The 72,089-nt window shown below is 24.8% G+C and overlaps 1 non-coding gene and 1 pseudogene across 1 annotated transcript; one reads left to right on the plus strand and one right to left on the minus strand.

Annotated features, from left to right (window-relative positions):
* Positions 1-14,907: 14,907 nt before the first annotated feature.
* Positions 14,908-57,471, minus strand: LOC145839236 (uncharacterized; annotated as a pseudogene).
* A 7,058-nt stretch (positions 57,472-64,529) lies between these two features.
* Positions 64,530-64,602, plus strand: Trnar-ucu (transfer RNA arginine (anticodon UCU)). Its single transcript has one exon. It is a non-coding gene; the product is annotated as a tRNA-Arg (tRNA).
* Positions 64,603-72,089: the final 7,487 nt, after the last annotated feature.

Genomic DNA, 72,089 nt, shown 5'->3' on the forward strand with positions numbered 1-72,089 from the left:
CTCTTGCTCTTGCCCTATATATGATTAAACATCTAAACAAGAAATCTAATGAAACTTCCGAGCAAAAAGTAGCAGTGATACTTAAGATAAATCTCAATTGTTTCTTTTTAGTAAACATATAACTAATATTCATTTAACGTTTTTTTTTTTTAGTTTAAGTTCTGCTGTAACACTTGCCTTGCACAGCAATTTGTTAAGTAGAATAGAAAATAATTTACTTAACATTAAAATTAGTAAAAAATTTTCTACAAGTATTATTATTTTATATAAAATTAAATCCTCTCTTTTTGTATGTATAATTTTATCTTTTGTTTTCATATTTATAAGTTAAGTAAACAAATTGTTAAAAGTGGAAAAATCCTCAGTCTTAATATCAAAAAACAGCCATTATAGTAAGTTTTTTTGGTACCTTTCGTATCTTTACGATCTCTCGTATCTTTACGCACTTTTTCTGTGGACACAATATGCGTAAATAAGCGAGAGGTTACTGTAGACGTTAACATTCTTCAATCAAAACATCATTTTTGTTATGCTTTTCATATCCATAATTGGTAATTAATTGTCAACTACTTAAAACTATTTTAGAATAACACAACGAGGGTAGGTTTGTGAATATAATGTTAAAAAAAAGTCAAAAAGTAATTAAAAATAATATTTTTTAGTAAAAAATGTTTAATTGTGTAATAACATACAAATTGCAGATTACTTAATATATCAATTCTATTATTTATAAATACAATATAACTTCTTAACTTACTATCTTTTATACAATAATTCTACTTTAAAACAGATTATTTTTTAAGCAATCTGTTTATTATAAAAACGAACTTATAATATAAAAATTTATAAGTTTATATTATATTCAAAATTTTAAGTAGGTTTTAAAAACAAATTGGAAAAAATAAAACTTAACGTAATTTTAAGTTTAAATAAAAGATATTTTAGAACTTCAACTAATGTTAACTGTAAAGTGTTCAAATCTTTAAAACAGGGTTTCCTTGGGCAATTTTAATAAGTTTGGGGGCACTAATCAGTAGAAAGGCGAAAGGAAAGGGGGGGGGGCAGTTTTAAAATTTTTAAACATTCACTAGATCCTCTTGAATTGTAGATAAAGAGCATAAAAAAGGTGTTAGGTATGGTAGTCTCTATGGTAGTCTTGTTGGAGTGGGCAATAGCCTTTATTATTTGGTCAAATGTAGGTCAAAAAAAACTTGCTCTGAACCAACAGAATATCGTTTTAAAAACGTTTCTTATACTTACACCATATAAACACACTGATAAATTTTCATGTAGTTTTTACTATACTATATGGATCTATATCTTAATTTTTAAATCTAATATCCGAAACAATAATCACAACAAATGTAACTAAAAACAGTGTTTTAACTTTAACTTTATTACACTATATGATAGTGTTCTGTAAACTAGTTTTATCTTTTCTTGCTCTAAAATTTCGAAATTTAAAAATAATAAAACAAGTAAAATAAAGTAGTTTTATTACAACTAAACTTAAGCCCTAATAAACAAAAAACTACTTTAGTTTCTAAAAACACAAGATTAGGGGTAATAATCTTAAATTATATAACCAATCCACAACAAATTTACATCAAATACAGAAACAAAAATTAATAATCTACTAATAATTAAAAAAAGTAAATTAAACATAAAACTACTTAAAATGACTAAAGATATTAAAATGACTGAATACTTCCAAATGACTTGTCTAGAAATATTATTATTTATAAAAATTAGTTATATATATAATTACTTTCAATTAGTCAGTAAAATATAAAATAGCCCAGTTTTAGTAAAAGATTCAAAAATTTAAATTTAAATAATCAAACAAGGTTGAGTTGGTTTGAAATTAAAATATTTTTAAACTAACCTGACTAATCTAGAAAAATAATGTAAAAACTAAAAACTAGTTATACATTTGAATACTAAAAAATCATAATAACAAGAAAAAAACTAAACAATCAGAAAAAAAACATACATATTAGACTAAAAGTGCAATAAAATTATGAAATGCAGGAAAATTTAATTTCTCAGTTTTGCAATATTAAAAAATCATTTTTTTAAGATTACCTGAAAAAGTTTTTAACTAGCTTTAGTTTACTAAAATTTTAAGCAACCTGTGTGTATAGTTGCTCTTTATAAAGTAATTTTCAAATCCCTACCCAATAGATAATGCTTTTAGAAAGTTTTGTTTATGTAATAGAACTTGGATATTTTTAGAATATATACTATAAGAATAAAAGCTTTTAATAAAGTTTTGTAGTAATAAAAATTAATTTCTATCAGAAATTTAAAATAAATTTCTATATAATAAATAGACTTTTCTTAATATTATAAAACATTTTTACAAAATGATTTCTGAACTTAATATAAGGTGTGAAAAATCAATAAAGTGTAGTTTTAAAATAAGAAAGATAAAATTTAAACTTTTTAAGTATATTGATCTTTTTTTTGCTAAAACCTTTCATGTGGAAATAACTTATTATACTTACTTTGATCTGTTTATATTTAAGTATATTATTTGATCTAAGTGTTATATGAAAGTATGAAACAACTTGAAATTTTGTAAAATTGTAAAATACAATTTGTAGCTTAAGTATAAATTCAAAAAACTTAAGTAGAAAGTGACAAACTTGTAAATATTAATATTGAGCCCAGAAAGGCCTTAAATACTTAAATTTTGTATAAGTTTTTAGATAACTTGAGTATTTTTTTATTCTCACATTCTGTATACATAGCAATAAGTTAGTATTAATGATTTGTTTTGTAAACCAAACTTATGCTAAATTTTAATTAAAATTTTAGAATTAATTTATCTGGATTAAGGCTTTAGGGGTAGTGAGTCCACCTTGATTTATACAAAATAAACTTATTTTGTTGAGTTTTATTTTAGTTATGAGAACATTTTAACCGCTAAAGATTTTAAGTGTTAGTACTAAATAAAATTATTAATTACAATCAAAATAACTTTTTGGTAATTTACAAAAAAGTTCTAATTGTAATAATTCACTAACTTTTGAACTAACTAAAACTGACATTATACAAAAAATACAAATTATGACTAGTTTGAGTGACAAAGTTAAAAACAAAGTGCCTAAGTTGAAAGAAATTTTTACTGTATAAAAGATATAAAAACATCTTAAAAGTATTTAACTCTCTTGAGGCTTGTAAGTTTGTAAACAAAAATAGTGAATTAATTTTTTTCTGGTATCGTTAATAAGGTTATTTTTATACTAAATACAAAACCAAACAATGAATGACTGTTTAAGAAGAATAGACCTCTCAAAAATACTTTGTAAAATTATTCTATGATTCAAAAAAACTAGAATTTTGATCAACTTTTAGTATAAGATAGTATTTAATTTAAAAAACTGTCTTAGATAGAATAAAACATTCAGGGTTGCCACTGATTTTTGAGATTTTTATTTCGAGATTTTGAAAGTACAGGTTTTTAATCTATTTTTAGTTTGAATTTATGTTTTGGTGAAAAAACTGTTGAGCTATTTTACATGTTTGGAAAAAAAAGATAATTACCAATAATTTTTATCTGTATTATAAATTTATGTGTCAAATCAAAATGTGAAAATTGATTAAACTCCTGGTTTTACCTGATTTAGTAGTGATTTTTTTCATGGAATCTAGTTTTTAGTCTAAATTTTCAAATTTCAGACTTGTGGCAACCAAAAACATTGAAAAATTTTTGTCAAGGTACTTTAAATATGTTTTCAAAATGAAAAACAGTGAAATGATATAAATATTTTTTTATCCTTTTGATATTTATAGTTGAAGTCCTAACTTATTTAAATTTCTTTACTTTACATATATTTTAACTCTTCAAAAAATTGGCTATACAATTACTAAAAAATGTCACTAAACCTCATTCAAAGTTAAATAAAAAAAATTGTCTCAGATTATTATAAATTCCTAAAGCTTTCCTGATTTTTACTAGAAAAAAAGTTATACTTAGTCAAAATTAAAAAAAAAAACTAAAAAATCCTGATCTGTCCTGAGATTTTAAAATACTTAGATTTGTTCTAAGTATGTGCCAACCCTAAACAGTTGTTTAACTTTAATAAAAATAAAACTACTACATAATTTTATTAAATATAAAAAAAATTTAAACTTGTTAATCTACATAAAGTTTTATTTCTTTAAATAAATTATTAATTTTTAGGCAGTTGAACTTACTAAAACTGACATTATGCCAAAATATTGATTATGCATGTGTATGAAAAAAAATGACAAAGTTAAGAGAGGTTGAATTTTTTTGGGTGGTGTATTTAATAATTTTTTTGTATTATATAAAAGACAAACAAAACAGGACTGATTTAAAAGCTTATTGAAACCATCATAGACATGGTTAAAACAAGTCTATCTAAATTTTGTTCTGATTTTTTGGTCTACTTTTAGTGTATAAAATACATTAAGGTTAAAAATCTCTTAAAAAATATGACAAAATTCAAAAGGTTCTGTAAAATATGTATTTATTATTTTGTGAAAAAAAATAACAAGAAATTTAATGTTTTTTATAGGTAAACTGTGTCTGAGCTATATTTTTATACTTAAAATGTAAAACACTATGTAACGTTTTAGATTTTAGGTTTTTAGTGGTTTGTCTTCAAATTTCATGGTTTCTCATACTTTTTGAAATTCCAAATTTTTACAAGTTTTTTTTGCCTTAATTCTCAAATTCCAGGGTTTCAAGGGTAAACACTGGTTTTTAAAAAAATTCTTTTAGGTTTTCAGAATTTATTCTAGGTTATGGAACTACACATTTTTGAGTTTATTATTATTTTTAAATTAAGTTTAAGTAAAAATATATTAAAATGCACAAAAAGATTTAAAATATAAATGTGTTTTTATTATAATAAAATTGATGATTACAATTTTATTTATCTCTAAGATAGATTTTTAATGTCAAATTAAAATTTTAGTTAATAATATTACTAAACCTAATTCAAAGTTGAAAAATAATTTTCTGCCTCAGATCATTAAAAATACCTAAAAATTTTCTGATTTTTACTAGAAAATATAAAGGTTATACTTTGTTAGCCTAAATTAAGAAAAAAAATCAAAAAACTACTAGCCATTTTGAGATTATAAAATACTAGATTTATTTTAAGTGTGTGGTAACTCTAAATACTTTCTTAACTTTAAACAAAAAAAGCTATGTACTATAAGATTTCATTAATTATAAAATTAACAAGTTGTTAATCTACAAAAAATCCTATTCTATAATTAACAAACCAACTTTTAGGCAGTTAAACTTATTAATATTGACATTATGCCAAAATATTAATTAGGCCTGATGTGTATGAAAAAAAATGACCAAGTTAAGACAGATTAAATTCTTTTTAGTGTGAAACTAATTTTTTTTTTATAATATATAAGACAAATAAAACAGGACTTGTTTAAAAGCTAATTGAAACCATTATAGACATTGTTGCCACATGTTTAATCTAAACTTCTTTCTGGTTTTTGGTCTATTTATAGTATAAAATTACATTTAAGTAAAAAACTTTGTGATTTGATATAACAAAATTCTAAAGGTTCTGTAAAGGTTATATGTTTTATTTTGTGCAAAAATTCTTAAAAAAAATAACCTTTTTCATAGGTTAATCGTGTCCAAGTTTAATTTTGTTACTTTAGTTGTAAAAGCATTTTAGATTTCCAGGTTTTAGTGATTTATCTTCAAATTTCATGGTTTATTTATATTTTATCAACCTCCAAGGTTTTACAGTTTTTTTTCCTTAATTCTTAGATTCCGGGGTATTTTAGGGTAGCTATTGGTTTTAAAGAAAATTCTTCTAGGTTTTCTAAATTTCTTCCTGGTTTTGGAAGTACATATTTTAGAGTCTATTATTAGTTTAAAGTTACGTTTTAGATAAAAAAGTATGTTAAAGTGTATAAAAACATTTAAAAGATAAATATACTTTTTAGTTAAAAAAAAACTGATGTTTACAATTTTATATATATATATGATAGACTTTTGATGTCAAATCAAAACTTTGATACTTGACATGTAAAAGTTGTTCAAAATTTCAGGTTTTTTTTTATATCTCGAATTTAAGGGTTTTCCAGTATTCCATGTTTAGTTAAAACTTTATTTTGGGGCAAGCATGTGTAGATGTAAAATGTTATGTGGAATACAAACAAATATTTGGATAGTAAGGAACAAAACTCAAAGGAAAAAAGCAAGACACATAAAGGTACCATTGAAATGTAGTCAATGATTATTGACTACATTTAAACAATATATGTTGGTAGAAGAAAATAACTTAATGCTTGTTTTGATTAAATATATACTATAGATTATATTTTTATAGTGTGAAAAATGATGTTATTGTGCGGTAGTATAACTGATTTAAACTGACATTATTCAAAAAATACAGATTATGAATTATTAAAGTAAAAAATACTCAAAATTGAAAGACATTTTTTCTGAATAAAAATAAATAAAGACATCTTGAAAATTTTTATTTCTCTTGAGGTCTGTAAGTTTGTAAAAAAAAAATAAATAATTAATTTTTGCTGTTATTGTTAATAAGGTTGTTTTATACTAATTACAAAAACAAACAAATAAGGACTGGTTAAAAAACATAGCCTTTTTAAGAATTTTTTTTAGATTTGGTCTGGGTTTAAGAAAAAAAACAAGAATTTTGATCAATTTTTAGTATAAGATAATGTTTAAGGTGAAAATCTATCTTAAATAATATAAAATAATTCAGGGTTGCAACTGATTTTTGAGATTTATTTTTCCATATTTTGAAAGTAAAAGCTTGTAATCTACTTTTAGTTAAAAATTAAGTTTTGGTAAAAAAACTGTGTTAAATAGTATAAAAACATTGCAAAATACTGATAAGCTCCTTAACATGTTTGAAAAAAAAACAATTGATAAAGACCAAATTTTTATCTATGTTTTAATTTTTATGTGTGAAATCATAATATGAAAATTGTTTAAAATTCCTTGTTTTACCTGGTTTAATATTTTTGTTCAGGTATCTAGTTTTATTGGCCTAAATTGTCAAATTCCTGACTTGTAGCAACCCTGAACATTCAAAAGATTCAGTCAAGGTACTTTAAATGTGTTTTCAATTGTAAAACTGTTTAATTATACCACTTTATTTTCATTCTTTTAATAGACTCATCCTATCTAATTAACATTTCTTTACTTCACATTTATTTAAATTATTCAATAAACTAGTTTTATAGTTACTTAAGAATATTACTAAACCTTATTCAAAGTTAACAAAATTTTTATGACTTATATCATTAAAAGTACCTAAAACTTTTCTGATTTTTACCAGAAAAAATAAAAGTTTACCTTTGTTAGCCTAAATTAAAAAAAAAACAAAAAACCCTGGGCCATCCTAAGATTATATGATTCTAGATTGATTTTAAGTGTGTGGTAACCCTAAATATTTTCTTAACTTTAAACAAAAAAAAGCTATGTACTCTATGATTTCATTGTATTAGAAAAAAATTAATAATTTGTTAATATACAAAACACCCTTTTTCTTTAAATAACATACCAACTTTTAGGCAGTTGAACTTATTAACACTGACATTATGCCAAAATATTGATTAGGCCTAAAATGTATGAAAAATGACCAAGTTAAGACAGATTGAATTTTTGATAGTGTTGGATTAAACAATTTTTGTAAAAAATTAAGAAAAATAAAACAGGACTAGTCTAAAAGCTAATTGAAATCATTATAGACATTGTTGCCACATGTTTTATTTAAATTTCTTTCTGGTTTTTGGTCTACTTGTAATATAAAATTACATTTAAGTAAAAAACTTTGTGAATTGATATAACAAAATTCTAAAGGTTCTGTAAAGGTTATATGTATTATTTTGTAAAAAAATTCTTAAAAAAATTAACCATTTCATAGGTTAATCGTGTCCAAGTTTAATTTTGTTACTTTAGTTGTAAAAGCATTTTAGATTTCCAGGTTTTAGTGATTTATCTTCAAATTTCATGGTTTATTTATATTTTATCAACCTCCAAGGTTTTACAGTTTTTTTTCCTTAATTCTTAGATTCCGGGGTATTTTAGGGTAGCTATTGGTTTTAAAGAAAATTCTTCTAGGTTTCTAAATTTCTTCCTGGTTTTGGAAGTACATATTTTAGAGTCTATTATTAGTTTAAAGTTACGTTTTAGATAAAAAAGTATGTTAAAGTGTATAAAAACATTTAAAAGATAAATATACTTTTTAGTTAAAAAAAAACTGATGTTTACAATTTTATATATATATATGATAGACTTTTGATGTCAAATCAAAACTTTGATACTTGACATGTAAAAGTTGTTCAAAATTCCAGGTTTTTTTTTATATCTCGAATTTAAGGGTTTTCCAGTATTCCATGTTTAGTTAAAACTTTATTTTGGGGCAAGCATGTGTAGATGTAAAATGTTATGTGGAATACAAACAAATATTTGGATAGTAAGAAACAAAACTCAAAGGAAAAAAGCAAGACACATAAAGGTACCATTGAAATGTAGTCAATGATTATTGACTACATTTAAACAATATATGTTGGTAGAAGAAAAAAACTTAATGCTTGTTTTGATTAAATATATACTATAGATTATATTTTTATAGTGTGAAAAATGATGTTATTGTGCGGTAGTATATATTTAATAACTGGTAAATGTTTTTAATTTAACTGTTTAAAACTTAAATAACAAAAAACTAAGTTGATGTATAAGTATTTGATGTATTTATTAGTGTTATCAAATTAAAAAATAAACTATATTTAGAGTATTTTTTTTTTAAATTGTACTTATAGAAAAACTAATATTTAAAACTACGTGTAAGATTTCATGCACCTTTCATATATAATTAAGAAATATGATAATAAAAATATACAAAGTTTACATCAAAAGTTTAGAGATCTTTTTCAGAAGAAATCTTTTAGTGGTAATAAATATGAATAAACTATTTAAAACTTAAAGCTTGTTCTAAAATAGCATCTGATATAAAAAGTAGAGTATAGTTATTTATTAATCCTAACATTTGCAATTGGAGTTGTTGATTTTAACACTTGAAATAATAAGTATTCTGATTGAACCTATATGACTGCTATGCTTAGGCTCTATAAACTTTTTATTTTCCACTACATGAAACAAAATTAATAAGTTAAAAAGCAAGATGCCTAAAAATTTCAGGCAACCTGTATGTAGTAGAGGCTAAAAGTGTTAGATATTGTGCTTCATAAAAAGTAAAATTAAATAAAAAGGTATTTTACAAAATGAACTTAAACAGATTCTGACCTTTTTTAAAAATGTAATACTGTTAAGCTGGTTTTTAAAAACTAAGCATGCAAAACTTTAAAAATCATTTCAATAAATTTTATTTTTCGGAATAAAAAATAAAAATATTAAAGAGTACAAAATTAATTGGAAAAAAAAATCTGTTTCTGATTTGATGGCTTATAGAGTTCAAGTAATAACTTTGTATCCACATCTTAAACAAGAAGCAAGGCGTTTTGTTTTGTTAGTATTTTGCTACTATTTAAACCAGATAATAAAAAAGATAAAGTGTGCAAACATGGAGCACTATAATACCAGCTTTTAAGTTCAAAACCTAACTCTAAGCTTTTACAATAAAAAGTCATTGTTTTCAAAAAACATCAAGAGCTGCAAACTTTGGCATGTATGAACGCAGTTTCCGGACCTTTAACTTTCCGTTTATTTTTATACAAAATTTTTTACTAGCACCTTTATTAAGTTGATGTTCAGATTTTAACCATCTTCTCAAAAAAGTGAAAGTACTTTTTATATTACAAAAAAAAAACAAGTGACGTTATACAAAACATTTATTCTATGTTTTATTAACTTTCTAGTAGTACGAAAAAACTTGAAAAAGAAAAGTTAGAATCGACTAGAAACTCATTGGTTCAGCAGACGTTCAGTCTTCAACATTCCCAAAAATTTGCAAACTTGTTGTCCCCGCACTCCTTGAAAGTGTTCAGATGCATCTGGCAATCTCTCCCTTGGAAAAGCATGGGCATCGGTTGTACATTGATGAAGTACTGGATTTTCCACGAGCTCAACTTCCTTGTAGGATTGGTTTCGTATGCGGGATCCCCCATGGGGTTGACATTCACCACAAAAGTGTTCTAGTTGAGAAGATTAAAGTTTAGACTGAGCACTAGTTGGTGATAATTTTTAATTTTGTTTAAATTTTTAGACTTTTTTTAAACATTAAGTTTTTTTTAACTTTTTTTTTGTTAAAATAAAGAACTATTGTACTGTTAGTTTATGTTGCTAAGCTCCTTTTAGTTGATGTTTGTAGGTAAAAGTCATTATGATTTACAATAAAAACATTCACAAGTGTACTTGATGTTATTTGACCTTGACAACTAAAGAGTTGTTAACACAAAGCTTTTTTATGATTTAAATTAAATTTGGTATGAAACTAAAGTAGTAACCAGTTGTTTTAAACTCATCTTTAGTATAGTAATATTATTAAAGATTACTTTATACTAAGTCTTAAACATATGTCTTATAATTAAACACAACCGTTTATTCTGAAAAACTTATATACCCTTTTGTTTCTGTTCATGTTTTTCGGCAAGTAAATAACGTAATTTCCACTCTCAGAGTCGCTAAAGGTGGACAGACTTAACTCGATGCTGTCCAGATTGTCGCTCGTAGCCATTGTATCTGCGTCGAAGGCGTCTGTAACAGCAAAAATATTTTGTTAAAACTTTGATAGACAATAGAAAAATGTTTGTCTGCTCAAATCTACATTGTTGTCTATGTTTTCCGTAGTAACCTACCGCTTTAAAGTTGTTTATAATTATTTTGCTTAATTTAATTGAACTTCTAAGTGTTTTAAAACTTCCGAGTTATATATCATCTGTTAAATGTTTAAAAACTACTTACCTATGCTGAACATGACTCTAACGTATTCAATTATTTTTTTAGTCTTGTTAAGCTTTGTGTGAAAACTGTGCAAGACCATTTTAGCTTTGCAGTTTTTCAAGTGCCCATATGCAGTTCCATTCTCCATTGGCAAATCTGAAAAAAAAAACACTTTTTCAATCTAACAGAAAGTGTTGAAGAACGTTTTCATGTGCTAAAGTTTTTGCAGGCAGAATAATTTGTTCGTTTTAAAATATTTAATACTCATACGATTCAAGTAATCAAAATGATTTACTTTAACTTTTTATTGTATATGTAGCACTAAATTGTATAAAAACACAAAAGTATTTATTGCTTATTTTTCAAAATTTTGGTTAAGTTTGAAACTAAAAAAAAATTCACATGAGATGTTTAATTAGTTTCAAACTTATATAACTTAATTTTCAAAATTAACAACTAACCAGCTATTAAATAAATTGTTTTTTGTAAGCTGAACCATATTTGTTGTAGATTTTTTTTATCCTTTTTTTAAAGCCAATTACATCATTGTATGGATATATACTAACATGAATTAACTTTCAAAAATAAAGGACAGTTTTAAAATCATCAATTCAACACAAAATAAAAACATACTTTATTAAAAAAACAATTTAAACTAGAACTTCAAAATACAAGTATTTTCCTAAATTTGAAATGTTTTTTGTACACCAGGTCCTATGACCAATCATTTTTAGCGCTTTTTTTCGTTAAACAAACTTAAATAACCATTAAACAAACTTTGTCGTTAAATAATTAGTATCTTCCGATTTTTTTTAGTTACGAGCTAATAACCTCTGCCATTGTTGCGTCATAATTACAAATATCATATTATGCAATTAACCCCTATCTATTTTACGTCATAAATAAAGAAAATATTTCAACTAACCCCTGCCGCCTGCCCAGCCCCTCTCAGCATAGCAGGTGTCACCGTCAATGGGTGCATATGTTCTGTTGGTTCCTTCGAAGAAACGTTCCATGCATTTTATCAGCTTGCCTTCGGATGGAGTGCAAGTCAGCAAGACCAACAAGCTCACACAAATAAACAACTTCATTGTGAAATTAATCTATGTGAATAGTTGTTTGTTTAAAATTTTATTTTAATAGAGCTTTGATTTTTTTTCAGTTAGTTGACTATTTGTAACACTGTAAATGCTGTTAAATAAAGCGTGAAAATGATCAACTTATTTTTTTTATAATTAATAATTTAACGCTTATTCTAATTATAAGCTTATCGTAAGAAGTTATATTTAAATGAGAGATAAGGAATCACATTTGAATCTAAGTTTATACTTGATAAAAAACGATTATACATAAAAGGTTTAAACTATTTTCAACAAGAAGTTTACTAAATGTAATTTATTTTTTATTTTGCTGTTTATATATAAAACCTTTTTTTTGTATTAATTTTTTAATTTTTTGAACAGTACAAAATTGTTAATTCATTTTGTGTTAATCCATCCAGCAATGAATGACATTAACTTTAAACAATATAAGTTTCTTAAAGTTATTGAAAATTTTGCAATAGCAATTATATAACTGGTTCTTTTAAATATTTCGAAATAAAAGTACTTTTGCTTTCTATTGTTAGCTATTGTGTACTTTGTTGTTTTATTTTGCTTATAAATCATTAACCTTTTTTCACTATTGTATTAAAGACTGCACAAAAGTGCTCATTTTCCATTATTTATAATTTATTCAAAAGTTATACTTTGTTAACAAATTACACGAATACGCATTACGTTTATTAAACTTATTAAAATTCAAGCTTAAATGTTTTAAATATCAACAATCGGTTAATTTGTTTTACCTAAAACATTGACATTTTAATTTGATTCTAGGTAATTTGGACTTTTCAATAACAATAAGTCATTAGATAGTTGAAAATTCTTAATAAAAATACACAGCTATAATTTAATTTTGAATAAAAACGAATTTTTTGGCTAACTCTTTTGCGCAAGTAGTTGCCACCAAGCACGGCAAATATTTATTCAATCCTTATAGCTAGATAATATCGGTAAAAATTACTCATATATTTCACATAAGTTTTATAAAAGGTTAAAGTAAATTTGACTTAATTATTGAACTATTAAAATGTTTAACTTTTGTAAAAAACAAGTTACATGATATATAGTTTTTTTTCAATAAGTAATCTAATTTTAATTAGTAAATTAGAAAAAAAAACATACACATTCAAATCTATGAAAAATGATGTGCTTAAGATATTAAAAACAAAAATATTTCTTACTTAAACAGTTTTTAGTATTGTTATTTATTACTAAACTCATGATTTAAAATGATGACAGTAATATTTTAAGCTCTATTGTTTGTAGTTATATTTTGTATTCCCTTAATGAATTTAGTTTTAAAAAATTAACGGAAAATAGGAAACTGCTAGACATTAAAACTTAAATGTTTTTTAATTTACACTAAAATAAAATCTGTAAGCCATTAAATATTAAAAGTTACTAAGTTCAAATCTTTAATTTAAAACTCTTTTCCTCAAGAAAAATATAAGAAGCTTAATCTTATAGCTACTAATAATGTTTTTTATCTTTAATCAACTAATTCACAGCAGTTTAACATCAAACGCATTAAGTTAAATTAATTAAGATAAGCGTACAAAAAGAAATGCTTACAGAACTTAACTTGTCTTAATTCTAAATTCTTTAAAAAGAAGTTAAATATTTGTTTATTAACATTACTAACCTTAAAACATTTCAGAATTTTACTTAATAAAGAAATTTTCTATGTGGTTTTTATGGAATTAAACATTTTATTTACAAAAGTAGCGGAAACAATCAATGAATTTGAAGTACTCTAAAGTTTTTTAAAGGAATTGCCAATGATATTAAGAGTATAAACTTTTTTATACTACCTTACTTAAACAATAAAAAAAAAAGCTTAATTTATAGATTTTATTGAGTCAAGTAAGCGAAAACTTAATATCAAATTTATAAATAAAAATCATTGATTTAACACACTTGTCAAAAACCCAATAAAATGTTGACAACTCAAAGTATATGTTGTTCATAAGTAAATTGCTGTTAAGAAAATTTTAATATTAATTTTAATTATTAATAATTAATTTTAATCATTTAATTTTTTATATATAGAACATTTTCTCGGAGATAATAACGTGACAAATCAGCACAACATGGCAACTACCCTAACATCATTTATCCTAATATGTATGTGCTGTTGTATGTAATTTCATACGGAACTCACATAAAAGCTCTTTAGAATAGTTTGATTTTTAAGTGGTTTTAACTAAAAATTTTAAACATAACTCACTCATTTTCGAAAAAAAATATCAATTATATTCGTTTAGCGCATTCTCAGAATAATATTGCTTAAAACTATTAATATTGTAGTTTAATTTTAGTTACATACAATGAATTTGAAAAGTCCAGCTAAAAACAGTTACGTCGTAAAGAATTAAAGTCTGTTTGGAAAAAGTTTAAAATTGAATTGAGTTATAGTAAGCAAATCTAAAGTAATTTATAAGACAAAATTGTTAAAACAAAAACATTTAAAATAGTATAAATGTTTACCTGTAACTTAATTAAATTAGAAGCACATTAAAAAATACGACAAAAACGACATTGATAATACTACTAAAATTACGCTATTTATAACGTTTTAAGTTGTAAAAATCTTTTTGTTTGCAAATTTTTGAAACGCGAGTTCTAATAAACAAAGATTCTAGAACTGATAGATGGTAGGTGTTTCTAGCTGGGGATAAATTTCGAACCTGTTATCCAGGTAGTTCTCAGCACAAACAGGGTTGTTTAGGAGGTGCTGATGATTAGACGACTATACACCATCAGGCTTCACGTCTTTATTAAAAATAAACATTTTTAGATTTTTCGTGACATACTGATAAAGCTCTTTAAAAGTTTAGTGCCGTTAAAAAAGTTTTAAAATATATTGGTTTCTACAACATGTCTTGAGAACACAGCACAACATGAGGACCGTTTATTTTAATACAAGTCGCCTCTAATGCGCCTCGTAAGCTGCATTTCTTTCGGCATGATGTTCACTCTCTTAGCATGGATGGCGCACAAGTTGGCGTTCAAAACATGGAAACCAAGTAAGCTTCGGCCGCCGTCTGCAATGCTGCAATCGCTGCACTTTGGAACCGCAGGTCGGCTTTGAAGTCGTGGGAAATTTCCTTGACGAGGCGTTGGTAAGGCAGTTTTCTGACGAGCAGGTCGGTAGACTTCTGGTATTTCTCGCGGATTTCTTGTAGAGCCACGGTTCCAGGGCGGTAACCGTGAGGTATTTCGAACCTCTCTGAATTTTCGCAGGCTACTTGTAATCCTTGGCAGAGTTTCTTTTGGCAGGAAATTTTCCTCTGGTTGGTTTTTGATTGTTTGGGTTTCTTTGTACGTTCCAACTGAAATAACATTTAAACTAATTCTTAAGCAACAAAAAAATTTTAAAATATAAGTAGTATTGTGCTACAAAATATTTTTTAAATTTCAATTACTGATTCATAGATCAAGCTAATATATTTTTCTATCAGGAGTAATTAATTAAATAATGAGTTTTTAGATTTCTGTTTTAATATACTGATCGTAACATTTCAAATACAATGCTTAACTTAGCAAAACTTTTTTTTAGATTTTACGATTAGACGTAATCTATTTTTAAATATAGACAGGTATAAAAAACTACTAAAACATTTTATCTGAGAATTAAAACAAACATTACGGTTTAGTACTAAAAGTTTTCATTTTTAGTTACTAATAATGAAAACTAAAAACAAAATATGTTTATGATAAAGTAAATCATACTTAAGCCACAAAAAAAAAGTTATATTCAGTTAACCTTGAAAGTTTTACACAAAACTAAACCAAAGTTTTATCAAGTTTTAAATGGTTAATATTTCTGAGGTAAGAATTAAATGCACGAAAAGTCAAAAACATTATTTATAAAACATCAATATATAATATATTACCTTGTTTATACTTTGTCGATTGAAAATCTAACTTTTATTTTGAAATTTCCTGTTTTTGTATTTACGTGTTTAAAAGTTCTTAATGTAATCAGTAATACATAATTTTTATTATGTAAAATTTATCAATTTTTGTTTCTAAACTTAACTGTTCACTAAAATAAAAAGTATTTTTTATTAACTGATCATGTGAAGACTAAAATAACTGTATTTGAATTAGTAAAGTTTAAGTTTCCAGTAACCTTTTTTCACCATTAGTTGATTTGAAAACTAATTTTCTAAAAATTGTTGGACTTTAAAGGAACTTAACTTTATTACTGTTTAAATTTGATTGGAAGTTTTGGGCTAAAATCATTGTTCATTCAAGCGGTGAAGAGAAATCTCGCAAGGTCAAGTTTTATACTGATGCAAGTTTAATACAGTAAACAAAAGGAGAAAATAAAGTGCAGACAAGAAATTACTGATGGTAATATTGCAAAAAATTAAAAACGCTACTATATAAACCAGCTACAGAAAGCAAGAGGGAGATTCTAGCCACAGCCTGCTGCAGTTGTTGTTGATGTTGAATAGACACTTATATTGTTTTCTTGTGTTATTTTAAGTGTTTGTTTAATAATGTTGTTTATTATATTAAATGTTGTTTAAATCCTATGTAGTTAAATCCTATGTCGTTTTATACATTCTAAAGTATATTCCTTTTAGATCGCTTCGTGTTTAGTATTTTGATTACATTTAAAGTAATTTCTAAAGTATGATGTTGTTAATATTTTTATTAGTGTTCTCAATTGTTCTTTAATAAAGCATGTTTATTCATTGTCATGCCAAGCGTAGCCCTAAGTATCATTATTATAACTATTTAGTATAAGTTGAGTTTATCATAAAATGTACCTACATCCATAGTTTACAAAAAGATCACGATTCTTGTGTATATGTTATATTAAGGTATTTGTGTAAGTCCACAATGTCGATTCATCTATTTTTATTGTACTTATTTCATTGTATTTCTTTGTACTTTTTATGATTCTAGTGACATAACTAAATGAATTTACTATTTTTTATTAGGAGTTAAACTTTAACTCACCATTAATAACTTGTCAAAATGTTAAAATGTTTAATGACGTGATACTCTTACTAGTCGTAAGTTGACTGCTATACGATTATATATACCAAGCCTATAAATTTAATGATTCAACATATTAAATTCAAAATTATAGCCCGCCAATAACTATTAAAAAGTTATGCGTTAGGAAGCATAAAAATATTTATTAGTATAATATAGAAATATCTTAACGTTGCTGATCAATTTTCGATTACAATTGTTGTAAATTAGAAAAAAGACTGATACTTAGCATCAAGTTGCTACGAAGATCTTTCACACTGTAAAGTTCTGCATAAATGTTAAACTAATTGAGTTTTTCGCCTTACGTAATTAGTCTTTTACTAATTATATTCAGTCGTTTTTCAAACACGTTCATCCCACGTGCAATAGCGTTTATAAGTGATTGAAAGAGTTTCGACAAAAACAATTAAATCGTATTCGGCATAACATAAATTTCAATCAAATACATTTTTACTTAAAACATCAAAAACGTCATTGTACTATTTGTTATGAGTCAATGATTATACATTTTTTAAATGTTCGTACTAGATTATATGACTACATAATGAATGTATGAAATATCTCCTAAAATATCAAGCAAAGATTGCTGACTCTATTTTTTTATTTTCTGACTACTTAAGTAGTTTATTTTCTCGTTTATAACAACATTGTATATATTGTAATATAAAATATTGTAGTGTAGTAGTAGATTAGTAAATAGTTTTTGTTTAATTATCTTTATTTTTCTGTATCCTTTTACTTTTATTAACATAAAAGGGTAGTTTAAACTTCACCACTACTCTGAGGAGGCGCCATTAAACTTGTTGCATCACAGAGCGAGTGATTTCAAATTTTAGAGAACATCATCCTGATAAAAAATAACCGCAATAAACGGAGGGCTAGATTCAACGGAGGGCTAGCGTCGAATGGTATCCATTTTCATCCGCAACTTTCAGCATGAGCCGCCTTTTATCTTCCCCAACCCGTCCATTGTGCTCAAGAACCCATCGGGGTTCAACGGGTCGGCAAACTACAAAAGTGCTTAAAATGTTTTGGTTCAAGGATCTGGATTCGCAAAAACAAACTTTCGGTCATCAAGTTGCATACCAAACTTTATCAAAATTATAATAAGCTTAAAATGAAAAAAAATATAAAAAAATATTACAGTCAAAATTTTAATTTTAAAACGAAAAAATCTATGAAAAATGAGACAATTAAGTTTTACAACATTAAATACTTGTCTGATAATAAATAACAAAAAAAAATTGTACTTACATAAAATATGTGTTGAACTCTACGTTAAAAGGTTAATTTTACATCTAAAATTTTTAATTTTAGAATTTATCAACAATTTAAGCAAAAGGCTAAAACTTTTATATAATTTAAAAAAAAGAGAAAATAATAAAATTTAATGAATAAATAAATTTGAACTTTTTTTTAAAAGGATTTTAAAGTTTCTAGTTTACTATCAACTTATTTAAAAATGAGTGAGAACAAATTAAAGTTATAACATAAAAAAGAAATAAATAAAATAAAGCTGCAATATTCAAAAAAAAAATTAAAAAGCCGTATTTATTTTAAAAAAAATGTTGCTCAATCAATAAATAAAATAAAATAAAATAAAAATACACTGACAACCGTAAAATAAGATAACCTACTACTAGTTTTAAATTTTATTAATAATTTCAGCTTTTTGTTTTTGTTGTTATACTTTCTTTTTATTTCTGAAAAAATGTTTAGAGACTAATAGTTTTATTTACACAGATAAAATGTAGGTTATTAAGATGTTTACTAATACACTAACAAACTACAAAAAGAAAAATATATATATATATATATTACAATTTTCTACAAACTAGATTGGACCACTGATTTTGAAACACAATTAATATAATCAAAAAAGAGTACTTAATCGAATGAAAGAGATTACTACTCTTGTGTTTATAAAAAAAAATGTTTCTGTTCATCTTATGTAAACTCTATTGAATTAGTCAATCGATAACTAATTGTCCTTTAGTTCAGCCTGGAACCTTCCAATTTGGTTTCGGTCTTTTAACTTAATAGGTAGGCCTGTCCAAAGTTTACTACTTTGATAAGCTAGTAATTTACAACCATTGCTGCTTTTAAATCTTTGTTAGAAAAAAGGTTTTTGAAGTCCTTGTTGAATGGCTATGTATTTTAGGGGAGCCGATCATTTCTAACCCGCTATCATTTCTAACCCGTTCACTTCTAACCCAATCATTTCTAACCCGATCACTTCTAACCCGATTATTTCTAACCCGATCACTTCTAACCCGATCACTTCTAACCCGATCACTTCTAACCCTATCACTTCTAACCTGATCATTTCTAAACCGATCACTTCTAACCCGATCACTTCTAACTCGATTACTTCTAACCCGATCACTTCTAACCCGATCACTTCTAACCCGATCATTTCTAACCAGATCATTTCTAACCCGATCACTTCTAACCCGATCATTTCTAACCCGATCACTTCTAACTCGATTACTTCTAACCCGATCATTTCTAACCCGATCACTTCTAACTTGATTATTTCAAACAAGATCATTTCTAACCCGATTACTTCTAACCCGATTCAACCCAATCATTTCTAACCCGATCATTTCTAACCCGATCACTTCTAACCCGATCACTTCTAACCCGATCACTTCTAACCCGATCATTTCTAACCCGTTCTACTTGTTTATTTTATTTCTTAATTTTAATATATATTTTTTCAAAAACTAACTAGTCTCATAAAGTTATAAAAGTATTTTTTTTTAGTTTCTTTGAAACATTCTAATTTTAATGTGTTACGTAAAAAAACATTGTTAGTATGAACTTTAACTTTAGTATTAACTAAACATAAGTTTTATTTACTTTTATCACCTTATTTTTTAATATTTCATTCTACACATAATTTAAATTTTTTTTCATTATTTCATATTTTTTTGTTCTTTAAATCTACTTTAATAGCCGTTTTTCTATAATAACATACAATTTACTAAATCGTTTACTTTACAATATTATGAACTATTCTTTGTAGGATTTTAAAGTAAGCACTTAAAACTATATTTAAGTTGGATCTGATAATAATTCACGTGACTATGATAATTTTAACATAAGTAAATTTTTAAAAGTAAACCTTGGCAATTGTAATATTCAGAAACAAATAACCTTTATATTACGGTTCAAAAACTACAATGTAAGTCTGTTGTAAATGTTGTATTATTGCCCACTAATGTATTAGCGATTTATAGTAGGTTATTTTTAAGTCTCATTTTAATAACTTTTACAAATTGTTATACAACTTACATAGGCCAATTAAGATAATCGAATTTAAACAAAAACACTAGTAGAAATTAAATACTTTTGTTATATTAAGTGTAAAAGCCTGAATTTTAGGTATAACCTAGATATTAAAACAGTTATGTCGTATAACAAACTGCAAAAGTATATTACGTCGATTGAGCGTCTTGATTTCACATCATTAATAAATTCCTACTTGGTCCTAAAGCAAAAAACGTCAAGAACAATTAAACAGACATGTTTATTTGTATAACAAGTCCGAGGTTAATCAAATCTCGCCCAGGTAATCTTCTTTAAAACATTCACTTAAATCTATATAACATACAAAGTGTTTTAATTACGACTTAAGTTAGTACTTTAGTAGACAAAAGTTCTTTAAAATTTACTTCATTATGAACAGTTGAAATGTAAGTATAAACGAAATAAGTACTGAAAAACATTTTGAAATAGAGTAACAACTTAAATATAGTTAAATTAAGTATAACTAGAAGCAAAAGTTTATAAAAACTACATCAAGTTTTTTGTTTCCTTTAATCAACTATTTTTTAAAAGATTATTACACGCAACATATTTACTTTTTATTCATTACAGTAAAGCCAGCTTAAAATCTATTGACTTTATTCACGGTGTTTTTTTTGCACCTTTAAATTTCTAAAAACGATTTTTTCACCTCTAATTTTCTATAAACCTATATTAGAGTTTCACAACACAAACAAATTTTATTATTTTATTATAAATTTTAGAAATATATAAATTAATCAAGTAACTTATACTTATATTTCATATTTAATTTTCGCTGAATAATTATAAGTTCTTGTGTTTTTTGAAACCTGTAATACAATAACTTTTAAAAGATATCAAGAAATTTTTTAAAGAAGTTTCTACTATTAATCGTGAGAAGCTGTTTTTGCAATTTAAATTTTGAAAACTTTTAAATTTTCATGTTAAATGTTTAGCAAAATAATAAGTTTTCGACACTTAATTTTTATAGTTAAGTTTATTATGTAAAATATCTTAATAAATCTTTAAATATGAATTACCATTTGCTAAATGAAAGAAAATTAAATTTAAGTTGTAGTAAATGACAGGTTCTAAATTTTGAAAAACGTCTACCTCTACTTTTGACTATTTAAACAGTATAAACTTTCGTTTTAAGAACTTAAAACTTAATTAAAATAATTTAAATGAAACCACCATACTAATTACGATTACTAAATTTTAAAAAGTGTATTATTTCGAGTTTCATATATACTGATATTAATATTCTTAAAAAGTTGTATTTTATATAAATTCGCCTTAAATTTAAATGCAACTTGCCAATCTGGTCTCCATAATTAAAAAAATGTATATTAACCATATATAATCTCTTCAAAGAAAAAGTACGGAGTAGTCTTGAATGGCTGCAAAACTCATTATATTTCTTACATTGACGACTATAAAAACTTAATACTTAGTGTTTAAAATACAGAAGACTTAGAATTTTCGTAATGCTATTTAAAACTAATTTACTACAGTTAATAATTAATCCATTTCAACTTTATTTAAATGATTAATTAACACAAAAATAAACCATTGATTTATAAACCTAACGAAAATAAACCATTATAAACCATTGATTTAATATGTAGAACTTGGGTAACTCTATAGTTTAATTTTGTTAGCAGCGCCTTTCCTCTGTAAATAATGCAAGGTTTTTCAATGTTTTCGATAGACATTTATTTAGCCTGTGTTCCTAATGTGCTTTGGACTTTAAATTTAGTGGTCAGTCAATGCACTTAATTTTTTTATTTTTTTTACAATTGTCTGTACCTTAATTCCAATAATATTTATTTTAGTTGTATAGATTATGCTTTAGCAAAGCGACAAAAATAATTGATAAGAAAACAATGAAATACAAAATGTTTGCACAAAAGTACAGAACCTAACTCTAAAAGTCAGGATGTGTATATCCGTTTGATGTTTGGACAAGAATATATTTTATTCATGAACTTATGTAGTTTGTTTAAATTCTGACATTCTAGTATGTTCTAAAAGAATTTTATAAAAGTAACCATTAACCTTCTTTTAATGAAAAAATGCGTAATTCAGACTGTTTTGCTGATTGCTGCACTAAAATTATTGAAATAATTTACTAAATCGTCTCAAAATGTGTTGCTGAATTTTTAAGTGAAGGTTTTTTGTTGGAAAGAAAGTGGAGGTTAATTCTAAATTGAAAGAATGTGCAGCTATTTTTGGTTTTATTGGAACTCACTGATCGATGAAAGAATTGATGTCAAGTTTGCTTATTCAGAAGTTAAAACCAAAATTGTTAATCCTTCTTCTTCAAATCATAAATAAGTCAATTAGTATTATACAAAAGTGTTAAATTCTTTTGCTGTTAATCTTTAAATACTAGATAAAACTATAGGTTTTGATTTAAAGGTATATAAATTTGCCTCTCTTTGTTACGTGGCATTCAGTTTAACTGGCCCAGATTTTGATGCCTGGGTCTAGTGTAGGATAACAAATTTCCAATGGCAAAGTATATCAAAATTAAATTTTAACAAAGCTAACTAAACATTTAATTTTATTTTAAACAAAACTAACTAAATTTCATTAAAAAAACAACTTTGTTGAGATTAATTTGTTTTTAAAACAAATCCTTATTTTAAAACAATAATAAAAAATTATATTAATATAGATCGGGTTAATAATTGTCGGGTTAGATATGATCAGGTTAGAAAAGATCGGGTTAGATATGATCAGGTTAGAAATGATCAGGTTAGATTTGATCGGGTTAGAAATGATTGGGTTAAATCGGGTTAGAAATGATCGGGTTAGAAATGATCTTGTTAGAAATGAACGGGTTAGAAGTGATTGGGTTAGAAATGATCGGGTTAGAAATGATCGGGTTAGAAATGATCGGGTTAGAAATGATCGGGTAAGAAATGATCGGGTTAGAAATGATCGGGTTAGAAGTGATCGGGTTAGAAGTGATCGGGTTAGAAGTAATCGAGTTAGAAATGATCGGGTTGGAAATGATCGGGTTAGAAGTGATCGGGTTAGAAATGATCGGGTTAGAAATGATCGGGTTAGAAGTGATCGGGTTAGAAGTGATCGGGTTTGAAGTGATCGAGTTAGAAGTGATCGGATTAGAAATGATCGGGTTAGAAATGATCGGGTTAGAAGTGATCGGGTTAGAAGTGATCGGGTTAGAAATGATAGCGAGTTAGAAATGATAGTAAACTGTATTTTAGTTTTACTTTAAAAGTAATAATTTATATTTACTGGTAAAAAACTATGTACAAGTTTAAACATAAAAATTCCAATGTATTCATATTTGAATAATTTTTCAATACTTCTTATCTTTTTTGTCACTTTCAAATTTCTTACACTCTCGTTGTACTTTTTATAGTAAAAGGTCCCCATTGCTTTATTTAGGAGTACAGTTATTTCGTTAACTATTTTTATTTTAGTTCTGACCAAGCATAACAGACCATACTTTGTATGACTCATAAAAAGTGAATAAAAATTAGTTATAAAAGTTTTTTTATTTAAAAAGTACATTGTTTTATAAAGAACACCAACTGCCTTTAATTATTTACCTTTTACCATTTCAATAGTTCCACCCAACTTAGCTTATTATCTATTATTACATCTAATTCAGGGTTTCTAAAAGCAGGCCAACTGGCCCCCTTCGGGGCCATGCCAGATACTCAGGGGACCACAAGCAGCAAAGGGGTAAGAGGGGGGCCATGAGCAGTAAATGAGCCACAGAGGAGCCATGAGGTCATAATTTGAAACTTACCCTAGGTATTCTGGAAGAAGCATAAAAAAGGTCTTTGGTGTTTTTTTTTATCGTAGTTAATCTTGTTGAAGGGGGCTATAGCTTTTTTAATTTCTTTAAAGAGGGCCATTTGCAAAAAAATTGGGAAACCCTGATCTAAGTACTTGTAACTCTTTATTATTTTACTGCTGTTTTACCTATTTTGACGCAAAAATTTATACTTTTCAAAAAATTGTTTTAGTTGGATGAAAAAATTATTTCTAGTTTTACCTATACTGAATTTAAATTAATTTTCTTTAAGCCAATTTGAGACTTTTTGAAATTCAAAATTAAGATCTCACTGTCTTGTAAGTATGTGTTTTTTTAATGTCTTATATGGGAACGGGTCTGAACTGCACGAAATTACTAAATTGCGCGAAGGGATCATTTTGCACGAGAAAAAAATTGAATAAGTGCACAAAATTACAAGAAGGCAAAATTGCACGAAGCCAAATTTGCACGAGTTACATTTTTTACTAATTATAAGCATATAGAAAAAAGTGAAAAGTAAAAATAGAGATAGTAAAAATAAAACAACAACTAATAAAAATTATTACAAAAAGAAATAATATTCAAAAAATTACCTAATGAGGGTAAAGGTTAGGGGTAACATTTAATGTAAAATAAAATAAAGTAAATAAAGAATATTAAAAAATAAAAACAGTTTAAAATAATTAAATAAAAAAAACTACCAACCATGGGTAAGGGTTAGGGGTAACAGTGATAGTAAAAAAACAAAAAATTAAAAAATAATTACCGACCGAGGGTAAGGGTCATGGGCAACAGTGAAAGTAAGAAAAAAAAACAAACTTAAATTAATATAAAATAATATGATATGATATGAGCCGTGCAAAAATATCTAAGTGCAAAAAAGACCCTTCGTGCAAAAGTATCTTCGTGCAATTTCGTTTCATCGTGCAATTTTGTGCGCTCGTTCAAATTTGACAGCTATCCGTTTTATACCGTAAATTATCGGTTGCAAAACTTAATACTTTCAAGCTAGTATTGTTTTAAAAATTATTAATAAGTATAAGAAATAAAAGAGGTCCTAGGACTGAAACTTGAATAAGCAAACTAAATGAGCACAAAAATATTCACTTAAAATCTAACTTTAAGTTAATTTTAAGCAATTTGTTTCAAATTTTTACAGTAGGTAATTTAAAACTACTTTTTTCTTCAAATGTAAGATTAAAAAAGTTCATTACTTAAATATTATATCCTAAAAGTCTTATTTTTACATATTTACAAGTTTCAATATTTAAGATCTATTTTACCAGGGATTGGCAAAATGCGGCCAACGGGCCTCATTAAATTTTGTTTCAATTAGTTCAATGTGTAAGCATTCTCGAAAAAACTTAAAATAAGTTTGAATGTTATCTTAAAAGGATAATATTTCAAATAATAATATATCCTATTTTTTTGTTTTCAAAAAAATTATCTTTAAATATCGCTTTTGAAACACAAAAAAGACGTTCCTTTTTTGACCTGCCTACCCTTGTTTAAGATAATAAAAGGAATTTTTTATAAAAGTTAGATGTACAAAGCTAAAAAAATGAGTGATATTATCGATTATTTTTTGCTTCTGAGAAAGTTGACCCTAAAAAACTTTTGGTCTATACTTTATATTAAAAACTTATTTAAAAAAAATCATAGTAAAAATGGCTTGTAGTTTAAGCTTAAAGCTTTTGGTTTGAGCTAATCCTAATTAAACAAAAAAAATACTACTACATTTATTTGAAAAATGTCAAGATGTGCCTCCATGAAACTTTATTCAAATTATCGCAAACCGAAAAGAATGTATTGTTGTGATAACTTGTCCACGTAAAAAAAATTAGCCAAAAACTAGAAGGTCGAACTTTTAGAGTCAATACAATCAAAATAGGGTATTTTTTATAAAATATTACGAGCTTGACAGTGGAAAAGATAAGAAACTAATGCTTTGAAATTTTTTAAGTGATTTCCAAACCTGAAATAAATTTTTATCTAGCTGCTCAAATAATTTCATTTTTAAAGGGGCAACGGGTGCACACTAGTAATTAACTGTTCAACTAAACAATCTAAATAAATTTCTTTTCTAAAACTTTTTTGTATAAAGTTTAGAATTATAGACAAGCATATCGAAATTTAGACTAACATTTGCTTAACTTAGTGTAGCTTAGCAGAAAATTTAAATTGTAATTTATTTTAAAAGATAAGCTTATTAAACCAGCATATAAAGAAAAAAGTATACTCTTATATTACACATAGATCTTAAAATATACAATAAACTCTGGATTTTCTTAATTTAAATTAAAAGTAACTGTTTTAGACATATTTTATACTATATGAAGAGAGTATTATTTAAAAGTACTTAGACCAATTTTGAAAAAAAAGATATTAGTCTATTTAAAACAAATAAACTGATTAACTTAGTCTAGAAAAAATTTAAGCACGTAAACTAACAAATTTAGAATACTTTTTTAATATTCATGGCTTAATTTCTTTAAGTCATAAGAATTGTTTTTATTGTCCAAAAAATGTCCTAAGTGAAAAAAATAAAGTTTATTCAAATACTTTTTTTTAATTTTTAGCATTTTTTGATATACACTTTATCAACCAAATATTTATACTGTATCAAATTAATGTTACTATATCTAGCTCAAAGTCTTAAATAAGATTTGTCCTAAATTATCCAAAATACCTATAACTATTATCAGTTTTTTATTATTTAATATATCTTATTTAGAGTAATCCTGAACTTAAAAACAAAATTTTTAAAGGCTCTAAGCGTTTCTGCGATTAAAAAAGGCCCTGATTATTGTGTGGCAATCTTGAAATTTCCCTGAACTATAATAAAAATAAATCAAAAAAGCTGTATAATTACTTTTTTGTCTACTTTTGTTTTTAATATATATATTTTTTGATAATGTCATATTTATTCTTTATGAAATAGGTGTAATAATTAGGTGTTTTTAATAAAAAAACGATACTAAGTAGCAGCATATCAGAATTGCAAAAAACTCTAAAAAAATGAATAAACATCTATTTATTTACTTAAAGTAGAACATTTAAGTAGTTGTGTTGCAGTTTGATTTTATTACGATAGTTGAACTCTGACAATTGCAATTTGCAGCATTGTTGTTACAATTTGAAAATTATCATTTTTTTAACAAAAACATTCGCAATTCTTTGAGTTTTTGTAGATCAAAAGTAGTTGTAAACCCATTGTATTCATTAAAGTGGGTTTTTCTTTTAAATGTTGATTAATGTTATAGAGTTTTGAAAATTTGAAGTTTCTAAATGGAAACACAAGTATTTTTACCTCAACGGAATTAAAAATAACCAAGTATAAGACAATTTTACAAACGGTTATCGTAAAAAACATACTATATTTACAACTGACATAGATATGGAAATTTTTAACAATGTTTTTTACTGTGAAGTAGGTCACGAGAAATTTTTTGGTTGGTTACCTTTAAAGCTTACCAAACACAGTACTCTTTTTAAAGGAAACCTAAAGTGTTCTTTTCAGGGAATTATGCAACTTTCGAAACTTAGCTCGATTTTATTTTATATTTGACAACTATCATCAATACAACCTGTGTAAGTTAAGACGTTTTTAAGAACTTTACAGGACTAAAATATTTTTATTACGATTTTTGAACAAAGTTACAAAAGAAACAACGATTTACCGAAATCCATTTTTTACAAAGGTTGGCTTTTTTATAAGTACAGATATTTTTGATAAAAAAAACAAATGCCATTTTAAATATTTTAAAGATGTATAAACTATAGTTGTTAAACATCAAAGCAATTTACTAAACGTTCTAAAATGTATGACAGTAGCATAGCATTTAATAAAATTGTAGACTTTTTTTTCTTTGCTTTGGTGTAAAATAAAAACTATCTATGCCCTTTCGTAACTGTTTTTTATTTATTTACTGAACTGTTCTGATGTCAATCTAATTTGCTTCTCATATACATTTTAACTGCTCTACTAGTATCCTCTATATATAGAAGATACCACGAAGTAAAATTAATTATTTTGAAATTAAACTTTATTTGTTTAAATAAATAGCCTCACGGATAAACAGCAAATATCAAAGTTATTACACGATTCCAGATCAGCATCAGGCGTGTTCATTACTAATATTGACTAGCTATTATAAAACTTTTACAAACGACATGTTTAAAATTAAAAAATAACTATTTACCAGAAAGAAGTAACCAAGTATCTGTAATAAATATTGTTTCTATAAATTTTTATCACAGGTACTTTGTTACTTCTTTCTGGTAAATAGTTATTTTTTAATTTCTAAAACTGTAATAGAAATTTAGAGAAACAAATTTTTTATTTTCGTAACTGAAAATTTACAAGCTTTCATTTACGATTTTGTTTGTAAAGTGGTGACTGTTATTACGTTTTTCGTTACACTTTAATTAAATTTTCTTTTCTCTAAGGGAAGAAAAAAAAAACTTTTTATTTATTTAATGCATGAAAAGTTTCTATTTCTTGTTGTCAAGTCAATAGTATATTTTAGATTACTTCAGATTTTAATGATTTACAAATCGTTGTGTATTTGATTTATTAAAAAAGTAATAATTTAAGTTTCTATTACAAAAATTTTGTAATGTGCCCTTTACTTTAAGTTTTAAAAAATGTATCACTTATCAAATAAATATTCCTTACAATGTTTTGTTGAACTTTAAATAAGGTAATGTAAAAATTAAAACAAATAAACGGCTTGTCAAGACTTTTTTTTTGATATTTGTGGTGCTAAAGAGCATTTATGGTAATCCTAGACCGGCTTCTTAAAACGTTTTTAACATTTAACATATAAATAGTCATGTTTTTACTTTAGTTTCCCGTTAATACCTTGGATAATTTTAAATTGGCTTTGTATTATTTAGTTTCAACTGAAGCAATACAGTAAAATTAATTGTATCAAAAAAAAAATCAAATTCTTTTTATCTTATTTTTTTTTATAACAGATTACTATAAAAACATTTTTAACTTTTTTAATTTCAAAACAATTTCTACTTTCTTTTTCGTTTATTTGCCTATAAAAAATACAATAAATATGGTGAAAACTAACTATTACTTAATAGGCAGCTTATGGTTTTTTCTTCTAAAAAAAAATTTAATTTACTTAAAAAGTTTAGTTGTTAAGCAAACGAACTGAACTCAGTTATATTAAAAATTTTAGAATAAAACTTAAATTAAGTGTTTTGTATAAAAAAGTTATAAAACATTCTAAGTTAAAAGATTTAACTAATAACTTGAAGTTAAAATTAAAAAATGTCATAAAGTTTTCATAACTTTTATAAAATTAACACAATAACAAAATAATCAATACTTGATTTAACTAAACATTTCATCTGATTCAAATATAATCAGGTAGGCTGGAAATAAATCGGAATGAATTTTTACGGTTCCATATTCATAATTACTAAATAATCCTTTTCTAGTGACACTTTTTCTGCTATCCTCTATGATTTTCTTGTCATACTCTTCAAAATTTTTATTAGAACAGACAACGAATACAAAAGTCAATTCTTTTACTGTATTATGAACCTCACAAAAGTTTCTACCTTCATAAATTGCACGATATAAATTAGTTGTTGGTTGTAATAAATCTAAATCTAATTCATCCAAGCCGTTAGGAGTTCTAGGATAACCACTTATAAGAATATCTTTCACTTTATCGACTTTAACCCCTTTAAGATAAAGGTATTTTTGTTTTAACATTAGATTATTCTTATTGTCAGTAGCGTGAATTCTAAACAATTCTCTAATTTTTGGCCGTTTTTCAACATTTTCTTTTTCGAGAGAACTTAAAATAAATTTGTAATCATCATTTTCTTTTTTCAGAAGTTCTGTACTTAACTTCCTTTTTATGTTATTCTTGCATTTAAATATGCTACTAAACTGAACTGAAAGTTGTTTCATGATGAGACTAGCATGATTTTCAAAATTAGATATAAGAAATTCAATTTTTACTCGATGATTTCTAGTGATTTCCTCTTTAAACCTTCTTGCTATCATTGAAAAACAAAAGTCTGGATTTTTATGTTTACAATTGTCTTCTTTATTAGTTTCCTGACTTATTGTAAAAACACCATTGTTTTTATTATACTTTTTCATTTTTAAGCAACTATAAAGTGTTCCATTAACTATATTGTCTACACTAGTTTTTTCCTCGATTTCAATTAAATAAGCAGGTACTACTAAATTGTGGTGAGCTAAAGCTATCTTTTCCTCATCGAGGTCTTGAAATGAACCTCTTGAAATTTTTCTATTTTGACTGTCAAACAAGTCTAATTTAGACTTTTTGAATTTTATCAGTTGTGTTGAACCACATTTAAATAATTTAACCGATGGTTCTTTACTTTGATAACTTTCAAAAGATATGTTTTTGGATTGATTACCTTGAAAATTTTGTACAGGATTAGTTACACTGTCTATAAAAAAGTATCTAAACTTTTTAATCGTACTTTCTTCTGTCGCAAAACACATACCGTAATTATATGCATAATTAAAACTGTTAGTAAGATACACACCTGGTCCATATAATCCACTAAATGATGGTTTAAATCCTATCTTTAGAATTCCTTCTACATTTGGTGCTTGTGTTCCATGAAGCAAAAGTATCTGATTAGAACTGTTTGACTTCGTTGAACTTTTTTCATTTGATATTACTCTGTATATCTTTAAACTTAGAGTTTTTTCCTTAGTGCCCTCTCGTGAACTATCCTTAATTTTTATTGAACTTGCTAGAAGTTTGTAGTCTGGATCATTGGTTTTCAAAAGCTCAAGTCTGTATTTGAAACCAGGAAGAAAAGGTTTTTTAAAACTTGCAACATCATATTCACATATTTTTTTAGCTTTTAGAAACAACTTTCCGTATTTTTTATCTTTTACTTTATTTATTTGCTCTTCTTCCCTCTCAACTGCACTTTGTAGAAAACTTCTACAGTTAGGGTGCGTTTTTGAAAATTTATATATTTCGTTTTTTATTGATTCCATTGTCATTTATATTTGTTTAAACACTAAAAATTAGTCTTGGTTAGTTAGTGATATATATTTAACACTAGTCTTTAACATAACAAATATAGTTAAAACTGACATGTAAGTAAGTTATAATTAAGTAGTTATTGTATGCCTAACAAATAGAAGGTTAGTTTCGAAAGGTACACTCGTTTATGTCAGATTAAAAAACGGACAAATTTTTGCTGGTATTAGCTTATTATAGGCAGACACTTTAGGGTAAAGTTTACTAAAGTTGGTCATGTGATCTTTTTAGGGGTTTTTAGAGAAATTTAGGGTGTCATAAGCATTAAAGGGGCAATAGAAAGTTATTGAGAAGTCAGTTGGTTAATGGAAGACCATAAGACTAAGCATGGGGTTGATAATGAAAAGTAAAAAAATAAGTCTTATGCGTAATTGAAGTTAATTTCATTAAAAAATCTTGTCGGAGGGAGCCATATTTATTTTAATTCTTTTAAGAGAGCCTAGTGGAAATTTGCTTAGGAAACCCTGTTTTAGTGCATTTACGTTTTTGGTGTTTAACATGATAGTACTTATCATTATACCTCACGTCATTAGTATCAAGACGAAAACTTACTAGTAAAAAAACTGTTTTGCTGACTACCTGATCCAAAATTTTATGCAAAATATGTTTTCTGTCCCTTTTACTTAAAACGTACCGACACTCTAAACACCTACTGCAGATCTGCAGCACACAATGGCTTCAAATATTGCAAAACTTAATTCAGAGAGGTAAAATAAGGATAAAAAATTAATTATATTTATTTTCAACAATATTATATATATAAACACAAAAGGGAGACGTGCTAATCTTCTAGAATAATAAACATTAATAAGTAATAAAAATTATATTTGTTTCAAAATTAAAATTTTAGTTAAAACTAAAACTTTGATTTTAAATGACTAACAACAACAGATTAAGTGCATAAATTAAGTTTTATACATTTAATCCAAAATAATAATATTATTTAAAATCATCTAACATTAATTAAAAAGAATTTAGAACATTAAACAGTACTTTGAACAATTAAACATAACATAGTGAGCGGGTTAATTTTCTAATATTAAACCAACCAACAATTAATAGAACATAAAAAATGTTTCTGTTTCAATGATTCAACCAAAAACTTCTTTAAAAACTTTTATTCATATAAACGCATTATACTTAAAATATAAAATAATAATAGCTTTGCATAAAAGGATTAAATGTCCAACAACAAACTTCAATCAGGTACTTAAGCTGTTACAAGTCCTAAGATCTATTACTGGCAATCTAAAATTCACTGACTGATACACTTAAAACGTGACACCAAATCCACTAAAAAGTTGTTAAATAGCTGCCCTAAATGAAGTTTACAAACGTTTGTGGTCATCCCGTATTAGATAAAACATAATCAATTACTAAAATTTTTAAAAATTTAAATATGCCATTAAAAAATAAAATATTAATTATTAAAAAACAAAAACTTACTTTTAGGTTACAAAAATTAAACTTCAGTATCACAAAAACTTCAAATTCTGAGTTTTGCAAAAAATAACTAGCGGAGTTCAACAAATCATCAGAAAAACTTCAAAATATTGTTTCAAAATAAAAAGAAACTTTTCAAAAAGATTAAAAAGCCTAAGTTTATGGTTAAAATATCTAATGGTATTTCTAAAATCTTGCTTAATAAGCAAAGCATATAAACAAGCCTTTTTGTTGCGTTAAAAACTTGTTTTTTTTTTGTTATTGTTAAAAACTTATTGAATTAAAATATAAAAATTTTAAATAAACGTCTTTGTTGTAAAAAAAAACTTTTTTTCAATTTTTTAAGTAAATATGTTGTTTTTCCTATCATCAATTCAAAATAGTTCTTTTTTTAAATAAGCTATTTTGTAAAAGTATAAAATTTATGTACCAACTACTTTACTATTGTTATAAATTGTTAAGTAGTCTTAAATTAAATTATCATGGGAATGCTAAGTACATAATTAACATTATACTTAAAGAGTGTTATTTAAAAGTGTTTGGATACAAAACTCAAAGCCTGATAGGAATAAAATTCGTAATCAAAAAATCTATTAGAAAAAAAATTGATTCTTTAATAAAAAATTAAAGCATTTGTAATAACAAATCCTGACATATAACTAATATTCAAGGTTTTCACTCTCTGAGTCAAAAAAATTTCCTTAGTCATCCTTAGTTTTTTAAATAGAAAAATAATAATTTTCAAATTTGATAATAATCAAGTTCCTCTGGAAAAAACAATATAAAATAACAAAACATTAAACTTTAACTCATTTTAAATTTTGATAAAAAAATTCTGAGATATTCAAAGAAAACCTAAAAATATCCTGAGTTTTTTTCTAAAACAATATCCTTTTTCAGCCCCAGTTTTAAATAAAAATTCAAAGTATACTGAGCTGTGTTGATATCTTTAAAAGTTTCAAGATATACCTATTTATCAAGAATATGTCAACCCTTAATAGTAGTGATATGTTAACCCTTAATTGTTAACCATCAATATAAATAAAACTAAAGCTGATAAGTAATTTGATTAAAAAGTTAAAATTTCACAAAATGGTACCCTACGATTAAAAACCATTTTTCTTTAAATAAAATTTCAAGCAGTTGAACTGACATAAACTAACATTATTCCAAAAACACTGATTAAGTCTATTTTATATGAAAAATTTGTCCAAGTTAAAACACACTAATGCTTAAAAAACTATTATCCAATTATTAATATATTTAGTCTTCTAAATTTTTCAAATAACCTGACTTCCCTAAGTTTGTAAACTTGATTGTGAATTAATTTTGACAAGTATTATTATTAAGGAATTTTTAATAGCATATAAAAGAAAAAAAATGATTGGTTTAATTTTAATAGATGGTTAAAATTACCATAGACAGTGTTGTTTAAGGTTTAAAAAACTATGTTTTTGATAGACTAGTAGTATTAAATAAAAGTTAGAGTATAATAAAACTCTTTAAAAGAGTACAAGAATAATGAATTCTGAAAACCTACTTGAAATGTGTATTTTTATGACAAAAAATAAATTGTACTAATTTTTGTTTATTCTTAATGAAAGATTTTTGTATCTTTAATTACTTTACATTATAATCACTTAAAAAGTTGAATTCATTTATTGAATTCTGTTTAAATTTTCAGGTTTTTTTAAACTTATTTATTTCCAAAGTTTTCCAGGATTTTTTTTGTGCCTAAATTGATAATTACCAGGTTTTTTTTTGGAATACAGATTTTTTGGCTACCCTATATAGATAAATAAAGTTTTCTGGACAGAAAAAAAAATCAGAGGAATTAAGCAAGACTTGACGAAGTCATTAAAATAATTATTGACTATATATGTTCACTTAACAAAAAAATAAAAACATTTATTTTTTATTTTAGAAATTCTAACAAATTTTGTAAATTTTAGAGTGATAAAAAGTTATGAAAAGTTAATGTGTGGGAATGTTGTTTTAGGAACAGTGTTTAAAACTTTGAAAATAAAAAAGTAAGTAAGTTAAGTTTAGTTTTATAAAAAAATTGATAGATGTTAACAAACTTAAATATGAAATAGATGTAGATTCATTTTGTCTACATGGAAAACTAATATTTAATTTCTAAGATATCATAAAACTTCAATAAAAGTTAGTAAAGGAAAACTAAAGTTCACAATTTATACTACAATAGTTTGGAGTGCATTTAAAAAAATTTTTTTAGTGGTCAAAATCATAAATTACTATAGTTAAAGAATTACAGCTTTTTCTAAAATGGCATTTAATGTTTAAAATACTTAACAGCTTTTTATGTAGTTGTAGTTGTTGAAGCTATCTTTTTAGTTCAATAAAAACTGGTTCATCTAAACCTGTATACACATCAAACAACTATATAGAATACTCAAAAACTTAAGGTTAGCTGATTTTAATTATGAACTGATTACTAACAATGAAATCTATAAGTTTTATTTTCTAAGCTGTCCAATTTTAAATCTAAAGAGTTTGAAAACTTTTAAATTATTCACTGTGAATCTTAATATGCTTTACATAACTAAATTCTTATCAAACTAAATTTGACAAAATGGACTTTAACTATTTCTAAACTGTTTTAAAAATTTTAAATAGTAGGGCTGTTTAAAAATAAAGGATACCAAACTTTAAGTAGTATTTTTATAATCTGGCTCTTTTACTTAAATTAAAAAAAAAATCTATTCTATTATTTATACTCATAAAACATAAATTACTTTAAAAAAAAACATTAATGGCTTCTAAAATAAAAAAGTAAAAAATAGTAATTAATAAATAAACATTTGATTTTTACTACTTAAAGTTTTATGCTTGAGTAGGTTTTGGTATTTGCTTAAGAGCAATCTGAAAACCGTGGTATATTGTAATAGATTTACATAAGAATAAACATTTATCATTAAACTAATGAATATTAATTTCTTTAATAATTTTTATATAATAAAGCAAGATAAAACAAATAGCTACTTTATATAGTTATAATCAATTTCGAATAATTTATTTGAAATAAGTAACATAGTAAGCAGAGCCCTGTCTAAACTTTTTTCAAAGGTGGTTCACAATTTTTTTTGTTTTTAATTTGCTGCTTAAGTACGCATTTATCTATTTATCTAACTGCAGTGCAACGTAAAAAAAATTTAAAGATATCTGTAGCACGCGTATTGTGATTAAATCTAATATTAAACGTCAGTTTAAGTCTAACGAGCTTTTACCTACATTTTTTATAATTTACAGGAAAATATGTCTGGAAAATATAAACCGACGACTTAAAATTTATCTAGCACATAGTATAAGAAGTAAAAATTAAAATAATATAGTATCTTAATTTAGAATATAGGATTTTAAAAACTGAAATTAATTTAACTTGAATTTTGTTCTGCCAACGAATCTAGCTGATTCCCAATTTGTGTGTCTGATAAATCACTACTTAACCTAAGCTTCTATAACTAAATTTTTAAAACTTAAATATAGCTAACTTATGATGAAAACAGAGTCAGTTTAACTACATTTTTTAAAATTATTTAAGATAAATAAAAGACAACAGTTACGTTTTTCTTCTTATGTTTATTCATATATTTAATTTAGTATACAAATCAATAGAAACTTGAAGTAGTAAATAATTACTATCTTTAAACCATGTTTTAGGACTTTACTACAATTAAAAAAATGATTTTAATAATCATAAGCTTTTTTTTTTGTAAAAAAAAAACCTCTAGAAAAACGAAATAAAATAATAATAGTTCACTGTAACACATAATACATAACAGCAACACAAAACATGTTAGTAAAATATATGTACTGTTATTAGATAAGTGTTTGGGAATAAATTTAACAAAAAAACTCACAGAAATATAAAAACATTTCAACTAAGTATACTTCAGCAAAAAGTTTTACGAATAAAATATCTTGTTTTTATTTACACTTCGTCTCCCTCAAATACAATGAGGTAGGCTGGAAATAAATTAGACAGATTTTCTAAAAATTCATGTTCATCTCTACCAAACAACCCTACTCCTGTTACACTACTTCTGCTATCTTCAATCGAATTACTGTCTTTTTGATTTAAATTTTTATAGTTTTTTTCTAAACAGACAACAAATACAAATGACAACTCTTTTACTGTGTTATCTAATTCACAATGATTACGACCACGATTAATTAAAAAATTTAAGTCAGTTGTAAGTCCTAATTGTAATAAATCAATTTCGTCTAGGTCATTCTGATCTTTAGGATAACCATTTGTAAGTATATCTTTAATTTCTTTTACTGCAACTCCATTAAGGTAAATATACTTTTCTTTAAATTTATAAACTTTTTGTTAAACACTTTTATGAATTGCCCATTTCTTAGATATTCTTGAAAAGATGTTTCGTTTTCAGGCACAGTATATGGCAGTTGTATTTCAGGGTTTGGTGCACTGTTTATAAAAAAGTATTTTAACTTTTTAATTGAATTTTCTTCTGTTGCAAAACACATACCGTAACTATAAGCATAACTAAAACTGTTAGTAAGATACACTCCAGGTCCATAAGATCCTCTTTCGGATGGATTAAAGCCTGTTTTTAAAATTCTTTCAACATGTTGTGCTTTAGTTCTATGAAGCAAAAGTATCTGATTAGAATCGCTTGACTTTGTTGAAATGTTTTGGTTTGATAGTACTCTGTATACTTTCAAACCTTTAGTTTTCTTTCTTATGTCCAGTTGATTTCTAAAGCACTTATACGACAATTCATCGTTAAACTTAATTGAACGTTCTATAAGTTCGTAGTCTGGATCATTACTTTTCAACAACTCAAGTCTGTATTTAAAACTAGGATTAGCTAATTTTTTGAAACTTGCAACATCATATTCACATAGTTCTTTTGCTTTTTCAAACACGTTTCCATTTTCGTAATCATCTTCTTCCTTGTTTATTTTATCTTCCAAAGTATTAACGACAGTATTAAGAAAGTTCCTACAATTAGGATGATCTTTTAAAAAGTCTTCAACTTTATTCTTCACGAATTGAATTTTACGTTTCATTTTATTTGTTTTAACACTTTTTAAGAAAATAAAATTAGTTTTTAAAAATTATTTACTAATTTTATTTTACAGACTAAAAATTGACACAACAGATAGCTTAGTAAGTTTATAGAAATTGTCTTGTAAGCACAACAACCAAAGAAAGACTATCTGACTACCTTATACTAAATTAATAACCTGAAATTTATTTGCAATTGTTCCTCAGTGCCTAGTTAATATTATAACCAAAGAAGTCGTACAACATTTTAGATGAGCTTTATTATATTAATATATGTACTTTACAGTTAATTTTTTTCATTTATAATTTTAAACTTTTAAGAAAGATGCAGTTCCTGAAAACTTTTTATTAAATTTTTTTTTTTTAAACTTGAACTAATTTTAACTTCTGCAGACTTTTAAAAAATTACATGTTTTACCATTTTAATACAAGTCCTGATATTTTACTTTGATAAAAAGGAACACTAAAAATTGTACGGAAAACTTTCAGTCTTAGTTGTTGAACTTTTCAAGGGTAAGTTTAGTAATGTATTTTAAAAAGTTTACATTAAACAATAATGATTGATTAATATATATAATAAAAAATACAGTTTTTGTGTTTAGGATACTGTTTTTTTTTCTTTTAAATGAATTATTTAATTAGAAATCCTGATATTTTACCAATATTTAGGATCTCTACTCTTAAACTTGTAAAAACTGTCCTAGATTAACTAGAGTTTTTTTCTAATCTTATTGAAAATTTTTAAAGTTTTTAAATAGAAAAAAAAAGTTCTTAACAATGTTTGTTATAAAATAACAAAACATTAAAACTAAATTTTCGTTGGACTTGTTAACAAAATGAACAAAACTAGTTTAGAAGCTTAAAAAAATACTAAACTCAGAGTATTCAAATGATTTTAGTGAATTTTCTTCAAGTTTTTAAAAACTATTTTTTCCCCTTTTTAGCATAAAATTAAACATAAGGTAAAAAAATCTGTAAGTAACTATACAACAACAATCTAAAAGGTTCTATAAAAGTATTTTAGGTTTTTTTATATGAATAAAATTTATGGTACGTTTATTTTATCCTTATGATATATTTATCCCATGTAATTACAATTTGGTTATCTTACATGTAAAAATAGTTTAAAATTATAATTTATCCCTAGGGTCTAATGTTTTTTTTTTCTATTTTCAAGAACTTTACAAAATTACTTAAATTCAAAGGTTTTCCAGTTTTCTTTACCTAAATCATATAAATCCAGGTTTCTCCAGGATTCAAAGTTTTTTGGTAGCCATTATAGATAAAAGAAGTTATGTGAAAAAAATATGAATAATACAATATGAAAAAACAAAGCTAAAAGGAAGAAAGCAACTCAAAATATTGAAAGGTTTTAAAATACATGCGGTTTTTAAAATAAAATTCAAACATAAATTTAAACACATCTGATCGTTGTAAGACTTTTCAACGTTTAAGGAAATAATACAATTAGTTTTGTTGCGTTATTGAATTTAAAAAAAGCTTAATTCAACCATGTTAATTACAAAATAAACCTAGTATACGTTGACCACTACCAATCTTAATACGAAAATACAATGCTAGAGTGAAAACTTACAGTTTGAAACAAATATTTTCAACTTTTTATGTTTATAAGTTAATAAAAAACACCTTTATTTGCAGCTATATACAAAACTTAAAACAAATGGAAGAGCTATTACTGATAAAGGAAATCAAAAGTAAGAAATAGAGGGTTAAGTTAATAATAGTAGATAAAATTTCTCGGAAGGTTTCTAAAACTAGTTATTGTAATCGCTAACAAATCAAAAACATTAAAGTTAAGATTAGATATCAACCTTTTACTAGATACTGTACTTTTTAACTTTTTTAAATTACTACTATTAAGTAGCTGAACCGTCAAGAAAATTATTAAGCATTGTTTCATTTAAAAGTCTCGCAAAATTTCGTTAAACTTGTTTACTGTTATTTAAACAATTAATCACTAAGATAAGATTGTTTTGAAGTATTTATTAAGATTATATTACAAAACGATTTAATTGAGGAAGCTGGTTTAAAAATGACTAGATACAGTAAGCGTGACTAAAAATTATTATTAAGTTTGTAATTATTTTAGCAGAAGATGGTATTGAAAAAACAAAACATATTACTTTGTTTTGTAATACAAAATTTAAAACTTGGCCTTCAAATTCTCTTCTCAATGCATTTTTTCACTAAAAGCTGAAAATCTTAAATAAGAACAACAATCGGCACTTTTATTAAGATCTATTGTAAAATAGATTAAATAAAGAATTAATAAAATCAACTAAACTCAGTTGAATGTTCTTATTTTTCGCCAAAAATATTTAATTAGATAATTGCTCGAATTTCTGTGGTTTTTTGATTAAAATACATGTCTGTTTTAATCAAGTTAACTTTGACCATTATACACCTGAAAAGTTAGAATGAACTTTTGATTGACAGTTTTTTTTTCTAATTAACAAACATGCGTGTATTCAACTTTTAATAACAGTTAGCCATAATTTTTTCTATTAAAGATTTTAGTGCTAAAAATCATAAAAACAGCTTAAAATCTAACTGAATTATGTCTTCTTGATATCTTGAACTAGACTTTCCAAAAGTGTTTTAGATATCAACTGACAATAAATAGTAAGAGGGTGAAAAATAAACGGCTAATAAATTATATACAGAATGTTAGTTAAGAGTAATATTTTTGTTTTGCTTAAATAATATTGTTTTACAACTTAGGGTTTTTTAAATATGCATTTTAAAACGTTTTTCCTAGTAGACAACTCATGAAAAAATAAAAGTTTTATACTAACAATACTTAAAGAATATAAATAATTTAAAAACTAATTAAGTTTTTAATTTAACTTTTGTCCTTTTTATTTTTAGTTGGTCTTTGAGAACATTTAATAAATTTCTATTTTAAAACAACAAATGATACTAAACAAAACTATACAACATAGTTTACATGTTTTAAAATTTTTTAACACAAAAATAATAGATAGATTACCACTATAAAACACTAAATACAATGTAAAAAATGTATAAAAATGACCCATAAATGTTTTACAAGCTTGGTTTTTATAGAGAGTTAGGTTGTAAGTAAAATAACAAAAATATTAAGTTTAGCTTAGTAGTCTTTTAGAAAGTACATAGAAAGTATTTACACTTAAGTATATTAGTCAATGTAAATTTTATATTGATACTTATTTATGATTTAAATAGACATTCTATGTACAGCTAAAAGTCTTTTAAAATAATGAACTGAATAAAATTAAAACTTTTTCTAGTGTGACTAAAACCAATATGTTATTCTAATCTCACTAAAACTAAAACTTCGCCCCGCGAAGACTTCAGAAACTTGAAATTTGGCCCGCTAGCAACAACTGCCTGCCAACCCCTGCTAAAGGTGATAAGTTTTAAAACTTAACAGTTTTTATTTACACACCTTTTTTAAGCAAGAAGTTTTTTGTATAAGCAAAGTAATGTTGTATAGCAGAGGTCGGCAGGCAGTTGGTTGTCGCGGGCCAAATTTCAAGTTTACAAAGTCTTCGCGGGCCGCAGTTTTAGTTTTAGTGACATTTGAATAATCTTTTGGTTCTAGTTTTAGTCACACTAGAGAAAAGTTTTACTTTTATTCACCTTACCATTTTAAATAACTTTTAGCTATACATAGAATGAATATTTAAATTAATTTAAATAAAATTAGAATAAAATTTACATTGACTAATATACTTAAGTGTTAATAAACTTTGTACTTTCATAAGCACTTACTAAGTTAAATTTAATACTTTTCTAATTTTACATACAATTTAACTCTCTATAAAAACCAAACTTAAATGAAAATTTATTAGTTACTTTTATATATTTGTTATATTATCAACCTCTTTTTTCATATTTCTAAGAACATTAACTTCAAAAAAAAGTTTTTGCGTGTTAAATAGTTTACATTCATTACAAAATTTAGTAATTAGTTAATTTAATAAAATTAATACCTGTTTGTATTATAGAAATCTAGAACAAATTCTTTAAAATAATTAATTCTCGAATACTTAATTAAAATTTCTTATTAGTAACTAGTCTTTTACATGGTTGTCACTTAAAAAGCAAAAATGTCTGAGTTGTATCAAACCAGCCTAAGTTCATTAAAAGTTTAAAAAGCTAGTAAATCGTTGTAAATCAAGCTTAAGTACCTAGTTAAAATATCATCATCATTAAAAAGTACACAAAGTGTAAAAAAACAAGAAAAAACTACAATTAGTAAACTACACTACAGTCATAAAAACTATTCTGGGAATTCTAAGATTTATTTAAAGTGTTTGAAATAAAAGTTTCACACACAGCTGAGTTTTCAAGCTTTTAAAATAGCCTGTTTGTGTAGCAACCCAGTTAAAACAAAGTTCACAACATAAAGAAATAACGAAACTTATTAACAGTAAACAAATTACATGCCGAAAAATATAAGTCAGCTGGAATGGACAATTAACACTTTCTAAAACATTTTTAACAAAAGTATAAAACTTAATTGAGTCATTAGCGAAGAGAAAAACCTCTTTTTTATTAAACATTACAGCAATTCTTTATCTGCAATAACAATTTAAAAATATTAGTTGTAAAATAAAAGGCGAGAAACAAAAAAAAAACGTTAGTTAGGAGTTATTGCGAGAAACGATAAAAAACAAATCACCATATCAGTTCCAACAAAGCACATGATTATCTTCAGTAACTACAGAATTATCAGAAACAAGTTGTTAAGGCAAGTTATAAAGTAGCAAAATTTATTATTAAAAATGAAATACCGTTTATAATTGAAAACTTTTTTAAAGAATTTTTGTTGTCAGTAATGAAAAACTTTTGTTTATTTCTTCAATAACAACAAAAAGTCCTATTTAGGAAATGTATAAAGGTTATAAAGTCGCATAAATCAAATTATGACTTTAATCAATATGTTAAGATGACAGCACTGTTAGAAAAACTATTGCTCATCTGAGAAATTTATTAGAGATGTTGTTTAAACTTCGACCTTTTAGTATAATTTCTTGGTTTAGTTCAAACACGAAGCACAACAATCGATGAAATTTTACAAGTAAAGGTGCAATGCACCAAAAGTTTTTAGAAGTACAATTCCTTCTTTTATTTCTAGTATAAAGTTTAATTAAAGTTTAAAAAGTGTCACATAAAGTATATCAATATTAAAAAACACTGTCAAGCTACTTTAGTATATTTTTTAATAAAGAATTGTTTAATTGCTAAATTTTTTGGGTCAAATTGAAATTTCACTACTTTACATGTAAAAATTGTTTGAAACTCCAGGCTTTTTCAAAAATTCTCAAATTCAAGTTTTTTTCCAAAATTTTTGAGCATAAATTTTCAAGTTCAAAGCTTGAACTTGATATATCATAACATATATTATAACTGAAACTAACACTTTGGGTTGAACAAAACTTACATCATAAGTTTAATTTGCCACTCTTTTAAGCAAAAAAGCCAGCCTGAATTAACGAAAACGTTCCTGATATTTTTGTATACAAAAAACAATTCTAGCCATAAACTTATAAAATGACTTAGTTGGCCTGAGATTTGAAGTCTTTAAATAGTGATAGTCTGAGTGTGTGTCAATGTTTATAAACTATCCCTAAGTCTAGTTTATATTAAATATGTAGCTCCAAAAAACAGCAAATGTGTGTATTGATATGCAAAGCATAAAAGTTAACTTAGTTTGACAAAATCAATTTTTGAAAAATGAAAATGTATACCTAACAAAAACTATATTAGTTTATGTCATATATATTGTTTTAATTGTGTCTGTACAAATTTAGATATTACATGTAGAAAAAACAAACTTAGAAAATTATGCATAAACTAAACTTAAACTAACTAAAGTATTTTATAAAAAGTTGTTTAAAATATGAGCATTTTTTTAAATTGGTGTGCATATAAATTAGTTCAAGTGCAAAGAAAACTTCAAAAAAATTAAAATATGTCAAAACAAAACTTAATTAACCTTTTTTTCTTATTACTATGTTATATTAAATGTTTTTACACTAAAACATAATATTTACAAATAAAAAATATATAAAAGAAACTTAGGTATAAAAAATATTGGAAATAATATCTAAGCTATAAAGAAATGACACTTTAGTTAATTACTGTGCATTACTTTTGTACAAAATGGAAAACATTTGCATTTAGTTTATTTGATAAATAGGTATAATATAACTAACTTATTAAATTCAAGCACTTTTTTTTCAGATAATTACTTGCTGTTGTAAAATAGAAGTTATTATGAAACTCAGAAAAATATCCTGTTAGAATGCTAATGTGTCTTTTTCACATTTTTAAATTAAAGTAGTAACTTCTTCTAATTATTTTTTAATGTTGTATAGAGAATTAAAACCAAACTAAACAAATTAAATCGAATTACCGAAAAAAATTTTACTTAAAATATATTTTAGCTCAGCGGGCCACTTTTACATGCTCGCGGGCCACAAAATTTTCTTTCGCGGGCCGCATTCCATTCAAAAAAATAACGTGCTCGCAGGCCGCAGATTTACCCTTCACGTGCCGCAATTGGCCCGCGGGCCGCAGTTTGCCGACCCCTGTTGCATAGGTAATCTTATGTTAAAGCTATTAAAAATGATATACTGTAAATGTAACTAAGTTACTACTATCTCAAGGGGGTAGCTGTCAAGTTTGCGCGAACATACATAATTGCACGAGTGCACAAAATTGAACTAAGATACTTTTGCATGAAAGCTTTTTTAAACGATGGAATAACATTGCACAAAGTAACTTTTGCACGACTAGAAATTTCGCACAGAAACCTTTTTGTAGGGAATAAATTTTTATTTATATAATTTTTTATCTTTTTATTTTTATTCTTTTACCACTGATACCCCTAACCCTCGGTCGGTAAGTTTTTTTTATGTTTTTTTCATTTTATTTTTGTAGTTTTTAACTTTTTTTCTACTACCAATGTTACCCTTATTCCTTACCCTTGGTCGGAAAGTTATTTGTTTATATTTCTTTTTAGTTTTTCATTACTTTCCCAGTTACCCTTAACCCTTTTTTTATTTGATTATTTGTTTTTGACTAGTTTTAAGCTTTTTTTTTTCGACTTTTTTTTTTGATAATAATACTTATTAGTTACTTTTATACTTAAATTTTATTATCACTTTTTGTCTTACCTTCACCCATGGTCAGTAACTTTCTTTTTTTTAAATAAATTATTAATTAGTATTTTATTTTGTTTTGTTTTTACTTTTTTCTTTAAATTTTAATCTCGTGCAAAAATGTAACTCGTGTAAAACTGACCCTTGGTGCAAAATCGTCTTCGTGCAATTTTGATCCCTTGTCTAATTTCGTGCCTTTGAGCAAGTTTGGTTTCGTGCAAATTTGGCCAAATGCACTTGTGTGCACTTGTACAACTTTGTCTTCGTTAAATTTAGACCCGTCTCCATATCAAGGGGATGTACTAAGTTACACAAAGTCTCCCTAATTCATTTTGATAAGTACATTTTTATAGAGATTTTTTATTTAAAAGTATGTTCCTTAAACTTATAAATTTAAAAAAAATCATCGTACAAAAAACTTTCAAGAAATTCTGTACTTCATACTTAACGTTTTATTCAGGGTTTCCAAATGTTTATAACAAATTGAAAAATAATACATTAATTGTTAAATACTTTAACAACTTGAAAGCTACGTATGATGTATACTCAATAATTTTAAGTATGTAAAGAGGTATTTATATTACTAAAGGTTTTACAAAGATTTTAAATTTATTTATTTTATTTGTACTTTTGTAGCATATTTTTAATTTTATGAATAAGTAAAAACATTTGTATCAATTGTAGCATTTTAGTTTTGCTTTATTTTATTAATGTGAAAACAAATTCTATTTTCTCTACTAATCTAAATTTTATCAATTTTTAATTCGTTTCTATTACACTTTACCATAAGTAATCTATAAACAACTAAATTATTTTTGTCCGACTACGATTTTAGCTAAACCTTAATAGAAAAAGTCATATTTTGTTAGGTTTGAGTTAATAATCTATTAAACTACAACTAGAATAAATTTTCATATTGAAGGATTTTTTATTTTTGCGTTTCTAAATTTATACTAACTCTTTTGTTATAATTAACTTATATTCATTGTCAAAACTAAATTTGAGCATTATGAAAAAACAACATTTATTTTCATTTTTAATTGACTGCATATATTTATTACAAATTCTAACATTCTAAAATATTAAGTAAACTATTACTAAAGCAGTATAATTTTTAGAATTTAATGTATTAAAAATGTTCTAAGCAATTATTTAAGATTTTTTTTTTTAAATAAAGTTTTATTAAATTAAAAAAGTAAACAAACCGAATCAAGGTAAACATCAATACCTAACAGAAAAAAGAAAGAACAAAAAATCAGTCGATAAATGTTTACTATCATTAACTCTAAAACTTAGGAAACAAATTACTTTACGTTTGACAAGTTGTTTAAATTCAAACAAAAATATTAAAAAATGAGCTTTGACTAGGAATATTTATAACTATTTTTACTTACCATTAAATAAAAAAGTATATTTTTACGTTACTATTCATCTAACTCAAAAATAATGAGGTAAGCTGGAATTAAATCGAAACGATTTCTTACAACTCCATCGTGAAATATTCCTTCTCTTGTCACATTTTTCTTACTATCCTCGATAGCTTGCTTGTTTTTAGAGATTGACTCGTCATAGTTACTTTTTGAACTGACAACGAATACAAAAGACAACCTTTTTACTGTATTATCAACTTCACAATAATTACTAAGAAAAGCACGTGTTGCGATACTTAAATTTGTTGTAGTTAGACTTAGTTCTCTGGATAATTTATCTCGGCCGTTTTGATCGCTAGGATAGCCATTTGTCAAAATATATTCTATTTTGTCCGCTTTAACACCGTTTAGATAAAGGAACTTTTGTTTGCAGTTGAAAACTTCATTTTTATCAGTAGGGTCAATTCTGAACAGTTGTCTAATTTTTGGTAATTCTATAGCGTTTTCTTTATCAAATGAACGTAAAATAAACTTGTAATCATCATTATCTTTATGTAGAAGTTCTGTACTAAATTTTCTTTTTTCGTCATGTTTTACCACAAAAATGCTGCTTAATTGAAAAGAAACTTGTTCCATGATTCTGTTAATGTCATTTATTAACGGTGTGGTAAGACAATCTATTTTCGCATGATAGTTTCTGTTTATTTCGATCTTTAGCTCTTCAGCAATCATTGAAAAATAAAATTCAGATATTTCGTTTTGAAGATTATTTTCTTTGTGTCTTTTCCGATCCATCGCTAACTTGAAATAATTTTTTGAATGACGTCGAATTTTCAAGCTACTATAAAGTATTCGTTCAACTATGTCAAATATATTAGTTTTTTCTTTAATTTCAATTAAATAAGCAGGCACTACTAAACTATGGTGAGCTAACGTTATGCTTCCTTGACCAGCTGTTTGAAATGAACCTTTTATAAGTTTCCTTTTATTACTATCATACACGTCTAGCAGAATTTCTTCATTCTTAAAAGGTCTCATTAAACTAGTTTGAAACGTTCTTACTGATGGCTCATTAGTTAAATAATCTTCGAATGATATTTCTTTTGGATATTGATGGCGTTTTAGAAATATTTCATTATTAGTAGGTACACTGTTTACAAAAAAGTACTTAAAGTTTTTTATCACTTTTTCTTCTGTAGCACAACACATACCGTAACTATTTGCATAACTAAAACTATTAGTTAGATAAACTCCAGGTCCATAAGATCCCTTTTTGGATGGATAAAACCCTGATTTTAATATTCCTTCAACATTTTGGGCATTAGTTCCGTGTAGCAAAAGTATCTGATTAGAATCGCTTGACTCTTTTAAACTGTTTTCGTTTGTTACTACTCTGTATATTTTTAAAACTTCAGTCTTAGGTCCTTTGTCTAGTTGATTGCTAGAGTGTTTTGTAGTAAAATTATCGCTAAATGTTACTGAATTTTTTAGGAGTTTGTAGTCTGGATCACTGGTTTTCAAGGGCTCAAGTTTGTATTTAAAACTAGGAAGAACTGATTTTTTGAAGTTTGCAACATCATATTCACATAATGTTTTAGCTTTTTCAAACACCGTTCCTTTTTCGTGATTATTTTTTTCTTCATTTATTTCCTCTTCCGCCTTCCTCACAATACTTTGTAGAAAATTTTTACAGCCAGGGTGACTTTTTGAAAACTCTTCTACTTTGTTTTTAATTAACTGCATTGTTAATTCCATTTTATTTGTTAAAAATCTAAAAAATATTTTAGTTAGTTTTGTGATCTGTTTTGCACTAGTTGTGGTTATAAACAACTTAAATATAACTGATAGTTAAGTAAATTTAAAACTTATACTTTTTAAAGCACAACAGTCAGAAAATGGTTTGTCCTGGCTGATAGCTGATACCAGATTACCAACAACACATCTTTTATGCGCTATTCCGTAAAATATGCGAGCATTATAGAGCGAGAGGAAAATTTAAGATAAAACCAGCGATTCTAAATACTTTCGAAATTATTTTTCAATGTAAATAAAACATCAATATTACATAAGTAAAATTTATAATTAAAAAGTAAATAAAAAAAAGTAGTCTAAAGCTTTCTGGCTAATAAACGTTAAAAAAAAAAACTATTTAACAATCAAGTAACTAAATAGCATTTTTATTGAAGTTTACTAAAGTAGTGTCCTTAATGACTCATTAGTAAAACTTTACATTTATCTATATAAATTCAATATTTAATTTGTGGAGTTTTTCAACACTTACTAAGCTGAGTTTTAAAAATCATCTAAAAAATTTCTAAACTTGTCAAAGTTTTTTGAAATATTAAACCAGCTTGATTCTATAATAGCACTCTATAAGGTAATTTATAAGTTCATATCTTCATAATCTAAAATAATAAGCAAATAATTAAAAACAAAACTTATATTGAGACAAAAACTTACTTTCGGTAAAGAAAACTTTTAAAATTAAAATAAAAAAGTCGTAGTGTAAAAAAGAAATTTTTTATATAATAAACTAAAAATGATAATTTTTCTATCATTAACACAAAAAAAATCGTTTTCAAAAAAGGACTTTTTAAAAAACTTTAAAAATTCTGTACCAATTCTTTTTCAAAATATCATTAGAGGTTGAGTGGTTTAAACTTAAGTTATTATTTGCTGCAAAAAGCATACTTAACATAATATTTAGGAAGTGGTTTTTGAAATGTACTTGTATACAGATCTTTTAGCTTGTCTGAAAGTACTTTACAATTTAATAATCTATAAAAAAAATACAAACCGATTCTAATTGTTTTTTGATTGAATCTAGCAATTTTAGAAACATTTCTTCACATTTTACTAATATTAAGGGTTTCACCTTTTTGAGTCAAAAACATTGTCTCAAAAATTCCGGAGCTCTTTTCAGATCTGATTTTTTTTACTTTAAAAAAAGACAAAAACAAGTCTTTTAACAAAATTAATTATTAAATACAATATATTCAAACTTAATCTAACTAAAAATCTCGCAAACAAATTGTCCTCAGATTATTAAGTAAAACTAAGACTATTCTGAGTTTCTTTTAAAATGTATAAAAACTAACCTGTATCAGCCTAAGTTTGAAAAAAAATCAAAATATCCAGAGATATAAAATATTTAAAACACTCTTATATATTATTAGTGTGCTATGATCCTGAATATTTTCTTAATTTTGATAAAATTTAAACATTAAAAATTATCATAACCACTAACTAAAATAACTTTTTGGTAATATACAAAAAAAATAAAAAAAAAACTATACAAATAGTTTAATAACTTTTTAAATGACTAAAACTGACATTATGCCATAATAGAATAAAATTGTCAAAGTTTAAAAACATTTTTGCTAAAAATAATATCTAAAAACATATTTAAAATTTTTGACTCTCTTGAATCCTTTAGTTTGTAAATTTAATGGTAAATTAATTTTTGCTGATATTGTTAATAAAATTAATACTATAACACCTTTAAAGACAAGCAAAAAAGAGCTGGTTTAGAAGCTTATTAAAATAACCATATACAGGATTGTCAAAGGATTTTGTTAAGATAATTCAAGAAATTAAAAAAACAAGTATTTTAATATATTAATAGTATAAAATAAAACTTAAGATATAAGTGTTTTTATGAAATTTACTCTAGGTTTTTAAAAGTACAGGATATTAGGTCTATTTTTAATTTAAGGTTAAGTTAATAAATAGGTAAATTAGTATAACAACATAGCAAAGTCCTGTATTACTAGTTTATATGTGTTATATAATAATAAAAAAATTAAATTGATAAAAAACTAATCTATATAATTGCATTTTTTTTTCAAGTCAAGATGTAAAAATAGTTTAATATTCAAGATTTAGTTGTAACTTTAGTACTAAGTTTCACTTCTTTTTCAATAATTCTTAAATTCCTAGTTTTTTAGTCAAAATAATCAAATTTAAGGATTTTTCAGGATTTCAGATTTGGTGATAACCCAGAACATTAGAAAGATTTTGTAAAGTTACACAAAATGTATTTTTATATCAAAAATAAACTAATAAAAAAAAATTTATTTTATCCTTGACTAAGGGATATTACTTATTTTTTGCAGGTTTTTAAAAGTACACATTTTTTGGTCTATTACTTGTTTATAGTTAAGTTTAACTGAGTTAAGTAATATAAAAACAGTGAAAAGACACTTTAAAGCTACTTTACATGTGTTTTTATTTTTAAATACAAAATTTGATGATGTCTTCAGTGTTTATCTATAGGATAGAGCTTTTGTGTCTTGAAATTTTATTATTTAACACTTTAAAGTAGTTACAAATTCCATGTTTTTTTAATAATTATTGTTTTAAATGCCAGGTTTTTCTAGGCTTTTTCAAAGTTTCTCAAGTTCAAGGTTTTTTCTGGTTCTATTTTTGTCTAAATTTTAAACTTCCAGGTGAAGTGGCAAATTTACCCTTAGACAGATTGTCCCACCAAGATGAAACTTTGTAACATCACATGTAGAAATAGTTTAAAATTACATATTGTTACTAGGGTTTTAATAATTTTTAATAATTTTCATTTTTTTACAAAATTTCTTAAATTAAAAGTATTTCTAGGTTTTTTGCCTAAACTGTTAAAGTCTAGATTTTTCTAGGATTCAAGGTTTTTGGCAAACCTGTATAGATAAAAAAAATTATATTGAAAATAAGTAAATACTTTTACCACAAAAAACAAAACTAGAACTAAAAAGGAAGACATGAGAAAAATTGATCATTGCAATGATTATTAACTATATTTGAATAAAATATGTTTACTAATAAGAACAGAAATTAGAAATCATGTAATTTTTTTTATATAAATATATACAATAAACTTTATTTTCTTCATAAGGTTCAAAAATTTTTAAAGTAAACTTGTAGAAATTTAATTTTGGTAAAAATTAAACCAAAAAAAAAAATACAAGCTGGTGTAAAAATATTAGATGAAGTAATTATTATTAAAAATACTATAAGGTAAAACAGGCAAAGACTGTATTTTATTGGATTTGTTTTACAATGAATACTAATATTTTAAGCAATTTGTAAGATTAAACAATTTCATTTAGAATTGAGAAAAATTAAAACAAAATCATGCAAAGTATACTTTAACATTTTAGGGCTTATTTTGAAAAAACCGTGGTAATAAATATGAACAAAATTATTAAGGAAATAGTTCTCTTTCTAAAATGGCATGTACATGGTTGCCACAGATCAAGGTAAGAAAAATTTACTGACTTTTTCTTACTTTCTCGACTTTTTACTAAAATTTTTAAGACTTTCTTAAATAAAACTCTTAGTTTAAACTTATTTTAAAATATATAATCAAACACTTTAAACTATCTAAAATGTTTAATGTTAATTTTATACAGGTTAACCTAGCAGTTTTTTGCTGAATTCTATCACTTAATTCCAATATATCACTTGAACCATCTGTGTATGATTAATATATTTTCAATAAATAGCTCTTCCAACAAAATATAGCCAGACTTGGCATAAAGTTGTAAAATTGTAAAATTGTAAAATAACCTAAATGTAATAACATCTAACAATAAATAATATTTATCTAAAACATGTAATACTTGTATAAATTGTTCACTTACTTAAATTACTACCTACAGGGTTACCACTCTTTTTTTCAATTGTTTTTTTTGGTTTTCCAAATTTCTTCAAAGTTTTTAAAAGTAAACATTTTAGGGACTATTTTTAGTTTTAAGTTAATTTCTATAAAAGAAACTGTGTTAGAAAGTACAAAAACATATAAAATTGCTTTAAAGTTACTTTAATTTTTTTTTTAATAAAAAAAATTGTGATGATGACAAAATTTTTTTTTGATAGAATTTTTTTGTCAATTTGAAATTTTAGTTGAAAATGTTAAAATTCTTAAAAATTCCATGTTTTTCCAGGTTTTTTGATCAAAATTCCAGACATTTCCAGATTTTTTTCAAAATTTCTCAAATTCCTGGTATTTCTAGGTTATTTTTGCCTAAATTTTTGAAATCCAAGTTTATCAAGGTTTTTTCAGGTTTCCAGGTAAAGTGGCAACCATGTACCTAAACTATGTAATAAATAAATCTTAAATTAAAAATCAATTAGAGAAATATTTACTCGAGTAACTGAAAAAAATACATAAAAAAGTAAACTATATATTTGTTATAGAAAAAATTTCCTCTTTATCATTTAGTGTAAAATCTACTCTTATTTGTATTAAAAGTTAAGTTAATCTAAAAAAAATTACAAATAAGTTAAGTTACAATGGAATAATCTTCTCTAATAACTTATTATTCAAGTTTAAACTTTTAAAGTTATATTGAGGTAAATTATACACATAAACTTGCTACATGAAATACTAAACTTAGTGCTTGATTATAAGAACTTAACTATTTACTTAACTTATATTGAGGTAAATTATACACATAAACTTGCTACATGAAATACTAAACTTAGTGCTTGATTATAAGAACTTAGCTATTTACTTTCACAAAAAAACACATTAATTCTTAAATTTTGCAAGATTAACTTTTGTGTATATATCACAGTTTCACTATGGAAATTTTTTTTTCCACAGACAGGGTAGCAAAATTTTTTTGTCTAATATTAAGTATAACCCCTTTTAAGTTTAAGGTAAAAAACAGTATTAAATAGTATAACAATATGAAAAAGAATATTACAGATTCTTTAAGTATGTTTTTTATAAAAAAAATTGATGATGACAAAAAAATTAATCAATTTGATAATTTTTTTTAGTCAAATAGAAATTTTACTACTTATCACATTTACAAATGTTAAAAATCAAGGTTTTTCTAGGTTTTTAAGTTTTTTGGCAACCCTGTCCAGATCATCAATACTAAAAAGCGTACAAAAACTGCTTATTTCAAGTAGGACAGTTATTCAATACGTTAATATAAAATTTTGCAGTTTTATAAAACACATTTATTAATTTTACCAGATGAAGGCATAGGAAATTAAGTAATTTTGTAAACTTTTTAAAAATTATACAAACTTAGTCTGACATAGGAACATTTATTTATTTTCACCATTTGAAGGACTTTGGAAAAAAGGAATTTTTTAAATTTTAATTGCCATTACCTAACTTTTTCTTGAACTATGTTAAATTTCCTGACTTTTCCTGACCATGTGACAACCTTGCATGTGATTAATATTTAAAATACTCAACAGATTTTTATCAACATTAAACATTTTAAACTGTAATTGTTGGTTCTAATACTTAAGAACAATAAAAAGTGGTTTTATTTAATCTTTATATATAACAAGGAAAAATCAAGCAGGTTTTAAAACTTTTGGTTAATTGTCTATAAAATGATGATTAACAATGAGTAACATTTATAATTTTCATTTTCATGGCTGTCCAACTTCTTATTTAAAAATGATAGACTACCTTCAAACTGTTCGTTTCAAATTATAAGTAAATATTGACTTAGCATAAAGAAATAATCATATAAAGGAGTTTGACAAAATGGACTAAAACATGTTCTAAACTTTTATAAAAATTACCAGTTAATCTGTTTCAAAAAACTAAGTAAGAAAAACTCTAAGCAACATTTTTATAAATTATGCTTATTATTTTAATAAATATGCTCATCCTAGTTAATAATATAAAAAAAAAAGTTTTAACTATAATATTATATATACTAAATTAGAATTTAAAAATGTTCAGAACTTTTATGGCTTATAAAGTATTAGAACAAACAGAGCCTTAAATAATAAACAAACATTTGTTTGTTTTTACTTAAAAAATTTATGCATGAGTAATGTTTGGCTATTTGCTGAAGAGCAATCTAGCAATTGTAACAGACTTACATTAATAAAAATTTAATTAAATACTATAATATATAAATTTATTTAATTACTTTATTCAATTTAATAAGAAATAAACAAGTGCTTATTTTAATTAGTTATGTTTAACTTTATGATATTTGTCTTTGGGAAACTTTGGGAAATCTTGCTTAATATAAAGGATTTTCAAAGCTAGTTAACACATTGTACAAGAAGTTGATGTGACAATTGCCAACCGTAAAACTATTTCCAGCTAAGAGTCGAAGGTTTAGTTTTCCGGTTATACCGTTTAAATTTTTGTTTTTTTAAGAAAATACTTTGAAAACAGCCAATATATGGAGGTTTTTCCGAATTATTCAAAACTTTGTACAAAAATTTGTTGTGACAATTGCCCACTGTGAACATTTATTAGCCCAAAGCTCAAAGGTCACAATTATTTCGGTTGGTACATTTTAAATTATTGTTCCCTTGAGAAATAATTGGAATATAGCAAAAATGTGTTTTTGTTTCAAATCAGCAGAAACTTTGCACAAGAAGTTGTTGTGACGATTGCCGACCGTAAAACATTTTTTAGCTGTAGGTCTACGGTCTAATCAAGCATAATATTTTTTAAAATTTAGTTTTCAAGAAAAAAAATGTAAAATAGCATATATTTATATATATATATGTATATATTGGGATATTCGAAATCAGCCCAAAGATTACACAAAAAATTGTTGTAACGATTTCCCACTGTAAAAATAATTTAAGCTGTAGGTCTACGGTCAAATTTACTGTAATAAAGTTTAAATTGATTTTTTTTGAGAAAAAAAAGAGTAAACTAGCCTTCATGTATCGAATATTTTCGATATCAGCTAAACCTTTACACTTAAAGTTGTTGTGACAATTTTCAACAGTAAAAATACTTACAGCTAAAAAACTTAAGGTCACATTTTTCGTTATTTCACAGTCTAAGTAGTTGTTTTCTTGAGAAAAAGCAGAAAATAGACCACATATAGAAGTATTTAAAATCACTTAAACTTTTGCACCAAAAGTTTTTGTGACGATTGCTAACTTTGAAACAGTTTTGAGCAGAAAACTCTGAGGTTGAATTCTTTGGATTTGTACAGTTTAAGTAATTGTTATCTTGGGAAAATTGAAAAACAGTCCAAATACTGAATATTTTCATAATAATTTAAAATTTTGCATAACAAATTGTTGTGAAAATTGTCATCTTTAAAACAATCTTTAGCTAAAGTTATATTCACATATTAGAAAACTACATGATATTCGTAATTGTTAAATCTTAATTATGAAAAAGTATAGTAGAATTCGAAAGAATGATTCAAATATAAGTCACTGACATAAATGTTGTAGAAATACAGATTCAAAATACTAATAAATTAATATATAAAATATTGTATTTTAACTTACTATAGAATAATTTTGTTTTATAATAACAAAAAACAAATATTTTTATAAAAACCGGATTTAAAATGTATATTGTTTATAATATTTACCATAAGACTACAATAATATAAGTATTTATTTTTGTTTCTAATAAACACATATTAATACACCTAATTTTAGCTTTTATTCTTTCCATACAGTATTTGATTTTTACCGAGTTACGTTGAAGTGTGTTAACTTGCTAACACACTGAAATTTGTATTAGTTTATTAAAAGAAGAGTATTTTTCAAACTTAAAATTATTGTCTATTCCATAGAAATCGTTTCGGTATAATACTTTTAAGCAAACGATTATTTGGCGGGTATAGAAGTAAACAAAACTCAGATGTAAATTACGAAAAAGACAAGCAAAAGCTCTGTGACTTTTTTTTATCTTACTTTGGTTCTTATTTTTATTTTGTTTTATTTATATTTTTTCAATATTGAAATGGGTTTAATGAACTATTTTTAAAAGTAAAAATACCTTTAGCAGCTGCCATAATTGAATAGAAAGTAGTGAATACTCAACAAACGTTGTTTCAATAACACATATATTAAAATTTGCAGTAGATAATATTGAGTTGATGGTGAAGAATAAAAAAGTAATGTTATTGAAAGTTTTCTGATAAATTTTTTCGGAAGTGGCCATAGCTTTTTATATTTCATTAAAAGTGGCCTTATGATAAATTGCATGGGAAACCCTGCTTTTAAGTAATCTGAACAAAAAATGCATCTAAACTACTTTTATAAAAGTACTAATAGAAAGTTTCAAAGTTTTAAAATATAAAAAAGATTAATTTATGCTTTTAACAAAGTATAATAATTGATATTTGAATACCTTTTTTTTCCAGTAACATATAATAACTTATTTGATAAATATAACAAAACACATTTCATTTAAAAAAAATTTAATTAAGGACTTTCGTAGTAAGGCTTGTCAAAATTTATACCTTACTACGTTAAACTGAGATAAAATTAAATTAAAATTATACAGTATTTTAAAGCTTTAAAATATAAAATGATGTAATAATCGAATGTAAAAACTAACTAAAGACTTTGACTTAAAAATAATGTTTTAAAAATGGCTTTTCATATTAATGTTTACTGATAAAAAACCGTTTTGTGTTGTTCTAACTTATTTGGAATATATTTTTTCAATTTACCAAAAGCAAATTGTTTGTTTAAATATGTTATTTTACAAACCAACCTTTGTCAATTACCATGTCAATTCTATTTGTAGACATTACAAAAACATCAGACATTCCTCAATTTACACCTTAAGTTATCACGTTTGAGAAACTGTTATTAGTTAAAAGGATTCAAAAAAGTAATCAAGCGTAGCTATAAAATTAGGTTCTGGCCAAATTTTAAATTAAAACCTTTTTTTATTTAAACCAACATTTGGTATCAAACTAAAGTAGTAAACAATTTTTAAAAACTCATTTTAGTATAGTAATGTTATTAAAGATTACTTTTTACTAAGTCCTGAACATATGTCTTATAAACAAACACAACCGTTTAATACTGAAAAACTTATATACCCTTTTGTTTCTGTTCATGTTTTTCGGCAAGTAAATAACGTAATTTCCACTCTCAGAGTCGCTGAAGGTGACCAGACTTAACTCAATGTTGTCCAGGTTGTCGCTCGTCGCCATTGTAACTGCGTCGAAGACTTCTGTAACGTCAAAAATATATTGTTAAAATTTTGATAGACAATAGAATAATGTTTGTTTGCTCAAATACTACATTGTTATCTATGTTTTCCGTAGTAACATACCGCTTAAAAACTGTTTATAACTATTTTGCTCACTTTAATTGAACTTTTATATACTTTAAAAGTTCTAAGTAAAATTTATATCATCTGCTAAATGTTTAAAAACTACTTAACTATAGTGAAAATAACTCTAGCGTATTCAATTATTATTTTAGTCTTGTTAAGCTTTGTGTGAAAACTGTGCAAGACCATTTTAGCATTGCAGTTTTTCAAGTGCCCATATGCAGTTTCATTCTCCATTGGCATATCTGAAAAATAAACAGTTTTTCAATCTAACACAGGGGTCGCGGGCCAAATTTCAAGTTTTCATAACCTTTGCGGGCCACACAGTTTTAGTTTTAATGATATTTGAGCAATATTTTGGCTTTAGTTTCGGTCACACCAGATATAGTTTTACTTTTATTCACTATATTACTTTAAATGACTTTTAACTACACATAGAATGTCTATTATATATATCGGATATATATATATATATATATATATATATATGTATCTATTGGAATAGAACTTAAATTGTTTATTATACTTAGTCTTAATAAATTATGTACTTTCTTAAACACTTAGTAAGTTGAACTCAATAAAATGTTTTTATTATTTAACTTACAACCTAACTCTCTATAAAAACCGAGCTTGAAAAATATTTATGGGTCATTTTTATATATTTTTTATGTTATGAACAACCTTTTCATATTAAAAAAAACTATTGAAAATAGGTTTTGCGTTTAAATAGTTTGCAGTCTTTAGAAAATTCAGTAATTAGTTAATTAAACAAAACCACTACCTGTTTATACTGTAGATAAGATAAATCATTTTTTAGTGCTGAAATACTTTAATAAAATACCTTATTACTAATTAATTAGTGTTTTACACGGTTGACACTTTAAAAGCAAAAATGTTTGAATTATATTTTAAGTTTATTAAAACTTAAAATAGCTAAAAACTTTCTGTTAATCAAGCTTAGATACATAACTAAAATATGAGTATAATAAAGAAGAAGAATATATAAATAGACAAAAAAATTACAATTAGTTAATTTATTACAGTCATAAAAACTATTTTGAGAATTCGAAGATTTATTCAAAGTTTGAAAAAAAGTTTCAGATACACCTGAGTTTTATAAAAAGTACTTAAACAGCTTTAACCTAGTCTGAATTAAAAAAAAAAAACTGACCTGTTTGTTTGGTAACCCTGTTGAAAGCAAAGTTTATACCGAAGCTTATAAATAGTGAACTAATTATATAATTAAGAAAAATACTATAGCTCAGCTTGAATGGATAACTAAGTTTTTAAAATTTTTTAACAAATGTATAGAAATTTATTAAACTACTTATGAATTAGAAACATCTTTTTTTTTGAGCATTGTAGCAATTCTTTATCTGCTATCAAAATTATGCATTTAAAAAGAGCAAATGTGAATTATAATAGGATCTGTAAGAACTATGACAAATTAGCTTAGAGTTATTGAGAGAAACAAAAAAATAAAAAAATTGCTTAAGTCAGTTTCAACAACGCACATGATTATTTTCAGTAACTACATAGTGATCATTAAAAGCTGTTCAGGTATGTTATAAAGTAGCAAAAGTAATTACTAAAATAAGATACCGTTTAAAGTTGAAAACTTTTTTAAAATATTTGTGTTTAGGTTAATAAAAAAAATTGGTTGTTTCTTCAATATCAACAAGAAGTCGTGTTTAAGAAATGTCTGAAGATTATAAAGCCGACTAAACCAAATTAGGACTTAAATCAATCTCATAAGATTTGCAAACTGATACGACAGATATTGCTCATTTTTGAATTTTTATTACAGGTGGTATTACTAATTTTGACATTTTAGAAGAATTTCTAGGTTTAGTTCCAATACAAAGCGCAACAATAGGTAAATAAATTTCAAAAGTAAAAGTGCAATGCACCAATATAAAATTTTTATTAGTACAACTTTTTTCTTCTAATATCAATATATATTTAAGTTAAAGGCAAAAAAAAAACCTTTTCAAATAATTTAAAAAATTTCAAAAGATACTGTTAAGCTACTTTAAATGTGTTTTTAAAATAAGTATATTTATAATTCTAAATTAAACAAAAATCTGGAATTCTAGACTTAGACAATTTTGGGTGAAAAACCTAAAACTTAAAAAAAAATTAAAAACAAAAAAAGCCTAAGTAAAAGACAAAATCACTAAGGACTTTAAATTTTCAAGGTTTTAATAAGTAAAGTAATAAAATTCCAATTTCACTTAAAAATATATAATTAATATTTACATTTTTTGTTATTGAAAATTTCTATTTTATAAATTTTATTAGTAAAGCTTATTACAGCCCTAAAAAATAACCTTTTTTTTTGATTATTTTGTCAAAAATGACCATTTAAAAGGTATTACAACTCTCAGGGTTTTGTATAATAAGGTTTCAGGAAAACTTGGTCAAGTTTTAAGATTTTAGGATTGCAACACACTCTGAATATATTAATAGAAGCTCAGTAATTTTTAACAACATCAACATGACTAAGGCAAATTTCATAATTCTATCAAATAGTTAAGATATTATATATAAATTAAATCTCCAAGTTATTTTTTTCTTACAACTTATTCATGTACAAGATGTATTTTTTCTAAATTTAATACTTTGATACTACAAATCAAATATATAAAAAGTTTTTTTTTTTAAATACTATAAGTTCATTTGAAGATTTGATTTGCCAAAATCCTGGAATTCTAGAATTAGACAATTTAAGCTTAAAAACCTAAAATTTGAAAAATTAAAAGAAAAATCTTTAGTTATAGACAAAATCACTAAAAAATCTGGATTTTTTTAGATTTTTACATGTTAAGTAATAAATTTCCAAATTGACTCAAAATATATATTATAAAATATATATATATATATATATATATATATATATATATATATAGAATTAAATTATTTAACTTAATAAATTAATTTTTTCACACATTTGATTATATATATATTTATTTTGTATATATATAATCATAATATATATATTTTTTGTTATCTTAAATTTTAAATTTATAAACTTAATTTTTTAAAGCTAATTACAGCCCTGATAACTCGTTTTAAGTCATCTTTTTTTTTTGACCATTTTGTTTAATATCACCTATTTTGTACCTACTTTATATTACACTTATAATGTTTAGAAAGTTTCTATCCTAAAGAGTCGTCTCAAGGCTAACATTCCTAAAGATTTTTCTCAAAGACTTACATATGGTTAGTATTAAACTTATTTTATTTTTATTATTTTGCTTTTTAAACTTTTGTCTTACAATGCAAAATCCTATTATAATATCATAATTTAATGTACAATATTAATAATAAAATTACTTAATTATTTCCATTTCATTGCAATAATTAATTTTAATTTAAATAGTTTAAACAGAAATACTTCTTATAACTTTTAAATTAGAAAGTTATTAGAACTATCAGGGTTTTGTATAATCAGGTCTCAGGAAAATTTAGTCTAGTTTTACAATTTTAGGGTTGCTACAAACTCTGAATATTAACAGGAACTAAGTAATTTTTAATAACATCAGAATGACTTGACCAATTTCATTATTCTATTAAAAACTCAAGATATAATATATTTTTTAAATCTCTCTTTCTTTTTTTACTAAATTTTATTCATGTCTAAGAATTAGTTGTTCCAATTCAATAAGTTGATACTAAAATTCAAATAATTTAAAAATTTAATGTTTTAAATCAAATTACTTTAAATTTATTTTTTAGTTTTAGAGTCACCAAAAACCTGGAACACTAGACTTAGACAATTTTGGCTTAAAAACCTAAAACTTGTAAAAATTAAAAACAAAAAAAGCCAAAGCAAAAGACAAAATCACTAAAAACCCGAATCTTTTAAGATTTTTATAAGTAAAGTAAAAAAAATTCCAAATTTAACTGAGAGAAATAAAGACTTACAGTTCGCTCACAATCTTAAAATCAAAAACTAGTGATAAGTTAAAAATAGTTTATTCCATTAAACTTTTAAGATATTCATTGGTTAATATAATTTTTTGTTTTCTGTAACAATTTTTGCTTTACAAAACTACAAATAATAATATTTGAAAGGTTTGTTCTATAGTTTTAAAATAAAAAAATGTTAAAATTTTATTTCATTATTTGAACAAAAACTATTAATATTTATTGTGGAATAGTTTTCGCTTAATTAAACAAAATAGAGTTTTGTGAACAATTTTTAATATCTTCACAACTTTAAAAGTAATTAACAAACAGGTTTGACTCTAACTAGCTTACAAAAAGATAGTTGTAAGAATTCGATTTCCATAAAAGTAAAAAAGGAAGATAGGGAGTACGACATAAAATTTTACATTTTTGAAAACGTGGAAGAATGTCAAATTAATCTTGACCACACTGTTCCCAATAAGGTCGACGCAGTTCATTTAGTTCCGCTGGAAGACTTGATGCAAAAAAACAAAGTAACGGTTAAAAACAAAAAGAATCAAAACTTACTTAATATTTTAAATGTACCTTACCAAACAAAACAAGTTATTCGGAAGTTTTATAACGAGAAACGTGAATTTCGCCCCAACTTCTATAAGAACCGACGATTCGGCTAAATTCAAATACAAATTGTGTTTTACGTTATTTTTAGTGTCGCTTAATAAATGACCAAAGCTTTAATAATACCTTAGCATGGAAGTAAATTTTTAGTCAGTTGAAAAAAAAATGTACTAAAAGCAAAATCTTCAAAACTTTTACTTAAGATTTATAAACTATTTATAAAAATGTTAAACAAGTTTTGATTGGGTCTAAAATAATGTTCAGCATTTTAAAATTATTAGGAATTTCACAGATATTGTGTGACTAAACATTTAAAATTTATCTAGCTAAAATTACACACATTCAAAAACTTAAAGTAAGCTGACTATTTTAGTGAACTAATCATTGACATAAAAATAATGACACTTATATTTTTATTTTCATGGCTATCAATCATCTAATATGAAAAAAGGCAGACTACCTTTAAACCATTCTTTATAATTTTTTTATGCCTTAATGTATTTAAATATTTTTAATATGGAATTTAACAAAATGGACTAAAACAGACTCTATACTTTTTCAATAGAGTTTACTAGTAAATCTTTTTCTAAAGACTCAATAAGTATAACTTTAAGCAGTCTTTTTGTACGAAGGTTTATTTACTAAACTGCATAAAAATTCTAATTATCATATCATTTATACTAAGTTGAAATAGAAAACCTTTTTACACTTTTGTAGGGATTCTAAAGAACTATAAAAAAAAACCTTGAATAACAATCAAAACTATGTTTGTTTTTACCTGTTCATTGTAAATTAAGCTTTCACATAAGTAAACTTTTATAGAATAAAAAATTAACAAAATTTACTTTAACAAAATTGAATTTTTTTCAAAATTTTAAGCAGTAAAGGTGTTTTTAAATCTTAAGCGTACAAAACTTTCAACAAAGTTTTATAATATTGTATTTTACACTTTTATATGCCTTCTAAATAGCCAATAACAAAAAAACCTAAATAATAAACAGACATTTGTTTTGTTTAATAAAAAATATGCTTGAGTAGATTTTAGCTACTTGCTCAGGGGCAATATGACAACCGTATTCTTTTGTAATAGACTTACATAAAAACAAAAAAAAATTAAGCTATTAAACAATAGTTCCGTTTATTTGATTATTTTTATCTAAGTCCTAGTTTTATTATTTTTCCGTATATGTATTTATAAGTCCCGATTTTTTTTAAATTAGAAAATTGCTCAATTTTTTGAAGCAAACATGAACAATAAAATATATTGTGCATTAGAAACTAAAAATATAGTGTTTAACAAAATTAGTAACAGATTTAATCTAATCAACGAAAAACATATTTAATGATACAAAAATAAAGAATTTGGTGAAACAGATCCAGTTAGAAAAGATTGTGTGATTATTAAAATATGATTAATCTTTTGATAAAAATAAATCAGACGTGCAAAAGTCATTTAAAACTTGACAAAAACTTTAACGGATTTCGCAGTTGTAAATATAAACAATGTGTATGCTTTTAATTAGAAATTATAATAAAATATTAAAATCTTCGAAGTTACAACTAAAAAATTATTCAATAACGAACAGTTTTTTTTTTTTATATCAATTGAAAAGTTTTATCTTTGAAGTTGTGCAACTTTAGTGATTATATTTTTTTTACAGTTTATATAGTTTTATTAATCAAAATAAATTTTCTACAATACAGTTTTATTTTTGACGTAGTTTTGTGAAAAAATAATATAATGCTCTAGGGCTGAATAACTACAAAACGTGACTATATAATTTGTAATGGTAAAAAGCACTGTGTGAAATTTAAAGGCACCCGGCAGTAGCTAGATTTAAATTCCTAAATAAATAACTTAAAATACTACTTACAGATTATTTTAAAACACTAAACACAATGCTAATTACAAATTTTTCTCTATATCACAGTTGAATAGCATTCTCGAACAAACTGTTTACACGTCAAATTTTCATTTGTTAATTTGTAACATTCGACATTCAACCTTATGTTTTAAATGTTCTAACTGTAGTGCTATCTAAGTCAGTAAACTAAGAATAAGACTCAAAAGTCAGTCTGACTCGTATATGTTTGCTGATTTAGCATTTAAAAAAAAACTTATTTTTTATTTTGTTTATTTACAACAGGGAACCTTTTTTTCAGATGAACCCCTTTAGAGAATTAAATAAACCCTCTTTCATTAGATCAATCATAAACCAACCATTAAAACACTTAAGACCTTTTATGCTTTTCATTTGCAACACCAAAATGTCTAGAGTAAGTTTTAAGCTATGAATTTATGCACCCTCTCCCCTTTGGCTTCTTTACTGCTCATGCCCCAAATCTTTTGACCCCTTTTATTGCTGACTTAGTAAATATGCAACTCTAAATAACGTAGAAATATAGAAGCTAGATAAAACTAGCTTGACATTTTAAATTTATAAAAAGTTAGAAAACAACTAACTGTCAAAGCTAAAAACTAAAAATTAATTAATTCTACTTAGGTCTGTATAAACTCTACTGAATTATAATTATGAAAATATGTCAGAGAAAACAAAAAACTAACTATGGTTTGATTAAAAAAAAACATAAAAATACTTCTCAAAGTTTACTTTAACAAATGTCACTGATTGAAAACCATTATAGATTTAATGACAACCTGAATTGCTATGATTTACAGATTGAAAGTTTAAAAGTTATAAACTTTTATCATCCACTAGACATTATTTAATGTTTTGTTCATATTTTGCAAATGTTGCCTTCTATCAGTCGTCTCCGTGGCGCAATGGATAGCGCGCTGGACTTCTAATCCAGAGGTTCCGGGTTCGAGTCCCGGCGGAGATGCCTTTTTTGATGTGATAGGTTGTTAATAAACCTTTATTAAAATTATTTGTATACTGTTGCGTAAACTTGGCTTAAGGCAGTGGTATTCTAGTTAATCAAAATCTGAGAACCCTAAAATTTATTGCTTTAAAAACGATTTTGACTTGATTTTTATGTTTAGTTTGACCTGTAAAATTAAAATTAAAGAGCTCACTACTGGACGCTATGCTTATAAGAGAGTAAAAACAACTCATAACTTTTATGATCGCACATATATTTTAGAATTTTTAAATATGCTACAAAAACATTTTTTATACCTAATTAAAGTTAATTGAATATAAAGTTTATTTTATTCAAGTTAATAAGCAATATCAAATCTTATTTATATTGTTTGTTCGTCTTATAGGTAACCAAGAAGCTTTTTGTTATGTTTATTAGTAAAAGCTTGTCTTTAGGTTTGATTAAATAGTTTCAGACAGTTTAAAACTTCTAAAAGCGCTAGCTTTTTTATTTTTGGTCGCACGAAACTAAAATACGTTTTTTAACTTTTTGAGAAAGTAATGGATGAATTCTTTAATTTTTTAAACAATGCTCATAATTCTAAAAATTTCACAATAGAAAGAGAAAACAATGATAAACTTGCATTTTTAGACGTACAAGTTTAACGAAGAGAAAATAGAATTTCAATTTCGGTGTAAAGAAAGAAATATTTTAAAGGATATTATTGGTATGTAAATAGGACGTATTTCGTATATAAATAATTACATAAAAAAATATTACTAGATATTATATGTAGGTAAATGTAAATTTGTGAACTATTTGTTTTATAATTTATAAAAAGCAGTTAATAAATTTATATTATTTTTAACGGTATTGATTTTTTCAAATCCAACAAAATTAATACTTTTATATAATTTATTCATTTATGTAGTATAACTTAAGTAACTTTTACTAGACAATATATATAAGGAAAAATAATAAAAAACAAGATTTAAAGTTGCTAAATCTTTATGTATATTTTTAAATTGCTTAAAATTTAAAACTAAAATATAAAAATACTACTTTTTTACAAAATTTTTGTCACTAAAAATTTCATATTTGCATGTTAACGGGTAATAAAATCAATAAAACTAGTGTTGATGTCTACTGTGATGTCATAGTTGTATCGTTGCGATCTACTCTGTTGCGATAATTATATGGTGCAATCTACTGTGATGTTCTAGTTGTAGTGTTGCGATCTAATGTGATGTCATAATTGAATCGTTGCGATCCACTCTGATGCGATAGTTGTATTGGTGCAATCTACCGTGATGTTGTAGTTGTAGTTATTTTAGCTGTTTGTAGGTTAGTACCAGAATATTACAAACCAGCTTAAAAATTTTCTAATACATAAAATAATGATTTAAAATGATTAAACTTTATGATACTGAAATTAATTGTTTAAAGTTTAAGTAAATATTCTTAACAAAATTTACTTACACTTGAAAGTTAGTTGATATCAACAATTTTAGTTGAAATTCTAGGTTTATTTTTAGGGGAAGCTTAATTAAATAAGCAATTTTATACTCCAAAAATAATAAGATCAAGCTCAGACTTTTTCAACAAGTCTCACCATAAAAATAACTTTTCTGATAAATTTTTTTTTACCCACTAAAGATATATCAATTCTTTAACTTATTCCAATGTTTTTAAAAATGTAACCTACTCTAATTAAATTAAGCTAATAAAATTATAAAGTTTTACTGATGATGTTTTAACATCTTCCTTCAGGATCTGTTTTATTTTGTTAAAGGTATGGAACTAATTTAAAAATTATCAAAAATAGCAAAATATCTTGAACTAATTAATTTTTGAAGAAGAAATATTATTAAAGATATCAGTACTTTATCATCGTATGTTTATATGTACAAAACATCATTGTTTTGATTCGTTAAGGAACAACTTTGTTAGGCACAGTAATAGTGTAAAACTTTTGTCAACCAAATATACACAGTTTATCTATAAAGTCTATCTACATACAGTTTTTTGTTTTAAGATTCACCCTAATAAGTCCCTTACTAGCTAAAAAAAATTAAAACAACTGAAGTTACTTAGTAACGGTTTCCTGTCTGCATTTGTATGATACTTCAATTAACTTCTATTTTCTGACTTAAAAAATGCCAGCTTTGATTAAAACAAACTATGTACTAATTCCAAAAATTAAAAAGAATAAAGGTAGTAGAGCTTCAATAGTAAAAATAATACAACAAATGAAGTAACTATCTTAGAAATATTTTAGTTTAATAAATTAAATGAAAAAACTGTTGTTAGCTTTATTGAGGTTAATAAAAGCACCTGTATGCTCATAAGTAAGAATTAATTTTTTGATAAACGAAGTACTTAATGAAGATTGTATAGTAAAATTTTTATATGAAACATTACTAATCCTGAAATGAAATGCCTACAAAAAAACCAAATTAATAAAAAGGCTTTTCAGTCATCTACTTTTAAAACGTTTATCTACTTGAATATAATTTGTAGTTATAAAACTACCGCTAGTATAACCTATAACAATATACAAATATTTACGTAGCATTAATTTATATTAGAAATATATTGCTACTGAAGATACGCTTAAGAATGAAAAAAACGCAAAACAGAAATTTACACAGGAATTCTTTAACACTAAACTTTATATACCATTAATAACCATGAAAAGCTCAAAAAATAACAAATCAGAGTGCATCATTTTTCTTTAGTTTAGTTTGAACATATTTTAATGAGCTTTATTGCCAATGTCTTATTTTTCCCTTTAACTTTTAACTTACTAGTGTAGATCAAAAGAAAAAACTTTCTATAATACATTAGAATGTTTTTTTTTCAACATAAAAAAAAATTGCATAAGGATGACTTGGGTCTTATAAAACTTTAATAAAAAGTCTAGCTTACTTTATCAAAAAATTTTTAAATTATCTCGAATCATAAACAAGATGTATTTGTGTTTTTCAAATTATAAATTCTAATCAAGTGGAAAACTTAAAATCAAATCTTATTACCTAATCCTTATTAACTTTTTTAAGACACGTTAAAATTAGTATTCGTCGTTTTTTTTTTCTAGTTGAAGTTTTTCTAAAAAATCAAATAAAAAATGTGATGCATGCAAATTGTTATTTTAAAGTCTAACTTATTAATGAAATATTAAAATAGATTCGTTAAACTATTACAGAACTATAAACGTATGTGGTGTACGACTTGATAACCGAAAGGTTCTTTTGTAATCTAGGTCCTTAGACCAAACTTTTTGAGCGCTTTTAAAAAAACAATATTATAAATACAACTATTTAGTAACTTAGTAAAAGCATAAACTTAACTGTTTTACCTTTTAATATTTATTTCAATGCTACAAGCTATTATCATATCATTTTGACCATTAGATTAATTGGTAGACTGATGCCCTAGCTTCGTTCTCATCAAAACTTTTCTTTCAGTCGTAAATAAAGAAAGCTTTAGTCGTCATTATGCAAACATTTATATATATTTTTTAAAGTTAACGTATATTGGTTTAATCAATTACATCTATCTGAAGTGCAACATAAAAAATATATAAAGTCATCTGTAGCACGCGTAGTGTGATGAGATCTAATATAAAACGTCATTTAAAGTCTAACGAGTTTGTACCTATATTTTATATAATTTACAGGAAAATATGTCTGGAAAACATAAACCGACGACTTAAAACTTATCCAGCATATATTATAGAAAGTACAAAATAAAATAAGATAATACAATATCATATCATAATTTAGCATATAAAATTTAGAAACTGAAAATAATTTAACTTGAATTCTGCTCTGCCGAGATCTTACTAAAATGATAAACGAATCTAGCAAATTCCCATTTTGTGTGTCTGATAAATCACTACTAAACCTAAGCTTCTATAACTAATTTTTTTAAACTTAAAAGCTAACTTATGATAAAATAGAGTCAGTTTAACTAATTTTTTTTTTAATTATTTAAGATAAATAAAAAACAACGGTTACTTTTCTTTTCTTGTGTTTATTTATATAAATCATTTAGTATATAAATCAATAAAAACTTGAAGTAGTAATAAACACTATTTTTTAAGCATGTTATAGGACTTAAGTCTTTACTACAATTAAAAAAAAGCTTCATTAATCACAAGAAGTTTTTTTTTTATTTGTAAACAGAAACCTTTAGAAAAACGAAAAAATAATAAAAGTTCACTGTAACACCTAATACACAACAGCAACACAAAACATGTTAGTAAAATATATGTACTGTTATTAGATAAGTGTTTGGGAATAAATTTAACAAAAAAACTCTAAGAAATAAAAAAACATTTCAACTTAGTATACTTCAGCACAAAAACTTCACGATCAAAATATTTATACTTCGTCTCCCTCAAATACAATCAAGTAGACTGGGATTAATTTAGCTAAATTTTCTAAAAATTCATGTTTATCTTTACCAAACAATCCTACTCCTGTTACACTACTTCTGCTATCTTCAACCAAATTACTGTCTTTTTGATTTAAGTTTTTATAGTTTTTTTCTAAACAGACAACAAATACAAATGACAACTTTTTTACTGTGTTATCTACTTCACAATGATTACGACCATCATATGTTGCAACATTTAAGTTAGTTGTAAGTCCTAATTGTAATAAATCAATTTCGTCTAGGTCATTCTTATCTTCAGGATAACCATTTGTAAGTATATCTTTTATTTCTTTTACTGCAACTCCATTAAGGTAAAGATACTTTTCTTTAAATTTATAAACTTTATTTTTGTCAGAATGGCTAATTCTGAACAACTGTCTTATTTTTCGCAAATTCCTCACATTTTTATTATCAAATGAACGCAAAATAAACTTGTAATCATCACTATTTTTATCCAGAAGCTCAGTAATAAATTTTCTTTTTTCATTATCTTTCAGTTTTAATGTGCTAACTAACTGAAAAGAAAGTTGTTCCATATGAAAACTTGATATATTTTCTAAATCAGAAGTGAGATAATCAATTTTACAAAGATAGTTTTCTTCAATTTCTTTCTTGAAATCTTTTGCTATCATTGTAAATTTAAATTCTATATCTTTATTATGAGCACTGTTTTCTTCGTTTAAATTCTGATTTATAACAGAAATAGCATTGCTTTTAAAATTTCTTATTTTTAAAACACTATAAAGTGTTTCAGCAATAATATCGCCTACATTAGTTTTTTCTCAATTTCAATTAAATAAGCAGGTACTACTAAATTGTGATAAGCTAAAGCTATATTTATTTGTTCAACGTTTTGAAATGAACCTCTAAAAATTTTTCTACGATGACTATCAAACAAGTCTAACAAATATTTTTCAATTTTAGTGGTTTTTCTAAACTTTTATTAAACATTTTTATGAATTGCCCATTTCTTAGATATTCTTGAAAAGATGTTTGGTTTTCAGGCACATTATACGGTAGTTGTATTTCAGGGTTTGGTACACTGTTTACAAAAAAGTATTTTAACTTTTTTATTGAATTATCTTTTGTTGGAAAACACATACTGTAACTATACGCATAACTAAAACTGTTAGTAAGATACACTCCAGGTCCATAAGATCCTTTTTGGAATGGATTAAAGCCTGTTTTTAATATTCCTTCAACATGTTGTGCTGTAGTTCCATGAAGCAAAAGTATCTGATTAGAATCGCTTGACTTTGTTGAAATGTTTTCGTTTGATAGTACTCTGTATACTTTCAAACCTTTAGTTTTCTTTCTTATGTCTAGTTGATCTCTAAAGCACTTATACGACAATTCATCGTTAAACTTAATTGAATTTTCTAGAAGTTCGTAGTCTGGATCATTAGTTTTCAATAACTCAAGTCTGTATTTAAACCTAGGATTAGCTAAATTTTTGAAACTTGAAACATCATATTCACATAGTTCTTTTGCTTTTTCAAACACGTTTCCATTTTCGTAATCATATTCTTCCTTGTTTATTTTATCTTCCAAAGTCTTAACGACAGTATTAAGAAAGTTCCTACAATTAGGATGATCTTTAAAAAGTCTTCAACTTTATTCTTCACGGATTGTATTTTACGTTTCATTTTATTTGTTTTAACACTTTTTATGAAAATAAAATTAGTTTTTGAAAATTATTTACTAATTTTGTTTTACAGAACAAAAATTAACACAACAGATAGCTTAGTAATATTTATAGAAATAGTCTTGTAAGCACAACAACCAAATAAAGACTTTTTGACTACCTTATACTAAATTAATAACCTGAAATTTATTTGCAATGGTTCCTCAGTGCCTAGTTAATATTATAACCAAAAAAATCGTACAACATTTTAGATGAATTTTATTATATTAATAAATGTACTTGACAGTTAATTTTTTACATTTATAATTTTAAACTTTTAAGAAAGATGCAGTCCCTAAAAACTTTTGATTAAAATTTATTTTTTTAAACTTGAACTAATTTTAATTTCTGCAGACTTTTGAAAAATTAAAATTTTTTACCATTTTAGTCACAAGTCCTGACATTTTACTTTGATAAAAAGGAACACTAAAAAAATGTCCGGAAAACTTTCAGTCTTAGTTGTTAAACACTCAAGGGTAAGTTTAGTAATATATTTAAAAAAATTTACACTAAACAATAATGATTGATTAATATATATAACAAAAAATACAGTTTTTGTTTTTAGGATACTTTTTTATTCTTTTAATTTAATTATTTAATTAGAAATCCTGACATTTTACTAATATTTATGATCTCTACTCTTAAACTTATAAAAACTGTCCTAGATCAACTAGAGTTTTTTTTTTAATCTTATTGAAAATTTTTAAAGTTTTCAAATAGAAAAAAAAACTAGTTCTTAACAATCTTAGTATGAAATAACAAAACATTAAAACTAAATTTTCGTAGGACTTGTTAACAAAATTATTTTTATATTACATACAAAGAAAATTAAACTAAACTAGTTTAGCAGCTTAAAAAATACCAAACTCAGGGTATTCAAATGAGTTTAGTAAATTTTCTTCAATTTTTTAAAAACTAATTTTTTCCCCTTTTTACATAAAATTAAACATAAGGTAAAAAAATGTGTGAGTAACAATACAACAACAATCTAAAAGGTTCTATAAAAGTATTTTAGGGTTTTTTTTTATATGAAAAAAATTTATGGTATATTTATTTTATCCTTATGATATATTTATCCGATGTAGTTACAATTTGGTTATCTTACATGTAAAAATAGTTTAAAATTACAATTCTTCCCAAGGGTCTAATGTTTTTTTTCTATTTTTAAGAACTTTACAAAATTAATAAATTTCTAAGGTTTTCTAGTTTTTTACCTAAATTATATAAATCCAGGTTTCTCAAGGATTCAAAGTTTTTTGGTAGCCATTATAGATAAAAGAAGTTATGTGAAAAAAATTAATGAATTTCATTGTGAAAAACAAAGCTCGAAGGAAGAAAGCAATTCAAAATTTTAAAAGGTTTTAAAATACATTCGGTTAAATAA

The sequence above is a fragment of the Thalia democratica genome, chromosome 6 (assembly GCF_965202585.1).
Source record: "Thalia democratica chromosome 6, ktThaDemo2.hap1.1, whole genome shotgun sequence".
In the NCBI taxonomy this organism is placed as follows: Eukaryota; Metazoa; Chordata; class Thaliacea; order Salpida; family Salpidae; genus Thalia; species Thalia democratica.